General features: G+C 41.9%; 1 protein-coding gene across 1 annotated transcript; it reads right to left on the bottom strand.

The window, feature by feature from the left end:
• Positions 1–29,933: 29,933 nt before the first annotated feature.
• On the bottom strand, positions 29,934–67,905 carry CD38 (CD38 molecule; the record flags this gene model as incomplete). The annotated part of the gene is made up of 8 exons (XM_079700600.1): positions 29,934–29,988; positions 33,265–33,351; positions 33,704–33,796; positions 36,030–36,103; positions 39,014–39,099; positions 45,044–45,179; positions 47,053–47,182; positions 67,691–67,905. 8 exons carry the CDS (start codon positions 67,903–67,905, stop codon positions 29,934–29,936), a joined length of 876 nt encoding a protein of 291 aa, XP_079556726.1.
• Positions 67,906–72,089: the final 4,184 nt, after the last annotated feature.

Below are 72,089 nucleotides of genomic sequence, written 5' to 3'. Positions count from 1 at the left end.
TCCCTCCCTTCGTGGAGCTCATACTAGTGGGAGGGACATGGTGGGGGTGAGTTGTCTCCCATAGGACAAAAGCATTTTCGTAGGGTTATACATTGATTTCTCCATCCTGTTACTTTTGAGGGTAAGACAGTAATTTTAAAATAACTTTAAAATAATATTATATTCTTAAAACAATGAATGAGTTTCATAAGCAGGCGATTTTCTCTCACCCAAACCTGGTTATTTGAAGTTGCAGAAATCATGTTGGCAGCCCCATCTGGGTTATGGATTCAAGGTTTCCTCTTACTATTTTAGTCTGATCTCACTGGCATACACTGGTCACTGCTTCAGAGCAGCATGTCTTAATTCTGGTTCATCCATCAATACTTTTGTCCATCAATACTCTTAAGTCTGGAGACAATCAATGTGTTATTGTTCAATAAGAATCACAGCGGTATGACATTGAAAGATGCATCAGATGACTCATTGGTGGCCCGTTGTTCCCTAGGTGATTCTTGGGTTATAAGTGCTTCCCTATTTAGGAAATCTGGAGAAATATACTAAGTGATCAAACTTGTATTGACCATGTTTGAGCCTGAAGACTGCTGAAAGGGCAGCAAACCTCTCCACCCACCAGACCTTCAGGGCAGGTTTGAAACAACTTCTCACTAAACCCAATAGTGAATCATCTGCTTTAATCACTTTCCCTGTGGCTTCTTGAGTAAACTGTGATTAAAGGAACTCATTTTTACGTAATCCTAAAGCATCTCTCAATATCCTTCCGATACTGGAACTGAGTTAAATGTGTTGTTGTGCTTTCCAGAACCAACCCTTTGCTTAGGCCAGTTGAGCAAAAGGAGACACTGGATGTTGTTATTATTAATATTGTTATCATTATTATCATCATTAGAAATCCCTCTTGGATAAATACCACAATCAAATCTCTAAGTTTCTCCCTTTTCCAAACCTCCCTTATTCGTGCACTCATTTGTCCATTCATCATTCATTCATTCATTCATTCAACAAACATTTGCTGCTCATACACTATGACAACCACATCAATTGTCTTTACCCTTGAAGAACTGATGGATGTTAATAAGCAAACTGATCATTTTGGCACAGTATGAGCAGCTAAGTTGTGAAAGTCAGGAGAGCCTTCCTGGAAGAGGCAATGTTTGGGCTGAGTCCTGAGGGCTGAATACATGTCGCTCAGGCAGTGATGTCAGAGAATGGGGTTCCAGGCAGAGAGAACAACACACAGAGAGCTGGGAAAGAGCATGAAAGAGGAAAAACATGGGAAAACAGCATGAACAGATGCTCAATGTGACTTGAGTGAAGGCACTTAGGAGTTATGTTGGGAGAAAAGTTTATAAAGTTTTAGCCCTACCCTGAAAGCAGAGGAGAACCCCTTGAGGAATTTATATTAAAGGGGTTCCTTAAGTAGCATATAGATTAAGTAGTAGTACCACTGACAGTAAGAGCCATCTCACACAAATTTAAAGGAAAAACAGACTGATCTAAAACTACAGTGCAACAACACTTCACACCCACCAGACTGGCTAAAATGGAAAAGATAAACAATGCCAAGTGTTGGCAAGGACATGGAACAGCCAGAGCTCTCACACACTGGAGAAGTGTGTGTTGTGACAATCACTTTGAAAAACTTTGTTGGTAGCAATTACTAATGATGAGCACATGCGTAACCTATGACTCAGACATCCACTCCTTAAATATGTACCCAACAGAAGTATGAACACAGGTCCACCAGGAGGCACGTGGGAGAATGTAGCAGCATTATTCCTAATAACCCCAAACTGGAAATTACCCAAATGCCCATCAAGAGTAGAATACATAAGTAAATTATGTTCTATTCACACAATAAAATGTCATACATTAATTAAAGGGAGAAAATTTGCAACATGCCACAACAGGGATGACTTTCACAAACACAATGCTGAGCTGACGAAGCCAAATACAAAAGCATGTCTGTTCTATGATTCCATTTATGTAAAGTTCAAAAAGAGGCAAAAAGACTCTGTGGTGTAGGAAGACAGTGTGTGGTTACCCTTAGGGGGTATTTACTGGAAACTGTGTGAAGGAAGCTTCTAGAGAGAAGGGTTGTTTCTTGACCTGAAGGCTTTTTACATGAGTGTGTTCATCTTGTGAAAAACTCATCAAAGTGTATATTTATGATTTATGGACTTTTCTGTATGCATGTTATACCGTAATAAAAAGTCACTCCCCTCCCAAAAAGAACCAAACACACACACACACACACACACACACACATACACACAAAACAGGAAAAAGAAAAGAATAGTAAAGCTACCAACATATTGCACTGGGACTTGAGTCTAGGGAGAGAGGAGAAGAGCCTTTTCTGCAGGGAATTGAGCTTAGTGCAAAGGTAAGAAAAGGAGACGAGATGACATGTGGTTTTGGAGTTCTGTACACAATTCTTAACATTTGTAAAGAGTCAGCAACATTCTAAAAAGTTTGCATAAAAATCTAAATGCCCGGGCTTCCCTGGTAGCGCAGTGGTGAAGAGTCCGCCTGCCAATGCAGGGGACACGGGTTCGAGCCCTGGTCCAGGAAGATTCCACATGGCACAGAGTAACTAAGCCTGTGCACCACAACAACTGAGCCTGCCCTCTAGAGTCCACATGCCACAACTACTGAGCCCACGTGCCACAACTACTGAAGCCTGTGTGCCTAGAGCCCATGCTCCACAACAGGAGAAACCACTGCAATAAGAAGCTTGTGCACCGCAACAAAGAGTAGCCCCCGCTCACCGCAACTAGAGAAAGCCCGTGCACAACAATGAAGACACAATGCAGCCAAAAATAAATAAATAATTTTAAAAAAATCTAAATGCCCTTCCCTCCTTGCTTCTCGAAGAAGTCTTGAAGATCTAGCAACACCACAGGACATATGGCAACAACCGACTGCAGCAGAGTATGGCTGCTCCCCTTTGCCACAGTCCCACTGCAGCTTCACCTGCTCACATCACCCACCCCTGTAGGCATCTGACTCTGTGACAGTGGGGACTCACAGAAACCTGAGTTTTATCTCCTTTGCACAGCCCCCAGCACTATGAGGCCAGGTCATTGAGTGCAATTGGACCACAGATTCCTTATCTGTAAAAAGGAGGTAATAAATATCCTGCTTACCTAAAGGCAAGGGACTAGACCAGATACTCCCCTGAAGTCTTCTTCCAACTTGCAGATCTCTTTTTTTTTTTTTTTTTTTTTGCGGTACGCGGGCCTCTCACTGTTGTGGCCTCTCCCGTTGCAGAGCACAGGCTCCGGACGCGCAGGCTCAGCGGCCATGGCTCACAGGCCCAGCCGCTCTGCGGCATGTGGGATCTTCCCAGACCGGGTCACGAACCCGTGTCCCCTGCATCGGCAGGCGGACTCTCAACCACTGCGCCACCAGGGAAGCCCGCAGATCTCTTATTCTTGCATTTTTTTGCCTTATTTCCACTTTCCTTCATGCAACACTAGACTGGAGGCTTTGGAGGAATGGGTCTAGGAGTCTAACACTTCCTCCTTACCTCTGGCTGTATTGATCACACAAAGTAGTCTGGGAGATCACTCTTGAATTCCTGGGGTTTGACATAAGCCCGATCCATCTCAGTTGGTCTGTATTTCCTTTTACTCCACCAGGTACATTTAGAAAGTCTGGAGCCAGAGAAGAAAGCCTGTTAGAATATAGAGCAACCCCAATAGTGGAAGCCATATTGAAATGGTTTAAATTGCTATTGTTTATGGAACACATATACTGTAACAGCACCAAGCTAGGTATTTTACATATATTTTCTCATTCAATCCATGCAACAACTATATGAGATAGGAATTTTTATTCCCACTCTGCAAATGAAGAAATAGGTTCTGCATAGCTAAATTTACCAAGGTTACATAGCTAGGGAACAGAGGAGTCATGATTTAAACCTGAGTCTAACACCTACAAAATCTATACTCTAAACCACATGCTGCCTGTTCTGTCCTGAGACCAAGGTTTCGAGTTCTGTTCTAACAGAAGGCAAATGTTTTTCAGTAATAGTGGGTTACCTTCCCTTGGACTCCTGATACCCTTATATTGAACCTATGGGGGACAAAACCAAGGACTGAGGAGTGCAAATGTCTCATTGAGCATGCTGACCAAATATACAAGCATACTACAAACAAATCTTGCATGGAACCCACTCCAGGTGACGTGAGTTAAAGATTGGGCACTCCCTCCTCACACTTGGAACTTTCTTATAAATCATTTTCTGCATTAAAAAAGATCTACATCCTTGGGCTTCCCTGGTGGTACAGTGGCTTAGAATCTGCCTGCCAATGCAGGGGACATGGGTTTGAGCCCTGGTCCGGGAAGATCCCACATGCCACAGAGCAACTAAGCCCGTGTGCCACAACTACTGAGCCTGTGCTCTAGAGCCTGCGAGCCACAACTACTGAGCCCACGTACCACAACTACTGAACCCCATGTGCCTAGAGCCCGTGCTCCATAACAAGAGAAGCCACTGCAACGAGAAGCCTGCGCACCGCAACGAAGAGTAGCCCCCGCTCACCACAACTAGGGAAAGCCCACACGCAGCAACAAAGACCCAATGCAGCCAAAAATAAATAACTCAATTAATTAATTTAAAAAATCTACATCCTAGGAAAGGGGAATGTAATTTTTTTCATAATTGAAATGTTGTTAGTTATAATGAGTGGATAATATGGTAATTTTATACCACATTAAAAGAGTCTGACATGTAAAACAGTACGAATAGGAGGCAATGATGTAAGGTTACAAGAAAGATTTTAATACCAACTCTTCCAGCTATTAAGCTGTGGGTTGCTGGAAAAGTCTTTTGACCTCTTTGAGACTTCATTTACTCATCTGTAAAATGGGGACAATTATGATACCTACCGTTATCCAGGATTGCAGGGGTTCAGAGGATGGACTGCATTCAAATTCCAAGTTTATTATTTACTACTCCTGAGACCAGGAGCAAATTATTTAAACCCACATTGCCTCAGTTTTCTCAAATGAAATGAGACATAATAACTGTATATTCTTCATTGAGTTCTTTTGAGGCTCAAATGAGTTTATACCAATAAAGCTGTGATAACAGTGCTTGGCACAAAATATGCCCTAGAGAAGCATTTGCTATTATTATAAGTAGTGGTCTGTATCAGCGTGTGCTTGAAAACTCTGTGCAAAAGGTTGTTTTGCTGTTATTAGTGAGAGTTCCCCACATTAGAGTGTCTTTTAAATTCCACATACAATGATATCATTACTCTCTACTTAACAGGTGACCTGGCAGACAGGGTCAAGGACAATACCAGGCTGCTAACAAGACCCAACACAGACAAAGACTTGAGAACTGAGGGATTAACTTAGAAGAAAACAAACTTCAGTGTCAGTGAGCAAGTCACATTCAACTAACAGATCATTAACCACATAAAAACAACTAACCATACTAGACAGATTATCCAATTACATCACTGACCTGTTTGCAGTCTGTTGTTTGCAGTTAACTCCTTCTCATTCTCTGCATAGCCTCCTCACAGCCTAAGTCCTTCCTCAACTATTATCCACTTAAAAATGCTTCCTAAAATAATTCACCTTTCAAAAAAATTTTTATTATTTATTTATTTTTGGCTGTGTTGGGTCTTCGTTGCTGCACATGGGCTTTCTGTAGTTGCGGCGAGCGGGGGCTACTCTTTTTTTTTCTTGGCGGAGCACAGGCTCCTGAAGCACAGGCTCAGTGGCCATGGCCCACGAGCCCAGCCGCTCAGCAGCATGTGGGATCTTCCTGGACCGGGGCACGAACCTGTGTCCCCTGCATCGACAGGCGGACTCTCAACCACTGTGCCACCAGGGAAGCCCAGGGGCTACTCTTCATTGTGGTGCTTGGACTTCTCATTGTGGTGGCTTCTCTTGTTGCGGAGCACAGGCTCTAGGTGCATGGGCTTCAGTAGTTGTGGCGTGGACTCAGTAGTTGTGGCTTGCAGGCTCTAGAGCGTAGGCTCAGTAGTTGTGGCGCACAGACTTAGTTGCTCCATGGCATGTGGGATCTTCCTGCATCAGGGTTCGAACCCATGTCCCCTTCATTGGCAGGCGGATTCTTAACCACTGTGCCACCAGGAAAGTCCAATTCACCTTTTTTTTAAAACATAAATCTGTTTTGAAAGAAAGGGTCTCTCATTTATTACTGTTAATAAGACAAAATGGGATGATCCTTGTGGAAGAGAATTGGTTGGTAATTGGCAGGAGCACAGATGCCTTTACCTTTGATCCAGTGATTGTGCTCCTAGGAATCCATCCTATGTACACCACTGTAAGTAAGAAATGCCATGTGTGCAAGGTAATTCACCATGGAAGTGTTTGAAAACACAAAGATTGAAAACCACCCAAATGCCTAGAAATAGGGGACTGCCTATGGCTCTCTCCTTCATTTTCAAAGTGTAGCATCTTGCTCTAGTGGTCACACTGCCCTCCTCTTCTGTGTCAAATCTCCCTTTGCCTCTCTCATATAAGGATATTCATGATTACATTTAGGGTTCTTCTGGATAATTCAGAATAATCTCCCCATCTCAAAATCCTTAATTAACCATGTGTGCAAAGTCTTTTTTGCCATATATGGTATCATTCATAAATTCCCGGGATTAGGATCTGGATACCTTTGGGGTCCATTATTCAGTTTACCACATACCTTTCCTGCTCTGTAGTTGTGCTGTCCAGTGTTGCATTACGCTGCCGGGTAGGAGGTCTCTTCCTCAGTCCTCATTACAATAACCTCTTCCTTCTCTGATGACCTTCACATGCCACCTATTTCTCTAGTCTCTCTGATAGCGTTGGGTGAAGGAGGATGAATCTGGTCTAGGTTCACTGGGGTGAGAAGAAACAGCTTCTGGAGGCAGTGCCTTCCTGAGGGACGTCTTGCTTTTCATTTCTTTTCTATTTTCTTTTCCCCGAACTTCTCTTTGCTCTCCTAGCATGAGGACAAATGATAAAAAGGAAGAAATTATAGAGGAATCTCAAACAGCAGCCGTCCCAACCAAGCAGTTGGCTTAAATCCATCAGCTCTTTTCTGAACCTCTGAGCATGGGTTACTTATGCACTTTATAGACAACTGTGCATATCATCATTGTTACTTCCCACACATGGTCAAATCAGACCTGGTATCAAGAAAGGGAGAGAAAAGAAAAGGGGCTATACTGCCATTTTGACTGCAGTCCTTCTCTAAATAAAAAATGGTTCAGAGGCAACTCGGAAGCATTGTGCACCACTAATTTGCATTTTCATGATCTCCCAACTCTTTATCCTTGTCATTATTGGTGGAAAGAGTATCTTATAATACTAGAAGCAAATATTCATGAGTCACACTGCCTGAGTACACACCATGATTCTACCACTTACTAGATATGTACCTTGTGCAAATTATGAACTTTCTACTATGCCTTATGTGAAAGGAGGAGAGCATTTGTGTCTACCTCACAGAATTATTTTTAGGATCGAGTGAGATAGTATATAGAAAGCACTTCAATACTGCCTGGGCCTTAGCAAGCTGAACTCTGAGTACTATGGTGAAGTGAAAAGTACAAGTACACTGGAGGTGAGTAGACTAGGATTCAGATCTGGACACCAGTATTTACTACTGGGCATACAACAACAGTTGACTTCGTTTATCCACTCAACCAAGGCTTACTGAGTACCTACCATGCGCCCTGCCCTATTCTAGAAGTTGGTAAACAGACAAAAGTCACCACCCTTAAACAGCTTGCATTACAGTGTGGAGAGGGGCTGACAATAAATGAGTCATTAAAAACAAGCAAATTATGTTGTTATTGTTCTCATTGGGAAGGTGTCATTTGATGGAAAACTTGAAGAAGGAGAGGGACTTTTAACTGGGGAAGGGGACTTCAGGCAGAGGGAAGAGCTGATGCCAAGTCCCTGAAGAAAAGCAGGGCTGAGCCTGGTGTGCTAATGAATAAAGGAGGCCAGTGAGGCTGGAGGAGGGACCAAGGTGTAGGAGAAGTAGGAGACGAGGTCTGAGAGATCATCTGGGCCTTGAGATCCACATTAAGGATGTCAACTTTTACTTGAGAGACATGAGGAGTTACTGGAGAATTTTGAGCAGAAGAGTGTCCTGCTCTGATTCGTGTTTTAAGAGGACAACTTTGGCTGCTTTGTGGAAAATATACTACAAGTAGCAAAAGCAGGGACTGGGTAGGAGACTGTTGTCAGAATCCAGATAAGGAGTGAGAATATCTTGGATCACGGGGACAAGACAAAAAAATGCCAATTTATGTGCAAATTCTAGCTTTTTTTTTTTTTTTTTCGGTATATGGGCCTCTCACTGCTGCGGCCTCTCCCATTGCGGAGCGCAGGCTCCGGACGCACAGGCTCAGTGGCCATGGCTCACGGGCCCAGCCGCTCCGCGGCATGTGGGATCTTCCCACACCGGGGTATGAACCCGTGTCCCCTGCATCGGCAGGCGGACTCTCAACCACTGAGCCACCAGGGAAGCCCTCTAGCTATATTTTGAAAGTACAATGACTGGACTCCCTGGTGTGGATGTGGAATATAAAGAGAAGACCAAGGAAAACTGCAAGGGCTTGGGGCTGCCCAGCTGAAAGGAGAAAGTACAAACAACTGAGATGGGTGAAGCCTGAGAATTAAACAGGGGTTTTGCAAGCTGGTGGAGAGCATGGATGGAGATTAGTCCATTGGGAATGTGTTAAATTTGAGATACCTCTTAAATAACCAAGTGGAAATTTCAAGAGATAGTTGAATATTTGAGTCTGGAGTTCAGCAAAGAGGTCTGGAAAGGAGATATAATTGTGATAATCATCAGTGTGTAGATGGCATAGCCATGAGTTTAGCAGCAAGCAAGGCAGTGGATGGAATCCAAGGACTGAGACCCGGGCTTCTGATGTGAAGAGATCTGGGTGAAAAATAGGAAGCAGGGCTTCCCTGGTGGCGCAGTGGTTGAGAGTCCGCCTGCCGATGCAGGGGACACGGGTTCGTGCCCCGGTCCGGGAAGATCCCACATGCCGTGGAGCTGGCTGGGCCCGTGAGCCATGGCCGCTGAGCCTGCGCGTCCGGAGCCTGTGCTCTGCAACGGGAGAGGCCACATCAGTGAGAGGCCCGCGTACCGCAAAAAAAAAAAAAAAAAAAAAAAAAAAATAGGAAGCAGCTAAAGAGACAAAGAAGGAGTGGGCAATAAGGCAGGACATAAACCAAGAGAGCATGGTGTTCTGGAAGACAAGTGAAGAAGGTGTGTTACTGAGGATGCTGTGATCAAGTATGTTAAATGCCAAGGAAGGTGAACACTGATGAAGGACCAGTGGATTTAGCAACATGGAGGTCATTTTGAATGTGGTAATAACTCGAGTGATGCACCAAAAAAGCAGATGGGGTAAGTTCAAAAGAGAATGAGAAGAAAGAATAGGAATCAGTAAGTATAATCAATTCTTCCATGGAATTTTGATGCAAAGGGGAGTTGAGAAGTAAAATCACCAATGCAGGCAGAGAAAAAGTATTTTTCTGTTTGTACGTCTGGGTTTTTTTTGTTGTTGTTAAATGGGAAAATTAACTGTATGCTTGCGTCCTGTTGAGAATAATGTAACAAAAAGCAAAAAAAAATGAAGTTATAGAGAACAGAGGGGAATGTCTAGGAAAATGTGCTTCAATAGGTTAGAGTAGTACAAGCAGGTCACAAAGTGATTGGCTTCCAATATCACCTGTGGGGGTATTTGAGATGGTAGAGTTTGTGGGTACAGATGCTGGTAGATGGAAAACCTCTTTGGATCTCGCCTTCCTTATACATACCTGGGGTTTATAATGCTCATCTCACATAGATTCTGTAGAGGCTGAATGAGTGAATGAATATATGTGAGCCTCTTGTTCCCAGCAGTACTCAAAAAATGACAACCCCTTGTCTCATTGTCCTTAAGACACAATTTCCAGCTCTGGAAATCTCTCTACTGAGAGTTTGTACATCGATTAGATAAATTCAAGAAGCTAGTGAGGTTCGGTTTATCCATAAATAACTCATCAGATTTTTAAAAACGTTTCACTCAATAAAATGTTCCAGGACACTGCATGAAATACCTCCTATGAAAATATTAAATCAAGGGCAATAACAAAATCTGACAGAGCAGCACATTTCATATCATTAGAATCCTGTTCAGACAGGCAAATTTTAAACCTAAAGATTTATTTAAATATGCCACAGCTTTTATAACAAAATTAAAGTACAGGAGCTGCTTTGGGCTGTGGGTCAGAATCTGTGAGATATCACCTCCATCCCTACTTAATTTCAAAGCACAGAAGTGGATGAGCCAAAAGTTTAAAGTCAGCCAAGTTGGATGAGCCAAATGGATGAGTCAAAAGTTTGAAGTCAGCTGAGTTGCAATGTTTACCGCTGCTGCAATTGAGGTAAAGGGCAATTCCCTAGGAATTGGGAACCCTGGGCTCTAGCCCTAAGGTTAACTTCTGCTACTGGACATGGCCATTGGAAAGGCCTTTAACTTTCTGGGCCTCTGTGTCCTAATCTGTAAAACAAAGGGCTTAGACCTGATGGCATCACTTCAGCTTCCAGGGTCTATGATTCTGAGAGTTTGAATGAGTAGTAGGAAGAGAGTCACTGGGGCCACCACTATCCCACTGTGGCATTTGAGCAGATTGTTCAACTTCTTTGAGCTTCAATTTCCTCATCTTTCACCTGAGTTGTGAGAACCAAATACAATCCTGTTAGAAAACCACTTTACTGAGGGTATTCAGTTATGCCAAGCAAAGGGGCTAAAGCAGTGACCTCAACCAGGAGAGAGCAGAGTATATCACAATCAACCTGGGGAGTATATTTCAAATATTCACATCTCTCCTACCCCTCAGAAGATGAGCCATTGTGGGATATAGGTTTCTTCTCTTTTTCACACACTTAGATTGTTAATAGTTGCCTAGAGCCTTGTCTTGAGAAGAATGGTAAGGACGCAAAAGGACCTCATTAGAAAGTTTTGTGGTTGATTAATGCTGTCTGCAGTGGATACAGGATTGGTGAGAGGTAGCTGTGATTTTGTGTTTACAACCCCAGGTTAAATGTGTACAAGTGTGTCAGAATGGTTTCTCAGTTCCTTTTCATTCCTTTTTCTTTCAGTATCCCCTTTCTCTCCCTTCAAGAACCTGTCCTCCTCCTAAGTAGACTTGAGAGCTCTACAAGTTTTAACTTCTACTAACACTGTGAGAAAACAATTTAGTAGAGCAGTGTAGCAAAGGCTGACTTTCCTTGTTGTTTTTTTGTGGTAAATCATCTGCAAAGAGGATCACTATGCCCCTCCTTCCATCAGGAGAGGAGTCAGTATCCCCAGCCCTGAAATCAGAGCTGGCCTTGTGACTTGATTTGACCAATAGAATGCAGCCAATGGGATGTTCTGGGGCTACACTCTAAGTAGCCACATAGATTCTTCTTTTACTCAGAGGGAAATCCAACCAACCATAGAAAGAAGTCTAGGCTACAGGTTCCAGACATATGAGTGATTTCAGCCCACACCACAAGAAGAGTGAAGTCCAGTCATCCTAGCTGGTCCTGGGCCATTCAAGCCATTCCAGCCAAGGCACCAGACATGTGAGTGAGGCCATCTTGAATCCTGCAGTCCCAGGGGAGCCACACTGAGATCACATGGAGGCAGACACGAGCTGTTCCAGCTGGACGCTGCTCAGAATTGTGACAATAAAATGGTTATTGTTCAAACCCACTAAGTTTTGTGAAAACCAAGGCTCAGATGACTTAATTACTTTACCCAAAGTCACAAAAATAAGGAATAGCAGAGCTGAGATTACAAAATAAAACCAAGCTCTCCCAAATTGACAATGAAATTCTCATTCTCCTCCTCACACTCCATTCTAGCTGCATAAAGAACTTGAATTTCAAGATTTTAATTATAAAATGATAGGCTTCAAAGGACAAGCATGTTCCACTGGTACCACACAACTCAGGTCTCAATTATCTACTGACTTACTTTGCTCTCTAATTACTTGATCAAACATATTTCAATTTAATTTCTCAGAAGTCAGAAAAAGGGAATGTACTTCCTGACATTATGTTGAAGTATAACCATTAGATTTATTATAACTGAGCCTTACTTTTCACAATAGAACCAGATATTTTAAAAGTTTTATGTAAACAAAACCTGTGTAAATCAAATCATATTTCAATGAAACAGAAGATTCCATTTAAAGAAAATCAGCAGCCAGTTTATTAATAGAGGTTGAATCATTTTTAAGATGGTGAATCACTTGTAGGGTCATTTTCTGTTCTGGAAGCTGAAATATGTTTTTTCTTTGTTTGTTTGTTTGTTTTTGTGGCACGCGGGCCTCTCACCGTTGTGGCCTCTCCCGTTGCGTAGCACAGGCTCCAGACGCACAGGCTCAGCGGCCATGGCTCATGGGCATGGCTCACGGGCCCAGCCGCTCCATGGCATGTGGGATCCTCCCAGACCGGGGCACGAACCCGTGTCCCCTGCATCAGCAGGCGGACTCCCAACCACTGCGCCACCAGGGAAGCCCCGTAAGCTGAAAGTTTTAAGTGAGGTTTTCTTAAAATTTTGGCACAACTTGAAAATATGAGATTGTGCAGTACATAGGAGAGTCCTTGGCTCAAACTAAGTGTTAGGAAAAAATGGTAATGATTACATGATGTTATGGGTTAAGTTGTGTTTCCCCCAAAATGTTGAAGTTTTAACCCCTGATACCTATGAATGTGACCTTATTTGGAAATGGTCTTTGCAGATGGAATTGAATTAAGATGAGGTCATTAGTATGAGCCCTAATTCCATATGACTGACGGCCTCATAAGAAGAAGAAAACACCATTGGATGACAGAGACAGAGGGTGGGGTGCTGAAGCGGCAAGCCAAGGACCGCCAAGGATCAACAGCCACCCTCCAGCTGCTAGGAAGAGGCAGAAAGTAGCCAGGCAGATACCCAGAGTCTCAGAGGGAACATGGCCCTGCTGTTACCTTGCTTTTGGACTTCCAGCCTCCAGAACTGTAAGAAAACAGATTTCTGAGGGTTCAGGTGGTGGAGTAGAAGGATATACACTCACTCCCTCTTGCGAGAGCACCAGAATCACAACTAACTGCTGAACTATCATCGACAGGAAGACACTGGAACTCACCAAAAAAGATACCCCACATCCAAAGACAAAGGAGAAGCTGCAATGAGACAGTAGGAGGGGCACAATCACAATAAAATCAAATCCCATAACCACTGGGTGGGTGACTCACAAACTGGAGAACAATTATACCACAGAAGTCCACCCACTGGAGTGAAGGTTCTGAGCCTCACATCAGGCTTCCCAACCTGGGGGTCCAGCAATGGGAGGAGGAATTCCCAGAGAATCAGACTTTGAAGGCTAGTGGGATTTGACTGCAGGACTTTGAAGGACTGGGTGAAACAGAGACTCCACTCTTGGGGGGCACACACAAAGTAGTGTGAGTATCAGGACCCAGGGGGAAGGAGCAGTGACCTTATAGAAGACTGAACAAGATGTACCAGCTAGTGATGGAGGGTCTCCTGTAGAGATGGGGGGGAGGGGGAGCTGTGGCTCACCATGGGGACAAGGACACTGGCAGCAGAAGCTCTAGGAAGTACTCCTTGGCATGAATCCTCCCAGAGTCCACCATTAGCCCCACTAAAGAGCCTGTAGGTGGTAGTGCTGGGTCACCTCAGGCCAAATAACCAACAGGGAGGGAACTCAGCCCCACCCAATAGCAGACAAGCAGATTAAAGTTTTACTGAGCTCTACCCACCAGAGCAACACTCTTCTCTGCCCATCACTAGTCCCTCATATTAGGAAACTTGCACAAACCTCTTAGGTAGCCTCATCCACCAGAGGGCAGACAGTAGAAGCAAGAAGAACTACAATTCTGCAGCCTGTGGAATGAAAACCACATTCACAGAAAGATACACAAAATGAAAAGGCAGAGGACTATGTAACAGATGAAGATGAACAAGATAAAATCCCAGAAAAACAGCTAAATGAAGTGCATATAGGCAACCTTCCAGAAAAACAATTCCAAATAATGATAGTGAAGATGATCCAGGACCCAGGTCCCTCGCGCGGGCCTCTCATTGCGGTGGCCTCTCCCACTGTGGAGCATGGGCTCTAGGCACGTGGGCCTCAGTAGCCGTGGCATGTGGGCTCAGCAGCCGTGGCTCACGGGCTCCAGAGCACAGGCTCAGCAGCCCTGGCGCACAGGCCCAGTTGCTCCACGGCATGCGGGATCCTCCCAGACCAGGGCTCGAACCCGTGTCCCCTGCATTGGCAGGAGGATTCCCAACCACTGCACCACCAGGGAAGCCCTAATCACCTTTTTAAAGGCCCTATCTCCAAATACAGTCCCACTCTGAGGTACTGGGGGTTAGAACTTCAACGTATGAATTTGGAGGTGAGGGAAGATACAATTCAACCCATAATAAGCAGTGTAAAATTGGATTATTTTGGCCTCCCCCTGTGCTAGCTTAGATTTAGCTTATTTGATTTGCCACATCCTCTCAGCCAACTGCTTCACACTTTCCAAAATGCAGTTGCCATTACCTCTTCTCCCAAAGTCTTTATCCTGAAAGGTTTATGTCTTTCTCTATATGTCTCACTTATTCTCATTTGGTGTGGTTTTGGTAGTCAGCAAAAGTGAATGCTTGTGTTCCACCCATCATCTTTCAACAGAGGTCTCTAGCCCATGTTATAGCTCTTAGTATGGCAACACAAGAATTTTCCAAATTATTGAAAAATCTTCCTAAAAATAATTTTTATGGCTATATCACTGAATCTTTCAGTAAGAGGATATCATACTCTATTTATCTATTTGATCTGTGGTTATACTTTCAAGTTTTTAATAGAAATAACATGACAATAAACATCTGGGTCAAGAATATTAATTAACCCTTTAATAAAGTCTTGATATATACCTCAGTTTATCAAATCTAAGACACCATCCATTGTAAGATACAACAAAAGATTTGAACAAGTTTGCTTCTGGAGTAGAGAAAGGGGGGTTGGTGAAGTCAAGAGACTGGTTGTTTACAAGTCTTTTAAAACATTTTGACTCTATGTGCATCTATGAAATCTGATAAAAATAAAAACTGAATGGAAAAATCAAGCCAGGAAATACCTATAGTGTGGTTTTAATTATTTAAAACCAATAAAAAGTTTTCATAGAAAAATACTAAAGATCAATAGGGGTAAGTTTATAAATGAGTTTTATATTTATTGTTATCTATTTCTGGGTTTTTCAAAATTGTTAGAGGTGAGTAGCTATTTTCTAAAGAACAGAAAAGTTTACTTTTTTTTCTTTATTCTAAAAAGAAAAATGATCAGAAGGAAATATACTAAGCTATAGTCCTTGAATAGTGAAACTATGGTTGTTATCTCTCCTTAGTGTTTCCATATTTTCTCTAATAAGCATGTTTGGGGTCTTTAAGGACCCAAGAAATAATACTCTGGTTAGAAATAGACAAAGAATTAAGGCAGATGAGGAATAAATTATCACCTTATACTTGGTAAACACTAGGTCAGATGACTTGCTTAAAAATCAGATTTTTGTGTTGGCTAGCTAATTAACTGGAAATCTACCGAAAGGGACACTCCATTTTGTGCTATGAGGACGACCCAAACGTTCACTTAGAATCAGTTGCCGAGGTATGACACAGCCTTTGGGTTCTTTCATACTCCTAAATATCCAGGGAAACCCCAAGGAAATGTTGAGTATTCCCAGAGGTGTTATCAAAGGGCGGTTATATTTCTGTTGCTAAGTGAAAATTCACAATATTTAGCACTGGGACAATGTGAAATGGGAAATGGAAACTCTTGCTAACATGACTGATCAGTAAGTTTCATAAATGATCGTTAATGCCCTAGACTGAAAATAAAATTATGGAATAAAAGTGTAAATGTGTAAAAAGGACGCCTGAGTAGTTTCCAGAGTACACTCCAAGGGGTAACTAGAATTTCCTCCAGGTTTCTGGAAATCATGTCTTGCTATAAATCTGGGATTGCCTGACAGGTGGGTGTGTGCATCTTACTGGTGGAAGATGAGGCCTTTGATCTTATAACTCAGCTTGGATGGAGCCACAGGAGAGGCCTCTCAACCTAGAACAGGTCTTTGTCTTCTCGTTCTGTGTGACCATTGCTGTAGTTTTGCCAGAGCATAAAGCCTTCTCTGTCACTTCTCACTCAACTGAGTTCCCTTTAAACTTGTTTTCCCTGAACATACTCCTATTTAATAGTCACCAAGACAATATTCATATCTGAAGAGAACAGTGGAAAACAAATACTGGGTTATTTTTAGAACCAAGCAGCGTTTGGATGGGTGGGCCCAAAAGTGTTCTCATGTCAACCACAGTCAGTAAAATGCACACAGGTTCTCACCTTTATCTGCTTAAATTATGACCATCTATTTAAAGCAGGTAGACTGACTTCAGGACCCTGGGACAATGCACACTTTTGCCAATGGTGCTTTATAATTCTAGAATTATTGCTAGAAACTGTCTCTCAGAATTTCATGGGGATCCAGATTTTTGCCCATTAGAGTCAGCCATTTATATTCCTTTAAAGTCATGCTTCATTTTTCTGTTTGTTTGAGCCCAACGTGATCACTTTTCTTCAGCAAACAGGGAGTGAAAAGACTTACAAAAATCATGTTCACAAAGGGTATTCAGAAGAATGAGCCAGTAGCATTTGGGCTATAGCCACAAACAGAAGACAACAATTTGAAGGGGGAGAAAAAGTACTAACGTATTCACACCCCACTTGCTAGCATATATTGACAGAATGCAAATGGTATTAATAAATAGAACATCCAAAGAAATAATAGCTAAGATGGACCTACAACATCCTTGGCATATGTGGCACAGCCCAGTGGGCTTTCAGATCCCCTGCAGGCCCCAGACACTCATTTCTCACCTCCCCAGCTGCTAACCGTGCTGGCAGCTATTGGTTCTCAGCTGAGCCCCCTTCAGAATTGCTCCTGATGAGGAGACCCAAAGTCACGACAACCTACCTCTGATGGCTGTTCAATGTTCCAGACCTTGCCTCCAGGACAGACCACCTGAAGGACCATCCCGACTCCCTTTGGGATCAGCTGAGGCCTTTGCTGGGGCTGCATTGCAGCTTCGTTTCTCCTTTTGCCCAAGCCGGCTTCTTTTGCTTCCTTTCCTGGAGGGTTGATCCCAAGAGCACCCGGATAAATTTTCTACTCTCAAATCTCCTTCTCCTTCTGAGTCTATTTCCCAGGGATAACCTGACCTACAACACAGATATGCATTAGGCTGGTTCAAAGATCATCCACCAACTTGTTTTAAGTCATGAAAGTACTTCCAAGGGCACTGTTTTGAAACAGAAAACTTATTCCGGCTTGTAATTTTGAGGTATATGTTAACAGATTACAAAACAGTTCACATGCTTTGATCGCAATTTTAAATATATGTAAATACGCGCATTCATAATAATAAAGACTTGAGGACATAGGCAATGAACTAATACTTTCTTAGGACCTACTTTTTACCAGGGATTAAGCTTGGCATTACACCAGAAATATGAAAATGGTGATTATCTCTGAGTGATGGAATTAGAAGTGATTTTTATTTTCTTCTTCCTCTTTTTAGCATATTTCCCAAATTTTGTTTTGTAATTAGATACAAAGTTATAAAAATTATGTATCAACCTTACATAAATAAATATTCATTTTATCAAATATTTCAATAAACATTTGCTATAATTTTTATATTACATGTAACCCCAAAATCTTCTCTCTATTCTCTGAAAAACCCAAGACCTACAAAAATAAATGTGTCTATCCAGCAGAAGTTGAAGAGCAAGTTCTAAATTTCAAAATTTGGGATATGCTCAGTTGTCATTAATTCTCTAGTACTGAAATAGCCCAAGTGTTTTCTGAATCATTTGCATTTTGAAGCTAGAAAAGTGGACTTTTAGGTACTTCCTGATGACCTCATTACATGACATGACATTCCTGCTTACATGACAAAAAGAACATAAAGTTTTCCCAGCATTGAGTCTTTGATAAAGACACCTCAGACATCAAGAAGAACAAACTCTGGACTTGAGAGTTTGGGACCACACCCTAAATGCCCTGATATTCTTTATCAGTCCAATCTATAATTTGTCATCCAAAAATTGTATCCATTAGTTTTTCTTTGCCACATGTTTATTTAGAATACATTTTTAGCTGACTATATTTGGTCTTCGATTCAGAGAGAAAATTCAATATATTGTCACTCTAAGACTAAAAGGACAAAATGTAGGCAAAATATTTTAGATATATATTATTAATAATTATATTAATGGTGTATTGTTATATAGCCTCACCAATATAGCATATATTATATTAATAATATTCTATGTTATTATTAATATAAAATATAGTCTATTATTGATAATATAGAATATATTATTAATTCTCTCCAAATCCATTTGTTTTGGGGCTTTTTGGCTCAAATAAGTATATTTTATTACACCTCTCAGGCAAAAAATTTTGACTGAATTCAAACAAGGTTACCTAAAGATTAATTGAAATGGGGACATATTTTTATGTAAACTCTTCCAGTTGTTTATGAGTTTCTGCCAAGCTAAAATAAAGGGTGAGATGTAAAGATAAACTGACACTTTTCAAATTATGAGTCTGGCCAGTACGGTGACTGCATGCCAAGTCACGTCCAGAGTGGCACTGTCTGATCTATTTGGACATGGTGTAACGAAGGAGACGACGGAGGTGGGAAGCCTGGAGAGTTGATCCCTTTAAACAGTGTTTCCGATTTTCTCTGGTCTTGGAACAAAGGAGAGTATAGCAAGGACTTTGGGGAATTAGTGATGTTCATGGATTTCAAGGAAGTCATAAGAGTGTTCATTAGAGAACAGCTTAAGCTAGACTGCGATTACTAGGGAGGGTGAGAATCATAGCTTTGAAGAATGCTAATTCCTCATCCACTCTCAACTCATTGGAGATGCCAATAATTTAGGGATTAGGTGAAAAGTAATGAGGAAAAGGATCACTGAAAGTTTACTGGGCCCGTATCCTCACAAACCACCATATTCTACTGCCCTGGTCTCCAAAGTTTCAAGGACTGGCAAGGCACTTAAAGGGGACATAACTGTGAGCTTAGATGAAACAACCCAGAGAGGAGAAGAAAGGGAGGATCTGCCTGCCTCCCTGCTCCCAATGGTCCAAGATAAGATAATTCATTCACACATTTATCACCAACAATTACTTACTGAGTCCTGCTGTGTGCCAGGAAGACAGAAATTAATACTGACTATGGCAATAAAATAGTCACTGTTTACAAATCATTTACTCTGTGCTGGGGGTTCCACTGAGCACTGTCATTTCATTACTTCCTTTGATCCTCACAGGGACACCATGGTAAGTGCTATTTTTAGCACTATTTCACAGTCAAAGACACTGAGCCTGGGTCAGTAAGAGGGGTGGCTGGACTTTAAAGTCAGATGGTCTAAGTCGTGAGCCCACATTTTTAGCTACTTCTCCTGTCCTTCAGGAGATAACTGTGTACAGACATGAGAGGTACAAAGGTACAGACATGTAAATATATCATTTCTGCTTACTCCTTCATCCATGCAGCCATTCAGTAGACATTTATTGAACCCCTAATCTATGTAAGCATTATGCTAGGCTCCAAGGATATGAAATCCAGGGAAAGGTCAGGACCCGAGAGTTGGAGGGACTGACAAACAGGTCCCTCTTCTCTGGCTCCCCACCGTGCTCCATTCACAGCACTGCATTTGCTTTATTCCCTAACACACCCACAGCAGCTTGATGCCAAAGATATGTCTCATGCATCTCTGTATTCACAGCCCTCAAGAATTATGCCTGGTATGCAGAAAATGCCCAGGAAATATTTGTAGGATAGAATGTAGGAAAAATTTGAAAAAGACCCAAGTCACAAAAATGATTCCCTGGTTCATTAGGCCCTGACTTGCCTGACCCAAGGAAGGAGGATTGATGATGTAGTCCATGTAAAGGTAACTTGAATGATAATATTCCCTTGTGGAGTGCTCCCTGGGTGTCCAAATAGGACCTCTGGATTCCATAGTCAGCTCCCTTGATCCTGAAATCTATCAACCTTAGATCTTACCTTTATCAAATAGTAGTATTAGTATCTAGAATCATGATAGAACTGTGGGAAAAGATGAAGTTTGAAGTCAGAAAGACAGGTTTGAATGCCAGCTCTGCCCCTAATTGTTTTTTGCATAAGTCATTTAACTTCTCAGAGCTTCCTCATCTGTAAAATGGAGTTAGTAATTGACTTCATTGGATCATGGTGAAAACTAAATGGTATGATAGCTAACTTTATGTGTCAACCTAGCTGGGACACCTTATCCAGATTTTTGGTCAAATATTATTCTTGATGTTTCTGAGAGACTGTTTTTTTTTTTTTAAATGATATTAACATTTAAATCAGTGGAGTTTAACTAAAGCAGATTACCCTTTATAATGTGGGTGAGCCTCATCCAAGAAGTTGAAGGCCTGAGTAGAACAAAGCCTGACCTTCCCTGAACAAGAGGGAATTCTGCCAGAAGGTGACCTTCAAACTTGAACTGTACCATTAGCTCTCCTGGGTCTCCAGTCTGCTGGCCCACCCTGCAGGTTTTGGACTTAGCTCTCCAGGGTCTCCAGTCTGCTGGCCCACCCTGCAGGTTTTAGATTTGCTAACCTTCACAATTACATAAGCCAATTCCTTAAAATAAATCTCAATCTCTCTCTCTCTCTCTCTCTCTCTCTCTCCATGTATATTTTGATAGTCTGTTTCTCTGGAGAATCCCACCTAATACAAATGGTATGATTCTTGGACATCCCTGACATAGAACAGGTGCTCAGTGGATATTAACCTTATTCCCCCTTCCCTAGAGACTTTCAGCCTCTTCATTCTATGGTAAGAAGATAGCGGTGCAAAAAGGTACCAGGACTTGTCCACTATCCCAATGTAACCTTGAAAAGTTCTGAGATCAACCAGGCAATCAATCAGCTTTGAGCATCACAACTTAAAGCATGGAACATCTGCTCCGTGCCTGAAGGGACCATTTCGTTTTCTATAAAGAATACCCTTGAAGGGACTTCAGAGTTTATCTGATCCAAAAATTTCTAAGGTGTTGGCCTGAAGGCTACATACGGGTTGCTTGGTTGGTTTGTTTTTCTGATACAAGGGTTTTTTTTTTTTAATTATTAATTTAAGATTTGGAAAATGTCACATAAGTCTGGATTCCTGGCTTCTCTTGAGGAATTGGAAGATCAGGTGACCTCAGGCCTGAACTCCTGCCCGGCAACATTGGGCTGGAGGTGAGAGGTCACCACCACTACCATAGAGGTCACCACAAGTCATGGGGGCATTTTACTCATTTGTGCTACCTGTTGACCCCTGCACACATTTGAGTCTTGACTCCTTGCGTCCTCCAGCTCCTTCAATTTAGAAAAGAAGAAAGAGTGACCCAGAGAGGTCTGGTGTACTTGCACAGGGTCACAGAGCTGGGTTTGGCAGAGCTGGGTCTAAAACCCCGGGTTTTTCTTCCTGGGCCCCTTAGAATATGCTCTGTGCCAAATGAGCACAAATACTTTTATTGATGAATTAGGTGATTCCAAAGGCGTTCCCCTGTGAAACTTATTTATTTCAGTAGTCAGATCAAGTTTACTGTTACAAATGAATACAGTGCTTTAAGACAGAGCTAAATTATGACCTGTCTTACTCATCTCTGTGATTATAAACAAAATTTGGGGTCAGACCACACCTAACTCTGTCATTATCATGGGCAAATTTCTCACCTTTTTAATAATAGTTGTACAAACCACAAAGTGCAGTGATGAAAATTAAATGAAATATTTCATGTAAACTTCTCAGTATAGGGTCTGGAATATAGTAAGCGTTCAACATATGTTGTTGAATTAGGACCTCAGAGAAATTAAAATAAATATGGCAAAATAGCAAAGTAGCTAAACAATTTTGCATCTGCAAATATGTATGAGTTCACAGTGATCCCATCAATTCAAATCCAACACCAGAGTGTTTTCTTTATCTTTTTCTTTATCTTTACCACTTTATATATTCATTCTTTGTGATATTTCGTCTAACCTACAAAACATGATATGTATCAATACAAACTTATTGATTAAAGTTCATGATTTAGGGACTTCCCTGGTGGTCCAGTGGTTAAGACTCCCTGCTTCCAATGCAGGGAGCACGAGTTCCATCCCTGGTCAGGGAACTAAGATCTCACATGCTGCACAGCGTGGCCAAAAAATTAATGAATATTTAAAAATTTTTTTTTTAAAGTTCAAGATTTATTTGTGGTTATTTACATCCTTAGAATATACCCCAATAATAGTGCACAGTCAGGATGTTTTGTTCAAACAAAACTTGAATTAATCCCTTACGCTTGGGTGGTTGAGTTATCAATAAGATGTACAGTTGGGTCAATTTGCTGCTGTTTGTATTGATTTTAGAATCTCTTTTATTTCATCTTTTATGATTTAATTTTGGTTTTTAATATGTTATACTTGTTTCAACCAATAAGTACTATGTTACTGGGATTAAAGTAATGAAAAAGAGTGTCTGTCTTCTAAAAGCTTAGAGGTGGTAGAGGAAACACATGTAAACAGACCATTACTATAAACCATGTCTTGGAGGTATGGATGGAGAGCTGAGGGGTCGTAGTGGTTTGACTGGTAAATAATGGGGCTTAATAAAGCTTGCTGAATGAATCAATGAATGAATGAATCAATGAACCAATTTTTCTTTTTATTTGTCCCCTCTAGACTATGAGTTCTTCAAGATGAGGACTCAATCTAATTGATCTCTGTATCCCAGGGAGGGCCAGAATTGGTCCCAATCTATGCCTTTAGAATAAAAAGCAACCATTCTAGGGCCCTGCCTTCAGCACTAGGACTAAATTAATTCCATGAATGCCATATATTTCACTTGTCAGAGTAGCTGTCCCAGTTCCTCCCGTGCTGTCTCAGCACTTTCCCGCTCTTTTCTTTTTTTTTATGGTTATTACATTTTAATATATATTAAATATTATTATTTTTAAACATCTTTATTAGAGTATAATTGCTTTACAATGCTCTGTTAGTTTCTGCTGTATAACAAAAGGAATCAGCTATACGTATACATATGTCCCCATATCTCCTCCCTCTTGCTTCTCCCTCCCACCCTCCCTATCCCACCCCTCTAGGTGGTCACAAAGCCCTGAGCTGATTTCAGTCAAACTCATCACTTTCTTCACTTGTCTTCATTCTGTGGCTGGAAAACTATGTTCCTATTTTAAAATGGGGGTGGGGTGGGGTTGGGGAATACTATTCATTGAAAAAGAAAAAGTAGAAAATAATAGAGGGACTTCCCTGGTGGTGCAGTGGTTAAGAATCCACCTGCCAATGCAGGCGACACAGGTTCGATCCCTGGTCCGGGAAGATTCCACATGCCACGGAACAGCTAAGCCCGTGCACCACAACTACTGAGCCTGCGCTCTAAAGCCCGTGAGCCACATATACTGAGCCCACGTGCTGCAAATACTGAAGGCTGCACACCTAGAGCCCGTGCTCCACAACAAGAGCCAAGCTGTGCGTGCAGAAGCTCGTGACTTCTGTGGCCCGGGGCCAAAGTCAAAGACTCCCAGCAGCTAAGGGTGACCTGAGACCTAGTGGTTCCCAAGGCGCTTTTCTCCCTCCAGCAGTCAACTTGGATCTGATTATTCTACCCATTCCAGGAAGTTCCCTGGAAGGCAGCCCTGTGGAACTAAACTGGGAGATTTCACAGAGGGAGATTTGTTCTTGCACCAAAGGCTCCAGTTAGCTACCTTATTTCTTCCCAGTCTTACCCTTTTCCAATGCCCTTTCAGTACAATATTCACTGGGAGGGAACTTGTGCTTCCAGCACATTTTTTTTCTTCCAGCACTTTTGTCTTCTGATTTTATTCTAGCAAGGAGAGCTGCCCACCTTTACAGCCACCAGAGTAGTGGGTGGTAGGGAGAGCAGGGGCTTGGATTGGCAATGACAGCAGGGGTTGTTGAACTCTGGGTGGGCTTGAAGAATGAAAATTATAGTTCTTAGATTGATGTTTGGGGGGCAGTGGTCATGTTGATACCTTTTGTCAATATCCAGCTTGCAATGGGAGCCAGTTCTTAGTGAAAGGTCTTAGGAGGATCCCTGGTCCAGTCCTCTCAAGTGGGCAAGTATTAACCGTCTAGGATGATTCAAAACTCACCTAGGATGAGAGAGAGTGTGGCTGACCCTGCTGATTGGCAAGAGGGCCATTCCCTACCCTCTTCTCCATTGCCCACTGGGTCACAGGGTCTCAGCTTCCAAACCAAGTAGGCTCGTCAAGCAATTTCCTCCAGAATAAAAACAGGTTCTAACATTTTTTTGAATTTAAAAAACTAACCTTGATGATGCTCTATGTGTTATGCACTATTCCGAGAACTGTACATCTATTTTCTCACTTAAAGCTTAAACAACCCAGAGATGGGCACAATTATCACCCCCATTTTACAGGTAGAGAAACTGAGCTCTGTTCTAAGCATTTTACATGTGTCAGGCCCTAGCGATCAGACGGATCTGTAAGACCGTCAACGTGAGGTTAGCAGACCTGGGAGGCAGGTGCCATGCTCCGTGTGCTTCCAGCATGTGCCATTCACTTCAGTTATTTCTACTCCCAGAAACAACAATGGCCACATCTGACAGTGACAAAGCGACAACTGAGTGCCCTTAGGGCAAGAACGACTCCTCTACCTGACCGGTCTGTGGAGTCATTTGGGGTGCTGCTCTTGACTAAGTGGCTTCCAAACTGTTCTCCTGCCCTCCCAGAGAACCTGTCAGCCTCTGAGATTCCCTAGAAAATGTATTTCCAGCCAGAGTTGAATTCAGCTGTTGCAGCTGAAGTCACTGGTTGATACATGTGTACAACACGTGTTAGTTTTCTCTTCTCTGCAAGTCTGCATGGTGTATCAAGATTTTAAATGTTGTTTCACACTTACATCCCTTACTAAGAATCACAAATTTCACTATGTCATCACATAGACTCTAGGAAAGTCTCAAGTGAGCTTTCTTTCTTTCTTTTTTTTTTTTTTTTTTGCAGTACGCGGGCCTCTCACTGTTGTGGCCTCTCCCGTTGCGGAGCACAGGCTCCGGACGCGCAGGCTCAGCATGAATGGCTCACGGGCCCAGCCGCTCCGCAGCATGTGGGATCTTTGCGGACCAGGGCACGAACCCCTGTCCCCTGCATCGGCAGCGGACTCTCAACCACTGCGCCACCAGGGAAGCCCTCAAGTGAGTTTTCTTAACAGAAAAAAGGTGTGTCATCTTGTGATTCTCCAAGCTGAGATTCTTGCTGGAAAGCAAACAGCACTATTTCTTCTTTGATGTCTCCGAGGACAAAGAGGAATGAGTGAGGGTTTTCAGGTCTTCAATAGACTGTGAGTTTGGACTCCTCTGGGCACCTATTCCCGCCTGCCCCACTCAGGAGACATACCCAGGATGATGATCCATCCTCTCTTCCAGCTGCCCAACTCACTTGACCTTGTGGTGGGATAGGTGAGAGCATGTGTTGCCTTTGGAAGTCCATCTCCAGCTTGTTTAATTCTTCCTCCAAACCCATAGATAATTGTTGCAGGTTTTTTCCCAGCTTCATTGAGGTATGATGGACAAATAAATATATATTTGAGGTATACAATGTGATGTTTTAGTATATGTATACATTATGAAATGATTATCACAATTAAGCTAATTAACATATTCATCATCTCACATAGTTACGTGTGTGTGTGTGTGTGTGTGTGTGTGTGGTGAAAAAACTTGGGATCTACTCTCTTAGAAAATTTCAAATACACAACACACTATTGTTAACCTTCGTCACCATGTTGTACACTAGGTCTCCAGAGCTTATTCATCTTATAACCAAAACTTCACAAACTTCAGATGCTTTGACCAGCATCTCCCAGTTTCCCCCACTCACCAGGCCCTGGTAACCACCATTCTACATGCTGTTACTATTGATATAAATTTGACTTTCTTAGATTCCACATATAAGTGAGGTCAAGCAGTATTTGCAGACACAATTGTTGTTAAAACAATGATTCCACAAAGTCCTTTATTACTCATTTATTATTTTTACAGTATAACTCATTTATATCTGTTATAAATATATTCCAAACTGAAGATTCACAGATGTTAATGAACTTGCTCATTGGGTCACTTGTCTCTTAATCCCACTACCTTGTGTTGTTTGCACTTTGATTAAAGGATGAAAAAGGCAATGTGAACCCATGTGAATCAAGTTCAAGGACAAATGTTGTCAGGGACCAATTCCAACACTTCTGTGCTTTGTGTGTGTGACCTGAGGGCCAGCCAACCACTGCCTCTCGGGGTAGCAACTGACTCCCTGATGGACTGATAAAAAACACATATTAAAATGATGACTCATGTAGTAAAAATAAATTGCTTCATTATTTTTAAAAAACTGCGAGAAAAATGTTAGGTTAACATTGCATTTATAAAATGTCTCTTAAAGTTATACTCTAGGTTTACTTTAACATTTTACTTCATACAATTTTAATTTGCCATACAGAACATTTATCTATATACATAAGTACTTGCCTTTTAAAAACCCACAAAAACAGAGTCATCCTGTGCAGCACAGATTCTACCTGAGATGCTCAAGTCACAGTCTTAGGAGTTGTTCTCAGGAGGAATGGGATGCCAGGAAGTAAGTCAATGTGGCTCCTGCTGCATCCCTTCCATAGGGGAGTGTGCACTTCTGGGTTGAGCTTGTTTCCAACAAGAGCTAAAATGCACAGAAAACTGTCAAGCCAAAGAAAGAATGTGTTTTGCCAAAATATTTGATATATACTTGGCTTTGTCTGCCAGGTATATAAGAGACGCAGATGTGGCATGAAACAGGTCAACATAATCAGTGACATGGGGCTAAAGAAAGACCCACTGAATGCAGCATCACTGTGGATTGAGAGACACTGTTTCTTATAACACAAAAGTGTGTGTACACATACACACACTTATACACACATATGTGTATGTGTATCCTTTCAAGTATCAGAACTGTATTTGAAAGTGTGCCTCAAATATTATAAGGTCATAAACCATTACAGAAGGAAAATAGAGAGCCTTTAGGAGTTGGAAAAGGGAAGTTAGGTTCTGGGTCATTCCCATACTCAGCCTTTGAGTGAGTATGATGGTGGGTACAAGTTGGCATAGTAAGAGGATTTCCTAGAGCAAACAAGAATAAAGTGGGGAGACAGGGCATAGCAGGTTTATGAGTAAAATATGAGGTTCATAAGCAATCAATAATTCAGTAGAGATGTCACTTATAAGAAGAGGGATATGGAGAATCTATTTAGATATGTAGGCCAGAAAGTCCTTAGGACTAGAGGTGCATGGTCAATGGCAAAGGTGCAAAATTGGAACTACAGAGAGAGCGGAGGCAGAGATGAAACATCATGGTAATGAAGATACAAAGGTGTTGCAAGAAGAAAATAGCACCTCAGCCCCCAGCCACCTCCAGGGCTCCTCAGGGCTCTCTGCAGCATCATGTGAAGCCTTGGGACCAGCCTCCTCTTTGGTCTCCACCAGCTTTGACCTTAAACACTTAAATGAGTTTTCTTGGGGGAAGATTCTTGCAAATTGATTTTTACTAAATCCATTTCATCTTTGAAAGGGGACATAAAGAACAAAATTTTCCTAACACAGGGAGCCACTTCATGGGGTATCCTGGTGAACAGGAAGGTACGTTAAAGGATCCAGAACTCAGCAAGCAACCCCAATAATAAGGCAGAGTCTTGAGAAGAAAACAGCCAGGTTACCCAGTGGATTAACAGGGAGCTATTCCTGAAGACATTCTGCAGGTTGGCAGGAGGCAAGCCTGAACCTTAATCAGAACTGGACCCTAGCATCCATTCTCATGTCCAGCCAAGACTACATCCCACAAGGATGTGCCTACGTGGAGAACAGTCTGTAGCTGTAAGGGCTGCTAAAGGAAACAGGATTGTCAACCAGGGGCAGGCAGAAAGAAGCCAACCTTGGTTGAGTGATTTCTTACATATGAGACACTATGCTAGACTGTCAATTTTTGTCATCTTTTTCAGTTCTTACCACATTTTGATGAGGGTAAGTTTATAATCCTTATTTAAGTGACAAAGAAGCTGAATTTCAGAGAGGTTAGGTACTTCATTCTAGATCACAGAATGATGCCAAAATATGAACCCAGAAATGTCTGACTCCAAAATTTATGCTGTTTTCAACAAACCTAGTGGGTTTCCTGAAGGAGTCTCAAATTAGCTTATTAATTCTTCACTCAATGCCTCTATGTTTTAACCAAAAAACTAGAAAATCTCCAGATGTTAAAAATTAAGCAACACATTTTGAAATAACAATTAAATCAGAAAATATTTTTAACTAAATGATAATGAAAAGAGACATATGCAAAAATTTTAAGAGCTGCAGCTAAAGCAGCACTCAGAGAAAAATTTATAGTGCTAAAATGTACATATAAGAAAAGAAAGGGCTTCCCTGGTGGCGCAGTATTTGCGAGTCTGCCTGCCGATGCAGGGGACACGGGTTCATGCCCCGGTCTGGGAAGATCCCACATGCCATGAAGTGGCTGGGCCCATGAGCCATGGCCGCTGAGCCTGTGCGTCCGGAGCCTGTGCTCCACAATGGGAGAGGCCACAACAGTGAGAGGTCCGCATACCGCAAAAAAAAAAAAAAAAAAAAAAAAAATTAGAAAAGAAAATATACTGAAAAATCAATGATCTAAACTTCCATCTTAAGAAGCTGAATAAAGAAACCCAAAGAGATTAGAAGGAATATCTATATCTCTAATAATAAAGAGAAAAGCAAAACCTAAATAAGTAGAAAGAGAAAATCAACAAAGTTAAAGGTTGGTTCTTTGAAAGAGTAGTAAAAGTGATAATTCCCAAGCAAGACTAATCGAGAAAAATTCAAGTGAGAAATAAATTGTCACATCAAGAACAAATATATATATTTTAACTGCCTCCTACATAAATAAGACACTGAGAATGAGGAGGAGAAGGAAGAGGAAGAGGTCAAAAAAAGTAACTGTTTTGAAGTCATCCAGAAAATCACATTTCAGATTCTATTGTATTTAATTTAATCCAACATGCATTTATTGGAAGAGAACATAAGGGCTGTCCATCTGGTTTTATCAGTCTAGAAAGAGAGAGCACATGAATTTTGGAGTTGAATAAAGCTGAGTTCAAATTCATTCTCTACCTTGAACTAAATGTATGATTTTGGGAAAAGTATATAAACTCTCTGAACTTCCTTTTTCTCATTTGACAAATGGGGGATAATAATATCAACCTCATAGGGCTATTGGAAGGATTAGAGGTAAAGCACCAAGATGTGGATAACTTATATCCTACAGAATATTTTTCCCAACATGACCCATAACCATGGCATTTATAGTGTATCTGTAGGAAGGGTACAAAAATATATCCTAAGACAAGGTCATTCATTTGGAAATGTAACCTTTTCTGAAAAGTCTGGGCATTTACTTTTCTTGACCTGCCAATAAGAGAGGCTCGGAGTGGTCATTTTTCAATGGAAAGGATGTTACCAACAGATTAATAACATAAAGCATCATATGAAAGTTAAAATGAAATAATATAAAATTTCCACTCTAATTTTATACAATAATTAATTTTTCTTGACTATTTGGAGATCAAAATAAAAACTATGCCAATAACATAAGTTATTTTAAGACTTTAGAGAAAAAGGCTCCCATCTCCAGTGTTGATATTATGACAGAGAATTCCCTTGAATCCTCAGCTTTCCACCAGCGTGTCTCCTGCCTGAGTCGTGCATTTTCATGTATACTGCAGGGCCTCAACCACGCAGACTGGCTCATCTGCAAGATGAATCCTCAGGCTTTTTCACACACTGCAGAAACTTGACAGAGCTATGACGAGAAAGGAAAAAAGGAGATCAAGAGGCAGTACAATACACCTATGGTCAACTCACCAATGAAAGAAGCCCCTTTGTTAACGACAAAACTACGCATGGACAACTTAGCATCCACACAAGTCTCTTTCCTGCAGTGACAACAAGGAGAAAGGTCAAGTCCAAGAGTGAATGACTGAAAGTACAGCCCAATTTAGCTTCATTTCACTTGTAAAGACATAGAAATAAATAACTGATGTTTGATGATAATATGTGGAGATGAAAATGTCTGGCTCACACAAGTCACAGATACATGCTATGAATGTCAGCTGATAGTCAGGAAGCAGCAGAAGCAGCAACCTAAAAGGAGGGACCTCCATATTTTCTGTTGAGGATTTGCTTTCTCTTCAAAAACTTCCTGAGGAAGTGTTGGGTCTAAGCGTCAGGCAACAAGAGGTCATAGACTCTCTGGGAGATGGCTGACGGCCATCAGCAAAAGGGCCACAATCCTTGGCACAGAAAGAATCCTAGATAAGTATTAGCAGGTGAATGACTCTTGCTTTCATAAAAATCAAATAACAAAGCAACAGGGTCCAATGGGAGTGGTTAGCACATGGAGGAGAGGGGTGGAGAGCAGGGTAAGTGGTTCCTTAAATTGCAGCTGAATCTGATTTTGCTAAATGTGAGTCAAGAAAGAGAGCGAGAGCCTTAGAAGCAGCTACCAGTACCCCTGGATTTCTAGGATAGGCTATCTCAGGCTCATCTCTAGCCAACTGTCATGACAAGTTGGGTATAGTGGCTCTAAGTAGAGAGTCAAGCCATCCTCACCAATACAGTGATCTGAGATTCCCCACATGAATACATTCTAGGAGGGAAAAGTATCTTCTTCCTTAAGGAAATAATGCTTCAGAAAAGGAATCTTTAGAGAACTATTTAGGATTTTTGAAGCCACCTTTGCTTTACAGTAAATGAAGAGAATAGGAAGACACTTCTTAATTAGTTTCTCATTTATTGGGAAGTCAATTTTGGTAAAGGAGCAGCAATTGTGCTGTTAAGATAATCTCTCTCCAATAATATATAAATATCCACATCCAATGTTCCAGTAAAATGGACACACTTGTGATATGTTGGATAACACATTGAGGATAGAGACAGAGTACCTTGAAATAACATAAAAGGAGAAATGCACCTTTAGGGTTTTTTAATATGCCACTAGGGCACACTAGCCAGAAAAAGCATTCTGACTATTTGCTATTTTTAAAGTAATCCAAAAAGTAGTCTTTTAACTCCACTGGTTGAAACATATCTTAAGAAATTCTGGGGACATCCCTTGTGGCACAATGGTTGGGAATCCGCCCATCAATGCAGGGGACACGGGTTTGATCCCTGGTCCAGGAACATCCTACACACCACAGAGCAACTAAGCCCGTGTGCCACAACTACTGAGCCTGAGCTCTAGAGCCCATGAACCACAACTACTGAAGCCCGCATGCCTAGAGCCCATGCTCTGCAACAAGAGAAACCACCACAGTGAGAAGCCCACGCAAAGAGAGAGCCCATGCACAGCAACGAAGACCCAATGCAGACAAAAATTTTTAAAAGAAAAAGAAAATCTGTGTGTATATGGAAAAAATGACTTTAAGGATATACAGCCATATGTTAATCGTGCTTGTCTCTGAGTAGTAGGATTTATTAAAAGGTAATAGAATCAGTAGAAGGTCTAATCCATGTAAATGTAATTACAATTCTGTTTGCTTATTTAAAAAATCACACTGAAACAGCGGGACAAATTTGGCTAAATTGGAAAGTATGTTTGGGATGGAGTGATTTAAACTACAGTCTACATCTATATCCATGACATTCACTTTGGGCTCCCCTAGAGACAAGCAGCTTGCAAAGCCACAGAACTCTCAGACACAACAAGGGCTCCTGGTAATTCAAGGAGGCATGCCGAGTATATCATGACCTCATGGTTGGAGAAAAACAACAGTGATTTCAAATATGATCCCCAAGTTTAAGGTCACATGAGCTGGTGCTCTGAGTGACAGGTGCTGGCTTACAAATCATTTCTTCCTAGGTGGGCCACTATACAAGTCCAGGTGGGAAGGTATGCTTAATTATTCTTCCCAGGTGGAGAATGAATGAGCTTACCCAGAGCCTGCAGTTTGGGCCATTCATTAAAAAATGGGGAATGCTTAATGTAAGAAAAGAGATAAAAGAGTGTTGGGGATGACTCATCTACATTTCCCAATCTTGTCCTAGGTTTTAGCATCCCATTTTCTCAATGCAAAGTATCTTTGAGTAACTTAACCTGGTCAGATATTTGCCATGTTTCTTTTATAGTTGTTCCTTTGTTCTGTTTGTTTTCCCATCTAACTGCTGTAGAAGGCTTCTGTTATTTTCTGGCAGTTTCCAGAGAGAAGCCAGCTGACTGACGGGGAATTCAGGTCATTTGAGAGACAAAGGCCTCAGTGAATGTTCTTTGAATCTGTCCTTCTGTTTTTCTGACATGGTTGGTGGGAAAGGGAGGTGATAGGGAAGTGATGGGAAAAGTATCCTAACATTTCAGCTTCTACATTCTTTAAGAAAAGTTTTCTCTCTGCATCTGTCTTGTTCCAAGCTATCACATATGGGAAAATTTCCAAAGATGCTTTTAGCAAAGATCCCTGTCTATATTAAGTATTGGCCACAACTTCTTAAAAATAGTGAGGGGAGAGGGGTCCCAGTTTTGATAACAGAGTTGCAGGTGAGTTTAAAAATATATACCTATCTGTAATTTAAACTTTTCTCCAATAAACATGTATTACTGGTAAGTAATTTTTTTTTAAGATTTTACATGTTTTCATTAGAAAATGATAAGGCTTGGTAAACTACCATTTGGCAACTTACCAAGTGTTAGGCATCTACACTGAGACCCAACTAAAGAAACCTCACCTGCAAAATTATGCCAAGTCACAAGGATTTTATAAATCCTTTGCATATGGCAAAACGTGCTTCTACTCCTCTGAAAGCTAGGAGTTCTGGGTCAGGCCTATCATGTGGGAAAACAGGAAAGATGCCCTCAAAGTTTGGGTCAGCTTTACAGGAAAATAACTGCTTGAGTCAGGTGTGGAAGGAAGAGGAAGAGGAGGGAAGGTGGACAGCAGAAGGCAACTGGCTGGAAACACCTTCTGGGCTGAGCTGGGGGAAGAGCAGAGTTCACCATAGGTCCCCACCCAGATCACCATCAAGGCCCAAGTTAAAGTGCCTGTGGATAGTAAGACAGCCATTTCTTCTTCAAGAAGACATCAATTACCTGTAGTTATCCTGGCAAGTAAATTTGATATTCCTTTGCTTTATAATCCATCTCAGATCATTTATGGAGGAACCGGAGCATGAGTCACTGGGAAAAAAAGAAGAAAGTGTTAAAATCACAAGAGCTCACAAACATTTCCTGAGTATCTTGGTTTCTTCCAGGTAGCAGGCCCTGGTCAAGGCCCTGGGGTAAAGAGGTGAAACAGAGGTAGCTTCTAAGAGCTCACAGGTCAGCAGGGGAGCCAAAGGTGTGAACTAGGTAGATACCTACCATGGAAATAAAATTAAGAGACTGTTGGAATGGGATAAATGTAGAGTAAGGCCCCATTCATTTCCTGAGCCAGTCCTTTCTCAATGCATTTCTGTGACTGTGGATTCTTTCATGGACTGATTCCTGAAATAACCCTGAGAATATATGGGTACAAGGTAGTAACATATACCTGGGAAATTTTCCAAGGTCATGGATCACCCAAGCCTGTAGCGTATGAACCTTCATTGGATTCAAGTTATGGACTTCCACACGTCCAAAAGTGCTAAGATGGAAGAGACAAAGAACATTGTTAACCCCAGACTAAATTTTTCAGGCATCGACAGCCCCTGTGGAAAGCCAGCAGGTAGGGTGCCATTGGTTAGAGCTTACCCTTTAGATGTGATCCATGATTTGCATTAAAATCAGGCATCTTTACTCATTCAGTGTGACCCTAAATGAGTAAGATTCTCAAAAGAAGATTCTTAATCTGTACATTGATGCTGATTCTTTAAGTACTTGCTATTCCAAGAGTGAGCCTTAGACCAACGTAATGAGCTCATTAGACCTGCAGAATCTCTGCCCACCACCACCTGCTGAATCAGAACCTGCAGCCGAACAATCGCCAAGTGACTTACTCACTCTCTGAGTTTGAGAAGCACATCGTTGAAAGACCCCGATGTCCTGCTCTAACCCCAGCCTTAAACTCTCCCCATCAGTCTCTACCACTCCTGTTACAAGTACCCTAATATCAGATTACAAAATTCTGGAATGTTAACACTTGTACCCAAAAGCCTACAAGGTTGGGGTCAGAAGAAGACAGAAGGACCAATGCTTCTTGGTGGAATTAAACATTAAAAGAAGAGAGAAGGAAAATTAATTTGGAGCACGTGGAGTGCCTGGGGCACATTAATATATGCTCCCTCCTCTCAATCAGACTTATCCAGGGAAAGACTGAAGAAGAGAGACTGGAAAGGTAATCAACGTGGTAAAAACTGTAAGTACGGAAGGGGGTTAGAGAAGGAAGGCATGAGTGTGACCAGAGTCAATGGTTAAAGGAGTGGATGTAGAATCTAGAAAAATGGTACAGATAAACTTATTTTCAAAGCCGAAATAAAGTCACAGAAGTAGAGAACAAACTTATGGTTACCAAGCGGGGGAAGGTGGGGTGGGACGAACTGGGAGATTGGGATTGACATGTATACACTACTATGTATAAAATAGATAACTGATGAGAACCTACTGTATAACACAGGGAACTCTACTCAGTGCTCTGTGGTGACCTAAATGGGAAGGAAATCTAAAAAAGAGTGGGTATATTTATATGTATAACTGATTCACTTTGCTGTACAGCAGAAACTAACACAACATTGTAAAGCAACTATACTGTAATAAAAATTAATTTAAAATATGGGATTTCCCTAGTAGCACAGTGGTTAAGAATCTGCCTGCCAATGCAGGGGACACGGGTTCGAGCCCTGGTCCGGGAAGATCCTACATGCCGTGGAGCAACTAAGCCCGTGCACCACAACTACTGAGCCTGCACTCTAGAGCCCGCAAGCCACAGCTACTGAGCCCGCATGCCACTACTACTGAGCCTGCGTTCCACTACTACTGAAGGCTGCATGCCTAGAGCCCGTGCTCCGCAACAAGAGAAGCCACTGCAATGAGAAGCACGTGCACCACAACGAAGAGTAGCCCCCCGCTCACTGCAACTAGGGAAAGCCCATGCAGCAACGAAGACCCAACGCAGCCAAAAATAAATGAAGTAATTTTTAAAAATTAATAAAAAAATAAAAAACAAAGGAGAGGACAATAACTGATACTCATCCAGCACTTTCTCTGTCAGGCACACGGCTCAGCATTTTTCATACATTATCCCAGTTAATCTTCATATCACCATCACCTCCTCAGGTACATACATACTACAGGGGCCCTGCTAAGGTCACATAGGTAAGATGTCATGACCTCTGGAGTCCCCGCTTTTAACCACTATAATAAACCACTGACACTGTCTGCAAAGAGGTAATGAAGGTCAAACGCCCAGCAGAGCTCCTGCTGTTCCCAATAGTAAACTTACTGCTGACTTGGAATTCATACCGTCCAGGGAGGAGAGAGGAGTCGGGCAGATCTTCATGGATGGTTAGACTTTAGACAGTCAGAAGGAAGGAGGGTCCAAGTCATATGGGGGAGCAGTGTGAACAAAGGTGGAAAATGGGCAGGATGGAGTGTCATGGGAGAGAAAGCTGAGAAGATTATAGCAGCCGTTGTAAAGCCAAGAGGAGGAGCTGGACACGTGCAAGGACCATTAGGACTTTTGGAGGATTTTAAACAATGGAGAAACCAGACAAAAGTGTTGACTTAGAAAAAAAAACCTCTCCATAGAATACAAACATTTTACCTTTTTTAGCCCGGATTCAGTACTGACCTTCAACATGAAAAGCATGTTCTTCTAAAGATGAAGTAGCCAATAGGAGACTGTGCTAACCCTTACAAATAGGATGCAAAGAAATAAGTACCTGTTTCTATTAAAGGCGTTACTGATGGATCCATTGAGCACCACCTGGACCACACCACAGGCATTTTCTGCAAACTTAAAAACAAAAACACCATTCCTCAGCATGCAAACTTAAGTGCCACGCCCCAGCAGTTCCTTCCCAAACAGCTCTTAGCATCATCTGGTGAAGGAGGAACGGCCTGTATGGCTCTAGCTTGGTCAGGCCAGATCTGTGTAATTTTCATCCCAAGCCATTGGAGGGATTATGCTTCCCATGAGAGTTTTCTGGAAGCAGTTGCTCCAATCTGTGTCTGAACAATGAAGTTCAACATCATCACTGCTAAATTGGTGGTTCAGAAGGTGGAAGTCCAGGGGCCTCCCTGGCAGTCCAGGGGTTAAGACTCAGTGCTTCCAATGCAGCGGGTGTGGGTTCGATCCCTGGTCAGGGAATTAAGATCCTACATGCCGCGCAGTGTGGCCAAAAAAAAGAAAGAAAGAAAAAAAAAGGTGGATGTCCAGATGAGTAAGAGCAACATAATCATGGAAGGAGGAAGGTAAAAGCACTTTCTTAGGGCCATTCACTGTAGACACTGCACATTTCATTTAGTGGGAGCAGAGTAGACACTTAAGGAGTAAAAGAAATGAAAAAAGAAAATGCCAAGAAAAATGAAACTGTGGAGAGATTGTGACACTGAAGCCTGCAAAGGCATAAAGAGAAATGGGGAGTGGATGAGTGGATATTTTTGAGTAAGGGGTTTTATTCTGCTGGAATCTTCCCTAGGCACTGGGGAAAACAAGATGAACAAAATTAAGCAATATACTTGTTTCCTCCAGGAGGCCCATCCAGATTCCTGGGACTAGCTCAGGTCTCCTTCACACATTATACAACTATACCGCATTGTGAGGTTGAGCTTAACGTGGCCACCGGTACTGAGAGTTCTGTGAGAGCTGTGAGCCTGGCTGTCCCGCTCACCACTGCAGTGCTGGAGACTCACACCTAGGGCACGGCACAGAGTGGGCGCCCAGGGAGAATCCACGCATGGAGAAGAGGCAAGGAGGGAAAGGGGTGGCAAGAAGTCCAAATACTCTGCGATGGAGAGTATGGAAGAACCCAGGACAACAGAAGCCAAGTCATGAAGGATGAATCGGATTCTGCCTGGTAGAGGTCGAGGCAGACGCAAACCAAAAGGCCCAGGAGCTTGCGAGAGGAGTGATGTTTGGGGGAAAACTTCAGTGGCTGCTGAAGCTGGGTAGATTAGTTAGTTCACAGAGGGCCATGAATGCTTTGCCAAGGAATCTGGTCTTTACTCCGCAGGAGATGAAACACTACTGAACAATTTGAAAGGGAATTGTGAAAATCCTGTGCGGTGTCGGTCTTTCTCCTGGGGGTGATGGGCAGAGGACAGAGGCCAGATTACTATCAATCACAAGTGCTAACCCAACAGAATGGGTGCCAAGCACTAACCCTGCCCTATGTAAGTCTCAGCAGCCCCCGCAGAGTAAATCTTGGGTCAGTTTGTCCCAAGGTCATGTCACTTGGAAGCAAGGAAATGAGATGGGGAGTGGAGGAGGCAGGGGGGATTCAAACCACCAAGCAGCACTGCCTCTGGTGTCAGAAAAAGAAAAGATCAAGTCGGATGAAAGAAGTCCATTTACATCCATCTACCTATGAGAACTTGGCCAAGATAAAGGTGCAGTCCCAGGGGAGCTCACAATGGTAGAGCGCCTTCCTTCATTTTCCTGTGTTCCTGGCCCCAAGGATAGTGTGAGGAACACAGGTAGGTGCTTGACACATACAAAATGTGACTTGGCTTTCAACGTTTTCAGCAACAGCACTGCCACCAAACAGATCATAGAGTGATAACATAAATAGAAACTATTCTCAGAAAAAGCAAACAAACGACAACCAAAAACTCTGCAGTGCCTCTGATTTTCACAGCACATAGTAGGTACTCTACAAATATTTGTTAAAGGAATGCATTCAGGTAAACCATACCAGGGTTTACCTGAATCTCCTTAAGGTAGGTGAGGCTCTCAGCTCTGCTACTCACTAGCCCATTGACTGTGAATGAGTCACTTAACCTCTTAAGTTTCCTCACCTGGAACATGGACATTTGTACCTTCTCGTGCCGCCTGTTGTGATGACTAAACAAAATGACACAGGTGACACAACTGGCCCAGGACTTGTCATGAATATGCACTTAACATATGTGAGTTCTCACTTCGCCCAGCTCCTCTGATGTCTGAGTTTAATTTTGGAGAATTCTAAGTAGTGTAGTTTCATTTTCTCCCGTGTTTTCCATTCATTTCTTTTCCTTCTTCCTTTCTTTCCCTTTTTTCCCCCTAGTCCACTTACAAATAAGCAACTTACAAGAAAAATAAATAGGCACAAAAGGCAGCTTAGAGTGAGGTCAGAAATAGATAGCGGGGAGGATGGTATTTCCCAGCCTGGATTCTGGATCTGGAGTCAGACAATTTGGATAAACACCTAGATCTGCCACTTACTGTGTACATTTAGTAGAAGGCTTATTTACCTGCACCTCCATTTTGTCACCTATAAAATGGATGTGATACTCATGGTGCCTACTTCATAGGGTTCTGGTGAGGATGAAAGATTTTAATCCATGTAAAGACCTGAGGACTGTGCCTGGCACACAGTAAACTGTCTGCAAATGTAGATTATTAAGACTGTCCCAGGAACCTAAGATTGGCCAATACCTGGATCAGAGGACTTAAAAAACCCAGAGATGCCAGGCAACCAAAGCCAAAAAATGGGTAAGAGCAAGAAGTCTTCAAATAGAGCCCAGCAACCTTCCATGAATGCCCACAAATTACACATGAAAATATTCTGGCATGTGTTTATGAACATTTTTCTGAGGAAAGAATACTAAACTTCTGTTTCTAAAAGGATCTGTGACCCAAAGTGTGTTAAAACCAACCACTTACTGGATGACCTCTTAAGCTCTTTGGTCTCCAAGATTCTAGAATTTCACTTGTGGTACTTACCCTTTTGGACAGCAAGTCCCAGAATACAGAAACAAAGTTGTTCCTGCAGTCTTTCTTCCAGTGTGGACAAGATTGATAGTTCATTTCTAAAAGACATAGTTTACAGAAAAATAATTAAAGTGGAAAAGAAAAGGTATAATTGATCTCTGTTCTTCGCAGGCTATTGGATCACAGTGGAGCTGCTTTCCAGTGGCATCACTGCCAAGATGGAGGATGGAGAATGGACACATCTCAACCCAATTTAACTAAGTGCCCCCTGAATCCCTTCCAAGTCCTTACCTTACCCTCCAAATCCCAGACAGGAACACAGTGACCAGCTTTGAGTCATCATTCTGGGAAATTACAGCAAAAGTTCATCTGACAGAGACAAGCCCCCCCCATATTATTCCCGCTTCCAGGAAGAATTAAAGATAACTTCCTCCCCCACCACCTTCTGTCTCCACACCCTTAGGCTCAGATGCCCTCAGAGTCTTTCTACACTCGCCCCATCCAGACAGGCTCAGCTGTCTGTGAGGAACCACAGACATAAGGCATGAACACATAGTTTCTGTGCTACTTCTTCCAAGGATATCTGCTTTAACGCACCAGCATTTAAAAAAATTTTTTTATCGAGGTATAATTGACAAATAAAATTGTAAGATACTTAAATGGTACAGTGTAATGATTTGATATGCATACACATTGTGAAAAGATTCTCCTTCAAGTTAATTAATATGTCTATCACCTCATATTCTTTTTTTTGTTGTTGTTGAGAACTTTGAAGTTCTACTCTCTTAGCAAATTTCAATTATACAATACAGAGTTAACAGTTATAGTCACCATGTTACACCTTAGATCCTCAGATCTTATCTGTCTTATAAATGAAAATTTTACCCTTTTACCAAGTTCTCCCTATTTCCTCCACCTTCCAGCCTCTGGAAACCACTTATCTACTATGTTTTTATGAGTTCCACCTTTTTTTTTCAGACTCGACATATAAGTGATACCATGCAGTATCTGTCTTTTTCTGTCTGATTTATTTCACTTAGCATAATGTCCTCCAGTTTCACAGTGTTGTCACAAATGATGGGATTTCCTTCTTTTTAAAGGTTGAATAATATTCCGTTGTGTGTGTGTATTTACATATATATACGTACATATATATACACACATATATGTACATGCACATATATACACATATATGTACATACATATATACATACATACACATATATGTACATACATATATATACACACACACACACATATATATATATATATATATATATATATCACATTTGCTTTATCCATTGCTTTTGACTACACAAACATTTATTGAGTGTTAGGCCCTGGAGATAGAGAGATGAATTAGATAAAGGCCCTGCCTTCAGAGGCCACATGATCTACTATAATCAAATAAATCAGAGAAAGAGCAACTTGGGTTGGGGGTGGTGTGCAGCACCATGCGGGAAGGTTGATGCTGAACTTGGTTTTGAAGGATGAAAAGAAGTCTTCAGACAGACGAGCTAGAGAAAGGGGCTCCATGCCAAGAGAGCATGTGCAAAGGCACCGGGTTTATATTTCTACTGCCAGAGTAGAAGGGATGAGGAGGGGATTGATGGAAGATGAGGCATATGAAAGACAAAGGTCAGGCCATGCCAAGGAATTCCGACTTTATCTTAGAGGCAAACAGAGCTATTTGGGTTTTAAATAAGAGACAGAAACAATTCCATTGTGGTGGCCAGACGGAGGCTGACCTAAAGGGGTCAGGGGTGAGCAGTTAGGATCCGACAAAACAGTCCAGCAAGAAAGGAGGGGCGTTAGTGATCTGGATTCAGGCAGTTGTAACAGGCACAGGAAAGAAAGGATGAACTGCTAGGGAAATGACTAGGTTGGTGACAGATTGGGTATGACAGAGGAGGATGGAGTGAGAATGAAGGCAGAGTCTGGGATTGTCTCACCTCAACTTTGCATCATCCAGCAGGTAGGGGAAGTGCGGGGTGAGAAGCCCTGGAACCCTTTCTCGGTGTCCCAGAATTCAGGCATGCGGCAGCCATCTATTTCCTCTGTGGGTATGTGTACAGCTAACTCTGCACAAATACCCATCTTTCTACTTCCACTTTGTTATAGGTTGAATCGTGTACCCCAAAAAGTTATGTTGAAGTCCTAACCCCCAGTACCTGGGGATGTGATCTTTTTTTTGGAAAAGGGTGTTTGCAGATGTAATCAGGTCAAAATGAGATGATTAGAGTGGGTGGGTCCTAATCCAATAAGACTGCTGTCCTTATAAGAAAGGGAAGTTTGGTCACAGAGACAGACAAGCACAAAAGGAAGGCTCTGTGAAGACGCACAGGGAGAAGACAGCCATGTGAAGATGGAGGCAGGGACTGGTGTGAACCAAGGAACACCAAGCATTGCCAGCAAACACCAGAAGCTAGAAGAGGCAAAGGACTCTCCCCTGGAGCCTTTAGAAAGAAGGCTCATCTTGATCCTTGATCCTTTATCCAGCCAACATCTTGATCTAGGACTTCTAGCCTCCAGAATTGTGAGAAAATAAATTTCTATTGTTTTAATGCCACCCAATATGTGGTACTTTGTTATGGCAGCCGCAGGAAACTAATATAACCACAGACGTGGTCTTGACTGCCAATGACCAGAAAGAAAGTTCTAGATAAGAAACACTTCCGGGGATGAGGAAGTAATCCTGGGAGTTTTTATAATAATTAAATGCATTAAAAACAAAACAGCACAAATTAGAAAAAAATCCATGTACAGATGTAAATAATTACTGCGGAGTCAAAAGATAAATTTGAATCATCTCCAACAGAGGCAAAAATGTTGATGATGATGAAATGAACATAATTTTGTAAGGTGCTACAAAGGTGCCCCTGTTCATAGGTTTTCATGAACATAAAGCTCTTTTATCTTCACAACCATATCTGGAGAGAAGTCTCTGAGTTTCTCCTACCCTCTCCCCACAAGGATGCTCCCCCTTGCCACCTGCCCATTAAATAAAATTTGAACGTCACAGAGAAAAAGAAAAGGAGAGAAATTTTACAATAAAGTAAGAGAAATTAAGTATATAAAAAAGCAGAATAAGAAGTTAAAAAAGAGAGAGAGATTAGAAGGTTATAACAGAAACCATGACTTTCATAAGAAAACAAGTAAACAAGACAAAACTAAGGTAGAAAAAAATTAAGGAAAAAGTGTTTAAGCCAGACAATAGAACAATTAAAATATAAAAATTAGGAACCAGAAAGACAGCAAATAAAATAAGGAAAAGAGGTTAAAATCAATAAAAATTGAGGCCAAAGGAGAAGGAAGTAGACAGAATAAACAACCTATACAGGATTCAGTTGAAAAGAAAGCAAAAATAAAGAACTCTAAAAGGTAAACTGATGAGAAATAGATTTTTTTATTTCTCCAATCTTTTTTAAGAAAGAACTGACATGGTATATTGAAAAATAAAACTAAAAGCAAAGTTTATAGGAAATACATTTAAGCTAAAAGGGTTAAATGAACGACCTTGAAAGGCTATCTTGCAATAAGGGAAATTTAAAAAGGAAAACAAGAAATATGGCAAAAACTATAAAAGTTAACCAAAAAGAAAAAGAGTAAATGGAGAGATATATTTATATGTCATATTTCTAGGTGGAAAGAGTCTGGATTAAAGATTAATTGAAAAGTTACAAAATAAAAACATAGATGAAAATATAGAAAACTCTCCAATCTTGAGTAAGAAAAATTTAAGCAAAATATGAAACCCAACAGCCAAATAGGAAAGGATAGACAGATTTATTGAATTTCTGTGTGGCAAAAGACAATATAAACAGTATTACAAAAAAACAGAAACTGAGAAAAATAGATTTGCCACCTTTGTGCCAGAAAACAGGCAGGATGACACGTGGTTAAGAACACGTGTTCTACAGCCAGTAATCGTGGGTCTCTCCCAGCTCTGCCACTCACTAGCCGGCAACTTACTTAACAGCCCTGTGCCTCAGACTCCTCCTTTGTACAATGAGATCATCACAGTGGCTGTGAAGGATTAAATGAGTGAATATTCACACAGCACATAGAACAACGGCCCATAAGTAGTAGCTACTATTGTTAATTTATATTGAACTTCTATAAATAAGAAAATAATAGACATCTCAATAAAAAGGATTAATATATATGAACTTCCAGTTTACAATAGAAATAGAAATATCCACCATTAAATATACAAATATACTCAGCTTCACAGTAAAAGAAATGCAAAAATAAGCCGAGGTATTATTTCTTTATCAAAATGGCAAGACATTTTAAAGTATTAATGTCCAGTATTGGTGAGGCTCTGGGTAAACAGATTATCTCATATATTTTGAGAGTAAAAATTGTTACCACCTTTTGAATAACAATTTGTCAGTTTCCACCACAATTTATTCCACACTGAAATTCCACTCGTAGACATTTATCTTTCAGAAATACTTCCACAAGCATGCCTGTGTGTGTGTGCATGCATGTGCGTGTACAAAAGTGCTCCTTGCAATGGTAGTGGTAACAGCAAAAACATCTGAAAAACCTAAACGTCCATCAATCGGAGGTTGTTCAAATAAATTATGGTATGTCCATACAGCACATAAGATAAGGCCTTTTAAAAAAATATGGCTGTATTTATACCTACTAACTTTAAATGAATAAAGCAAGTTGCAAAACGGTATGTGTACATTTCAAATATACAGACTGTCTGCGACTTGCGGTGCTTGGGTTTAGGATTTTTCAACTTTTTGACAGTGAGAAAGCGATATGCATTCAGTAGAAACCATAATTTGAATTTTGAATTTTGATCTCTTCTCAGAGTGGTGATATGGGGTCTGATCCTCTCTCGTGATGCTGGGCAGTGGCAGTGAGCCATAGTTGCCAGGCAGCCACACCAGCCGGCGGATAAATAACCAAGACACATACAACCACTCTACATCCAGACAACCATTCTGCTTTTCACTTTCAGTACAGTATTCAACAAATAACATAAGCTATTCAACACCTTATAAAATAGGCTTTGCGTTAGGTGATTTTGCCCAACTATAGGCTAATGGAAGTGTTCTGAGGACATTTAAGGTAGGCTAGGCCAAGCTACAATGTTCAGTAGGCTAGGTGGATTAAACGCATTCCTCACTTATGATATTTTCAACTTATGATGGGTTTATGGGGACATAAGGAAGATCTGTATGTATTTATATGAGTGTAGGGAAATGCAGGGTATGTACCAAATTGTTGACAACAGTCCCCCTTTGGGAAGGAGCATGAAAATTGAGGAGTGGGGGAAACAGAATTTTTACTTTTTACTTTGATGCATTTCTGTATATGCAAGTATTTTTCAATTAAGAGTACATCTTTTTTGTAATTGGAAATAATGCAAATCTGGGTTGAAGAAGCTACTACAATAAGTTTTTTTAAATAGTCAAAAGCAATAAAAATAAGAATAAAACTATATAAAGTAAAAATATCCATATTATAAATAAAAAGAGAAAGAAAAAAAGAAGTGAAATGAGCTTAATCGGGCTTTCTCAGTAGAAAACATCTTCCCACAGTGAGGTGTTCTGGGTCTTTCTGGGCAAGGAAGGTGACCTCTGATCAATGGCAAAGCCACACACTGGCCCTAGACACAGAGAAGCCCAGCATGTGGTCCCTACAGCTGTTCTGTGGAACAAGGACTTTGGCCTGGTTCCCTGGGAGGCCTCATTCGGTTCTAGAATTCTTTGGTCCTGAATGATGCCTTTATAGAAAGTAAAACACGAACAGTTCAGAAGCAGGCTACTCTTGCACTCAGAAATGAGGAAATCAGGAAGCATGAACAGCCCTAAACTCTGAAGTCAATTTTTCTAGAAGACATGAGTTGGTCTATGGAATGCTGTTTTACATGAGCCTGAGTTGTCATTAAGGGTATAGATGCCATCAGGGTGGGCACCTGTGGCTCCTTCCTCCACACTGACCTTCTGGGATCCCTAGCAGAGCTCAGGGCTCCTGCACCCTGCATGTCCCCAGGCGACCCCAAATGGACCAGATCCTCACCATAAGAGCCTGCACCTCCACACCAGCTAAGGTCATCTGCAATGTAACCCAGCAGTGTGTCTTCCAGGGTGAACATCTCTCGCCGGACCTTCGTGTACTGATGCGCCAACTCCTTTGATTTGCTCCAAAAGACTGTCTAAAAGAGAATAAACACAATCTATTATTGAGATCAATTTACTAAGTCAAAAAAACTCCACAGAATTTGCATCTTTTTAAATGAAAGAAAACATAGAAAACATCAGAATAAATCACCTATAGTAAGAGGTGTTGCGGGTTTCACGGATCTCTGTGTGTGAGAATGAGAGAGAGTACATGTGTGGAGGATGTGTGTGTGTGTGTGTGTGCGTGTGTGTGTTCTCTAGGTCATGATGTAAAATGAAGTTATTATTCTGGATTGCAGGGAAAAAAGTCTGAAAGCCACTGATCAAAATCTTATAATAAACCTAAGCTCCAAACACATCTGGGGGAGGCATTAGGTAGTTCCAAATTCCTAAAGTTCTCGGCAAAACAATTTTTTCTAAGCGCTATTTTCTGGGAAAAGTGCACTTTGATTCTTAAATAGCTCCATAACCCCTGCTTTTTTTCCCGAAATCTCCCCTATCCCCTTACAAAAAAAGGAAAAGAACAAATACAGTGAGTTTTTGCAGGGTCCCTTGTAAAGGTGCAGAAAGTCAAATTTCAGAACAATCTTCTGCTCCATGGATCTATTCATTCTTAGTAGGAGGCAGTGGAGGTTTGAAGCCGGGGCCCTGGAGTCATGCTGCCTTATGAAACCCAGCGTCACTGCTCACTGGCTGTCTGACCACGGACAACCAAAGAATTGCTAAGCCTCACAGTCCCCATCTGTAAAAGGTATCGATAATAATTGTAAGGAACCCCTGAGATGCTGAGGTGAAATGAGACAATGCAAATAAGGTGTTTGTCCCATGTCTGTGGGCAGTCACTTATTCAGCCAGTGTCCCCTGGTGATGATTTACCAGCAGCTACTCTGTGTTGGGCTTTGGGCTTGGTGTACCCACCAGAGTTCCATAGTCGCTCCAGCTCTAACAATGGGAGGAGACTGTAATTTGTGGCTGTCTTAAGGGCTTCGTGAAGATGATTTGGGGCACATTGATTGTTCACCTTAAACACTGACTTTAGAAAAGATGCACTCCATTACAGATCTTTTCCAGTATAATTAATGTATTAAAACCCAGGCCTCTATGGCTCTATGGCTCTATGGGCCATTTACATTTCAACTGGTCACTTTCAAGACCATCAAACTTGAGTAATCACTGGTCACCTAAACTTGCCAAGCCTCAGTTTTCTCTCTAGTGAAATGGGATTGCTGATGTCTGACCTACCTATTCCACAAGTTGACTGTGAAAACCTAACAGGATAAGGGTTCAGAAAGTCCTTTCTAAGCAAAAAAAGGCACTCAGCAAATGCAAAATGGCACTGTTATCATCATCATCATCATCACCATTGGAGGTCAGGGAGAGTTTTGCAATTCTATAAGGTGGATTATTTTTGTTTGGATTGGGTTGGGGTTTGTGTTCGGATTTTTTTTTTTTTTTTTGGTACGCAGGCCTCTCACTGTTGTGGCCTCTCCCTTTGCAGAGCACAGGCTCCAGACACGTAGGCCCAGCTGCCATGGCTCACGGGCCCAGGCACGTGGGATCCTCCTGGACCGGGGCACGAACCCGTGTCCCCTGCACCGGCAGGCGGACCCCCAACCACTGTACCACCAGGGAAGCCCCGTGTTTGGTTTGTTTTGCCTGATTTTTGGCTAACTCTCCTTTCCTCTTTCTCTGTCCCCAGTTCTCTCTCTTACCTCCAGTCCCCAGATGTTCTAAATCCCAATGACATCCTGGTCTCCCAATGGACCCCAAGCTCCCTCCCTGCCAACCATGACTACATCCTAATATACAGATTTTCCTCTTCCCTCATCCTTGTCAAAATGTGGCCCCATGACCTCTTCTCTTTAACTTTTATCTTCAGTTTTTAAATCCATAACTTGACCCAGTTACCTTGTCACAAGGCACAGTTTGATTCACCAGCTTCATCAGTGGGTGGTAGTCTTCCTCTGTCGCACTGCAGGGATCCTTAGAGATAAATGCATTCCTGAATGCCTCCCTGATCTTTTGGCAGTCTCCATCTCTTTGAGATAAAACATGGGAAATAAAATAAAAGATGAATAATTAGATTTCAAACATATGTTTAGAGCATAATTACCCCCCCAAAAAATCTGTGTGCCAAGTAAGTGGTTCATATACATCATCACGTCTCGTGTACAACAGTTTTATGAGATGAGCATCACCCTCCCTGCCCTACAAGGTCCCTGCACTCGTGGGGCTTACTCTCTGGTTAGAGAGACAGACAGTATACAAACAAGCAGATAAGCTAATGAAATAAGTATGGATTATGATAAGTATGCAGGAAATCAGTGGGGAATATTGAAGCAATGACCACTTTAGGGAGGCTGGTCTGGAGAGGGCTCCCTGAGACTAAATGTTGAGAAGGAGTGCATTCCAGACAGAGGGTGCTGCAAGTGCAAAGGCCCTGAGGCAGAAAAGAACTTGCTGATTTTGAGGAAGTGAGAAAAGAACAAAGGGAGAAGTGGTGAGAAATCAACAAAAATAATCAGTCTTTCAGACAAGGAAACAATTTCAAATTTTACCTAATTACCATGGGAAGGCAGTGGATAGTTTTAAGCACGGAAGTGGCCTCATCTGATTTTTGTTTTTGAAAATGTCACTCTGAAAAACTCTGTGCCAGCCCCAAAGATGGAGCAAAGTCTCTGAAATAGGAATTCCAACCCCAGGTCCTCTCCAAACAGCCCCTGGCAGTGAAAAGGCAGGCTGGCGAAGCAGCAGAGATGGAGGGGAGAGAGGGATGCTGGAGAAGATTGCAGCTGGACCTCCCCTTCTGTGCCTGTGTTAACTAGTGCACCTGAGCCCATCATTTCCTGGGGGGAAGGAAGTGGGTTTCCACTGAGAGTGCTCAGACACGGTTATCAGGACAAACTCCAGCCTTTGGACCCAGCATTCCAAGTACAGTACCAGGTCAGGTAGCTAAACCTGGGGGAGTAAAGACGAGCCCCTCGTTTTCTATTCCCTCTGAGCCTGCTCTGGCCCTGCAGGGCACTAACAAAGCAGCCATTCCAGATGGTCTTTTGCCTTCCCAACTCAGGCTGGCCAAGTCGAGTGGATTATTCCTCCTGATAAGCCAAGGAATCAGAGGATACCTGTGAGACACAGGGCCTTACACCAAAGCCACACTGTGTATATTGGAGACTCATCTTCTCAGTCCAAAATAGCTGCTCCAGTTCCAGCCATCATGACTACATTCTAGCCAGCAGGAAAGGTTAGGGAAAAGAAAGGGGACAAGAAAGGAGGAGAAGGAAGAGAAGGGAAAAGTAACAGCAGCAATGGGCATGTGCCAGCTGCCTTTTAAGGACAGGTGCTAGAAGATGTTCTTGCTATTTGCTCTTATCATATTTGCTAAAATGTAGTCATGGGCACACTTTGCTACAAGGAAAGATGAGAAATGCAGCCTTTAATGTTGATGGCCATTCCACATCAAAAAGTACAGTTTTACCACAATGAGATATCACCTCACACCTGTCAGAATGGCTTTCATCAAAAAGAACACAAACAACAAATGTTGGTGAGGATGTGGAGAAAAGGGAACCATCCTACACTGTTAGTGGGAATGTAAATTGGTACAGCCACTGCAGAAAACAGTACAGAGGTTTCTCAAAAAACTAAAAATAGGACTACAGTATGATCCAGCAATTCCACTTCTGGGGATATATCTAAAAAAAATCAAAAACACTAATTTGAAAAGATACATGCACCCCAGTGTTCACAGCAGCATTATTTACAAGTTCCAAGATATAGAAGGCCCTAAGTGTCCATCAACAGATGAATGGGTAAAGAAGATGTGGTGTATACATATACAAGGGAATATTACTCAGCCATGAAAAAGAATGAAATTTTGCCATTTGGAGCCATATGAATGGGCTTGGAAGGCATTATGCTAAGTGAAGTAAGTCAGACAGAGACAAATACTGTATGATCTCACTTATAAGTGGAATCTAAAAAATGCAACAAATGAGTGAATACAACAAAAAAGAAGCAGACCCACAGATACAGAGAATAAACTAGTGGTTACCAGTGGGGTGGAGGGACAGGCAATATAGGGGTGGGGGAGTGGGAGGTACAAACTATTGGATGTAAGGTAGACTCAAGGATGTATTGTACAACATGGGGATATAGCCAATATTTTATAATAACTGTACATGGAAAGAAACCTTTAAAACTTGCATAAAAAATTAAAATAAAAAACCCCCAAAAATTTAGAATAAAAAAATCATGAAAGCACAGTTTTAATTCTAGAGAAGGGACCGGCCTGCATGCTCTGTCCCAGGAAGGTACCACCATTGTCCCATTTTACTGATAAAGAGGAAACTTTAAGGCTGTGAATTTAACCAATGTGCCCGAGGTAACATGATCAGTAAGTGGTAAAGCGGGGCTGGACCCCAAATCTGTGGGAGCCTCCCACATGGCTACAGCCTTACGGGGCAGGCTATTAAACTGCTCCAGCCTGGTATCTTCATCTGTAAGGGGGAGAAAAGAATACTTCATGCCTGGGAAGTTTTGGAGGATTAAATGAGGTAACACTTGGCTTGTCCCCCGGCCATGGCTCTTTCATGGATGCCCCTCCCCTTCCCCAGCATGCATGGGACCATTCACCTGCATCACTGCTGGCCTGTGAAAGCTCTGGCGGGAAACCATTATCCACCTGGCTCTGCCCATACATTATATATTTAAGAGAAAAACGTGCTTACATTATGTACTTCGACATCAGTCAAAGTTTACGGGGCACCATCACGGGAAGTTTAGAGCAAAGGTGTTTGGCGGCTGTTTTACTTTAGAGGACCATGTTTTACTTCAATTAATGTAATGCAGTGGCCCTCTCAGGAATTCCCTGTTCTGATCCCAACTCCCTCGTAAACTCTTCTGCCTCCCTCCTCAGCCACAAAGAGTGCAAGAGGAGAGACATCTCCTTGATGTGGAAGGACAAGAGAATTTTCCACCACAAAAAAGCTGGCAGTTCAGCGAAATCACCACGTGCTGGGCACCTACCATATACCAGATGCTTTCACCACCAAAAACGGGAGAACTCACAGACCTCCAAGAAGATTTTTATGCTTTTTAGGTATATAGACCCCTTCAAGACACATTACCTTAAGAATTCAAGAAACCCCAGGTTAAAAATTAAACAGAGGGCTTCCCTGGTGGCGCAGTGGTTGAGAGTCTGCCTGCCGATGCAGGGGACGCGGGTTCATGCCGTGGTCCAGGAAGATCCCGCATGGCGCGGAGCGGCTGGGCCCGTGAGCCATGGTCGCTGAGCCTGCGCGTCCGGAGCCTGTGCTCCGCAACGGGAGAGGCCACAGCAGTGGGAGGCCCGCGTACAGCAAAAAAAAAAAAAAAAAAAATTAAACAGAGTTCCTTGTTTAGAAGGAGCAGAGTTTAGAACATCAGAGTTGAAACAGACCTTGGAAGAGTTTACAACTCACCCATCTTCCCTTTCACTGTCTGAGACCAGAGCCTCCTACATGCCCCAAAAGTAAGAGGAAATAGGGAGAGGTGATGAGAAGGTTGGGGGCAGGCTTTATGAAGCCACTTTTCATCCTTAAAATCTGGGGTGGGGGGATAAATTTGGAGTTTGGGATTAAAATATACACACTACTAGAAATAAAATAGATAACCAAGAGGGACCTACTGTATAGCACAGGGGACTATACTCAATATCTTGTAATAACCTATAATGGAAAAGAATCTAAAAAAGAATATATGTCTATACATATATACATATATAAGCAATCGCTTTGCTGTATACTTGACACTAACACGACATTGAAAATCAACTATATCTCAACAAAAATTTAAAAAAAATCAAAAGTAAACATTTCACCGTGGATGAGCAATAAGCATTTTAATTGGTAGATAGATAGAAAGATAGATGGATAGAAAGAAAGATAGATGGATAGAAAGAAAGATAGAGGGAATTCCCTGGTGGTCCAGTGGTTAGGACTCCATGCTTCCACTGCAGGGGGCGCGGGTTTGATCCCTGGTCAGGGAACTAAGATTCCGCATACAACGCTGCACAGCCAAAAAAAAAAAAAAGAAATATAGATAGATAAAAATAAAAAGAAATTAGGACAGAGGGTACAGGGATGTCAGCAGTACTCATTCATACATGTCATTGCAGACATGGGCCTCAAGTTCACAAGTATGGCTGGAAAAATGTGCCTTAATTTAGTTATTTTTATTTGCAAAGCCCACAGTCCTCATTTTTGTCCCCCTGGGTAGAGCACCGTTCCACCAAATCAAATGGCAGCCAAGCAAAAGCTGTTTCGAGTAAGCAGCCTGGTTTCAAGGAAGCAGAGGGCCTCAGGATCCCTGCGTCCTGCGGGGATGGAAGCAGATGTCTCTAGCTAAAGAGGCAGCGTGGGAGAAGTAAGAACCATTTCTGAGAGTTCAGTATCGTTCTTCTCTTCAATAGTTCCTCTGTTCCAAAATTAGAGGCTTTAATTGTGACTCTTCTAGGGCAGCCCCCCCTTCACTGTGAAGGGGATCGTGAGCCCAGCGGCTGCTCCTGAGAGCTCAGGCCATGCCTGTGGCCCCTCCTCATGGTCACCTGGCCCAGAGGGTTGTTGGGCATCACCGGGTCCTGTGAGCTCTGGTCGCACATGAGGATCCCCTGGAGAGCTTTGGGAAACACACAGTGCCTGGCTCTGGACCAACCAAGGCAGGATGAGGGAAGGGGAAGAGAGCAGAACCTGTAATTTTCCAAAAGCTTCCCATTCCCACCTCCTCCCAGACCCCTGGAAACAGCCCTCCTACTTCCTGTCTCAATGAATTTGAAGACTGTAGTTACCTCCTATAAGTGGACTCAGACAATATTTTTCTTTTTGTGACTGGCTTATTTCACTGAGCATAATTACCTCATGGTCTGTTCATGTTGTAACATGTGTCAGAATGTCCTTCTTTTTTCAGGCTGAATAACATTTCATCGTAGGTATTCACCACAGTTTGTTTATCTCTTCACCCATCATGGGCACTTGGGTTACTTCCTCCACCCATCCTTTCATTCCACAAATACTTACCGAGGGCCTACTGCTAGCTTCACAACAGACACAGGGCTAAAAAGATAAATACACACCATTTCTATCTTCAAGGCACTCATGTCAAGGTCTAGAGCAGACAAAGAACAAAACTCATTACAACTAAAGCACTGGTGGCTTGCCCAAGGCACTAAAATTTGCAAACACAATAAAGAGTAGAGCATTTTCTCATTTTCTACTACCAAGGTTAGAAAGAGATTTAAAAAAGAAAAACAAAAACTTGATTAAATGTGAATCAGTATCCTCATTTTGAGAATGATTTTTCTTTGTTTTCTCCCCCAATTGTTGTGACACACGCAAAATCGATATATGTTTGTAACCTCGGTGGGTTTCTCTTTGACTTTGGCTTTGCTTTCTTTGGTGGGTTCCAGAGTGATTAGTGATTTGTAGCCAACAAAAAGGAGATGCTTTATAGGGCGCCTGTGCTCAGCGGAATATAAAGCAGTCTTTGAACAAAGTTTTTATACAGAGCTTGGAATACTTTGGGTGATGTTTATTTTACATTAAGTGGGAAAAGTAGGCTTAAACATAGAGAAATAGAAAAAGAATGGCAAATAGAAAAAGAATGGCATCCTGACTTCAAACTATACTACAAAGCTACAGTAATTAAGACAGTGTGGTACTGGCATAAAAACAGAAAGATAGATCAGTGGATCAGGATAGAAAGCCCAGAGATAAACCCACGCACATATGGCCAACTTATCTTTGATAAAGGAGGCAGGAATGTACAGTGGAGAAAGGACAGCCTCTTCAATAAGTGGTGCTGGGAAAACTGGACAGGGACATGTAAAAGTATGAGATTAGATCATTCCCTAACACCATACACAAAAATAAGCTCAAAATGGATTAAAGACCTAAATGTAAGACCAGAAACTATCAAACTCTTAGAGGAAAACATAGGTAGAACACTCTACGACATAAATCACAGCAAGATCCTTTTGGACCCACCTCCTAGAGAAATGGAAATAAAAACAAAGATAAACAAATGGGACCTAATGAAACTTCAAAGCTTTTGCACAGCAAAGGAAACCATAAACAAGACCAAAAGACAACCCTCAGAATGGGAGAAAATATTTGCAAATGAAGCAACTGACAAAGGATTAATCTCCAAAATTTATAAACAGCTCATGCAGCTCAATAGAAAAAAAACAAACAACCCAATCCAAAAATGGGCAGAAGACTTAAATAGGCATTTCTCCAAAGAAGATATACAGACTGCCAACAAACACATGAAAGAATGCTCAACATCATTAATCATTAGAGAAATGCAAATCAAAACTACAATGAGATATCATCTCACACCAGTCAGAATGGCCATCATCAAGAAATCTAGAAACAATAAATGCTGGAGAGGGTGTGGAGAAAAGGGAACACTCTTGCACTGCTGGTGGGAATGTGAATTGGTACAGCCACTATGGAGAACAGTATGGAGGTTCCTTAAAAAACTAAAAATAGAACTACCATATGACCCAGCAATCCCACTACTAGGCATATACCCTGAGAAAACCATAATTCAAAAAGAGACATGTACCAAAATGTTCATTGCAGCTCTATTCACAATAGCCCGGAGCTGGAAACAACCTAAGTGTCCATCATCGGATGAATGGATAAAGAAGATGTGGCACATATATACAATGGAATATTACTCAGCCATAAAAAGAAACGAAACTGAGCTATTTGTAATGAGGTGGATAGACCTAGAGTCTGTCATACAGAGTGAAGTAAGTCAGAAAGAGAAAGACAAATACCGTATGCTAACACATATATATGGAATTTAAAAAAAAAAAAAATGTCATGAAGAACCTAGGGGTAAAACGGGAATAAAGACACAGACCTACTTGAGAATGGACTTGAGGATATGGGGAAGGGGAAGGGTAAGCTGTGACAAAGGGAAAGAGAGGCATGGACATATATACACTACCAAACGTAAGGTAGATAGATAGTGGGAAGCAGCCGCAGAGCACAGGGAGATCAGCTCGGTGCTTTGTGACCGCCTGGAGGGGTGGGATGGGGAGGGTGGGAGGGAGGGAGATGCATGAGGGAGGGGATGTGGGAACAGATGTATATGTATGACTGATTCACTTTGTTATAAAGCAGAAACTAATTAAAAAAAAAAAAAAAAAAAAAAAAGAAAAAGAATGGCATCAAACTGATCAGTGGAGTTGTCTCTGGGAAGAGAAATAAAGGGGAATTTCCGCTTTCATCCTATACTTTTCTGTTGGCTTACAACAGAAATGGATTCTTGTATTATGCAAGTAACCTAGAAAAGAAGAGGTTAAATTTTTTTAACTGAAGATCTGGTATGATGACAATCAATTTTTAAAAAGTGGAAAAAAACCCACAGTAATCAAACCATGTCTTAAAAATAATAATATCTTGTTGCTAGGAGTATAAGGGTTGCTTTGTGACCTTTTCTTCCCTATATTTTGAATGTTTCTATAATAAGCATATATTACAGTGGGGAGCATGGCAAAACTTTCATTTTCTTTTCAAGTTGCTTGAGCTGTTAGCCCAAGCATTTGAGACTCTTGGAAGGTCTTAGAACATGGGAACAGCTCAGGTCCAAACCCCCGTGGTCGCCACCTACCATTTCTGTGCCGTCTCCCACATCTCTGGGCCAAGAGGTGACATTTCTCATTCCTCATCTAGCTCAGTTCAACACCAGGGAGACTTAGTGTTGGTGACCCAGACCCATTTCTCAAGACCTAATGACATGAAATATGGGGTGAGGTGAGGGCTAGGGCCATGCACCTCTTCCAGGGCATCTTTCTTTCCACTTTAAAGACTTCCTTGCATCCTTAAGCAAAATCAGATTGTCAGATCACATTCTCACTTATCCCAGATAGTACCCAGAATCAAACTTTGTGAATAATTTCAAGGAGACGGGTCACCGAGAAGCTCAGACAAAGCAAGGACAGGTCGGGGCATCCTGTATAGCCCCCAGGGTCCATCCTGTCCTCCTTCCTGGCCCAGAATGATAGATGAAGTTACCAAATGAGGTTTTGCAAGGTTCCTCACACAGCCAGAAGGACTGAAATGATGAGGCATCTCCATTTTATTCTCTGGAGCACTCTATAGCTTCCATGATTTTTCAGGGACTCAAACCTCACACATACTGCATTTATTTTCTATCAGTGATCCTTTAACCAAGGACATCCTGCTGAGGGCACTCAAGAGATAAGTCTTTTCATTCTAATGAATATCACTAGTGCATCTGCCCAGAGGGCCAGTTGTCAAGGAGATCCCAGCAGCTCACTTGCCTTCCTTTAATTCCCTCAGGGGCATCCCTCTTCCTAAATAAGTAAAGCCAGCTACTTTAGCTCCTTCCTCCCTGGGGCCCAGCGAGCACCAGGTTGTATGTGTGTGGAGACAGTGGTGATGAAAAAGAGAAACTCAGCCCTTGACACGTGGGAGCTGGCCTGGCACTTGTAGGAAGTCCTTGGTGTTCTCCTGTGGACCACAACTCCAGGACAGTGACATCAGGTAAGGTCACTGTGTGACCAGGACAGCATGCCATGTGAACAGACAAAAGCAATGTCCAAACCGCACACACACAAATAAAGTGACCCAGTATCCATTCATTGTAGCTCCTATGAGTGACTGCTGCTTCTTTACCAATTACAGCTTCAGCTTTGTTTCATCCTTCCAGCCTGATAGATAAGATTTATTAAGATTTCCTATCACAGAATTACCCCCTTCCCCTCTGCTTCCTGGCAGCAAAGCCAGCCTCCTCGAACCTTTGCCAAATCTCATAAAATAAGCCTGAATCTTACAAGTCCTTTCTATCATCCTCAGACAGAGCCCTGCCCTGACCCTGTGGGTCCCCATGGTGAGCGCTCAGTCTTCTTGCAAAGAGCGATACACCCACCTTGTTCAACCACAGTGTAGTGGATGGTCTTGGGGTTTGGGGGAGGTATTGATGGTAACCCACAGTCTGAATGGGACATTACAGAATCGAAAGGCCTGTAAAAATCATCATCCCTTCATCAGTGTTTATGCCTGACAAGTTCCAGGAGCAGCTTCTGAAAGACATGATTTGTTAATAAGCAACTTTCCGTGTTGAGCTGGACGCTCAATCTGACAGCTGTTTTCTGTTTGCCTCCTTAACCGGCGACCTGGAGGCTCAATGCATGCAGGCTGGGCACAGATGTCAGGATTCAAGGTCACTGGGCTGTCCTCCCCCTTCCTCCCACTCAGCTCCTTCCAGCAGATGCCGTTACCTATTCCCGGAGAGCATTCCCTCTTGTTCACTTCCCACCCCTTCTCCCTACCTCTGACCCACCTAGGTAGGTTGTCTCCCGTGCCTAGAAGTCATGCTAGAAGGAGGAAGGAGGGGGCACGAACACCACAGAGCACTCACTGTGTCCCAGGCGCTGCGCTTGGTGCTCACCTTGTATGCATCCAGTTTAACTCTCACAACCAGCCCCACGGGGGGTAGGGGTACAATCCCCTGCTACTGAGGCTCAGAGCTTAGTAACTTGCCCAAAGCCAGTCAGCAAGTGGCACAGCTGCCTTAGGTCCGAACTCTGCTCTCCCTGCTAAGCAATGCTGCGTCCCACAGGAAATGTTAAATCACCTCCCTACCTATCCGCAGAACGAAGTGGGTCCTAACAGAAAGGAGAACCCAAGACCCCAGAGGGGTTGTCGTTTCCCTGTAGGTCACCTGAGAATTTGAAGACCAGAATAGGGACAGAAAGTAAGTGGAGTAAGAGGGGATGGGACAGAAAGCGTTAAAGTCTTATGCTAAAGCGAAGAAAACAAAAAAACAAACCCAAAAAAGATATATTTGGTGGTTAAATCCATTTTGTATGTTGTCAGCCTACTTGAGGCTTCATAACTCTGTAATGTCACCTCTCTCTAAACCTACATCCTTCCCATAAATGACAATTATATTTCAAAGTCCCCATCAATGCAGCAACATCACCTTCGTAATGTGTTGCTCCCTGGGGAAAGTGTTCACATCCCAAATCCTCTTTCCTAAAAGCACTTGAATCTCAAGGGGTAATTACACTCCGTCTGTGAATTTTCCTGCTGTTATGTCCTGCAGGGCAGCTTGTCTTGTACCAAAGAAAACGCGCAGGTTAACTCAGCTATGAAGTCTCAAATTTGAGGCTACTGGAAGCCTGCATTGAAGGTGAAGACTGCCACCTAGTGGAAGAAGGGAGTAATTGTCAGGGTTCACTGAGGCAATTAGGACTTCCCTAAGTAGGATCTTAAAATCAGACTCTTCCGGCTGAAGGAAAGCTCAGAAATCATTGATTCATCAATCTGGCAAATATTTATTGAGCATATACTATGTTCCAGGCGCATTTATGAGTAAGTAAGATACACCAGTGAACAAAATACACAAGGGTCTCTGTCCTGTGAGAATTCCATTCTACCAGAGCAAGACTGACAATAAACCAATTTTCAGCAAGACTGACAATAAAGATAATGAATGTTGTAGAGTATCCTAGAAATTGATAAATTCTATTAAAAAAAGGAAAAATAGAATAGGATAAGGGTGTCAGAGGTTATGGGGGAGGAGGTGTCTGTTTTTGGCATTAAACAAGGAGGATAGTAGATGACCTTTCAGCAAAGAATTGAAGGAAGCAAAGAAATTAGTCATACAGACATCCAAGCAAACAGCGTTCTGGGCAGAAGGAACAACCTTCCCAACAGCCCGAGTGCCTGGTGTGTTCAAGAAACAGTAGAGAAGCCAGTGTGGCTGGAGCAGAGTGAGCAAGGTGGACAATAGATAGAAATGAGGTCAGAAAAGTGATGCTGTCCCACTGAGCAGAGTTTCATAAGCTTCTACTCATGGTGAACTGAGGAGCCATAGAGGATACTGAGCACAGGAGGTACATGATATTACTTAAGTTTCAAAAGATTTCTCTGACTGCTTTGTTGAATATAGTCTGAAAGAGGGAACAGGCAGAGAACGGTAGACCAGTAATCCGGGCAAGTGCCCATGGTGATTTGGACCAGGGTGGTAGCAGTGGTGATGGTGAGAAGTGATAGATTCTTGATTCACTGTAAATTTCCTAACAGATAGGATGCATGGTGTTAGAGAAATAAGGAGTCAATGATAATTCCAGGGCTTGGGGCCTGAGACACTGGAAGGATGGGGTTGCCTTTAACTGAGATCGAGAAGGCTTTGCGTTGAGGTATTGATCAGGATACATAATATACTATGTAGTATATATTATAACATATGATATATATGAAATGCTACATATTATATACTATATATTAAAATTATATTCTACATATTATATCAAAGTGGGATATATACATATATATAATTATAGGAATGCAAAAATGGGAAATATTGAGCCATAAATTTAACAAACTATATGCAAGACTTGTACTCTGAAAACAAAACATTGCCGAGAGAAATTTTTAAATGACTAAGGAAATAGAGAGATATCCCATATTCATGGGTTGGAAGGCTCAATATTAAGATGTTAGCAAATCACAAATCAAAATTTCAGCATGCTTTGTTAAAAATACTGGCAAGTTGATTCTAAAATTTATGTGAAAATACAAGCTAACCAAAGCAATCAAAGGAAAAAAAAGCTGGAGGACTTATATTATTTGGCTTCAAGACTTGCTAAAGAGCTTCAGTGATCTAGACAATATAAGAGTTGTGAAAGGGTAGCTATAGATCAAGGAAATAGAACAGAGAGTTCAGAAAGAAACCCATACATACATGGTACTGTAGAGTGAATTTTGTGTCCCCCAAAATTTGTAAGTTGAAATCTATTTCCCAAGGTGATAGCATTTGGAGATGAGGCATTTGGGGTAATTAGGTTATGAGAGTGGAGCCATCATGAATGGGATTAGCATCCTTATAAAAGAGATCCAGAGAGCTCCCTCCTCCCTTCCTCCATGTGAAGACCCAGAGAGAAGGTGGCCATCTTTGAACTAGGAAGTAGGTTCTCAGCAGACACTGAATCTGCTGGCACCTTGATCTTGGACTTTCAGCCTCCAGAACTGTGAGAAATAAATTTCTGTTGTTCATAAGCCACCCAGTCTGTGGTGTTCTGTTATGGCACCTGGAATTGACTCAGACATGGTCAACTGACTTTCAGGAAAGGAGTCAAAGAGATTCAGTGGGGAAGAGAAAGCTTTGTCAATAAATGATACTACAGCAAATAGGTTTTTCATATGTGAAAAAAAATGAAATTGACCCTTATTTCACACCATACACAAAATTAACTAGAAATGGATCAAAGACCTAAAGCACAGTTATATAAGAAAAAATGAACAAGTTGGACCGTATAAAGATTTAAAAAACAAACTTTGTTTTTTAAAAGACTCCATTTAAGAAGATGAAAAGGCAAGTCATAAAGTGGAGGTAAATATTTTCAGGATACATCTGATAAAAGACTTGTATTCAGAATATATAAACCACCTACAACTCAATGATAAGAACTAAAACCTAATTTTTTTTTTAAGATTGGGAAAAGATTTGAATACATGCTTCAATAAGCCCATGAGATAATGTTCAACATCATTAGCCATGAGGAAAATGCAAATTAAAACCACCATTAAAATACCATGCAGGGCTTCCCTGGTGGTGCAGTGGTTGAGAGTCCGCCTGCCGATGGAGGGGACATGGGTTCATGCCCCGGTCCGGGAAGATCCCACATGCCGCGGAGCGGCTGGGCCCATGAGCCATGGCCGCTGAGCCTGCACATCCGGAGCCTGTGCTCCGCAACGGGAGAGGCCACAGCAGTAGGAGGCCCGCGTACCGCAGAGGAAAAGAAAGAAAAAAAAAAAAAACCACTGCAAACCCATCAGAACACTTCTAGCAAGGAAGAGTAACAACTAGAATATTCATACCCTGATAATGAACACATAAAACTATACAATTACCTTGTGAAACAGTTTAGTAGTTTCTTAAATAGCTAAACTACATGGTTCAGCTATTTCATTTTTGGACATTTACCCAGGAAAAATGAAACCACGTGTTCACACAGTAACTTGTACACTAATATTCATAGGAGCTTTATTCATAATACTGTATCCAAAAAGTGAATATAAGCCAAATGCCCATCAACAGATGAATGAATAAACAACTTGTGGTATATACAAACAATGGACAACTATTCATCAATAAAAGGGAAGGAACTATTAATACATACAACAACATGGGTGAATTCAAATATATTATGCCAAAACCATGAAAGAAGCCAGAGACAAAAGAGTATGTAGTATGTGATTCTGTTTATATAAACTTCCAAAAAAATGTAAAATAATGTCTACTAACAGAAGGTAGAGGTACCCTACTCAATGTCAAGACATTAGTAATTTAAACAATGTGGAGTGGTATAGAGAAAAATAGATCATAAAACAGATTAGAGCCCAGAAGTGAACTGATAAACCTGATATGCAACAGAAATGGCATTATAAAGCCCTTGATAAAGGATGGATTATTTGATAATTGGTACTCGCACAACTGACTATCCATCTGTAGGGAAAAAAATGAAATTAGGTTCCTACTTTATACCACACACAAAAATATATTCCATATGGATAAAACGCTTAATGAAAATCAAACATTTAATATTTTTAGATTATATGTGACACTTTTGTTGCCTCTGGTAGAAAATAAGTTCTTAAATAACACACAAAAGGCACAACTATAAAAGATAAATATGATTACATTAAAATCTTCAGTAAGACAAAGGACCCAATAAATAAAGTCAAGAGTCAAACCACAGATTGGGAGAACATATTTGCAATCCACATAACTGACAAAAAATTAGAATCCTGAATGTATAAAGAAGAAAAACAATTCAATACAAAAACAGTCAAAAGACAAAAATAGGCATTTCACAAAAGAAACCAGAATACCAATAAACACATTAAAAAATGATCAATTATGTTAGTAATCAGGGAAACAAAAATTAGAGCCACAAAGAGATGAGTAAAATTGTTTGACAATTCCAAGTGCTGGTGAGGAGGTACAGTAACAAACAGTAAATTCACACTGCTTTTGTGAAAGGAAGTTGATACCACAGAGTTGGAGACCTGTTTGGCCATATGTAATGTGGCAGACACTGTTGCTTCCCAACCCAAATGGATATTCCCCACCCTTCTTCCCTACTGACAAAGCATGTCTCCTATTATAGTGATTCCAAATATCAAATACGCACTTTGCAAGCCTCCTCTACAGTTTGGGCAGCCATGTGGGCCAATTCTGGCTAATGAGATTCAAGGGGAAGCACAGAGGCAGTTGAGGAAGGGCTTCTGGGAAAGATGCTATTCCCGGATAAAGAGACTTGCAAGGAGGGCACTCTTGCCCATCCTCCTGCTCTCTGTTCCTGGGTATCACTCTCTAAGGACATAATGCCTGGAACTGCAGATGCCACCTTGTGACAAGAAGCTCAAGGATGAAAGCCACCCTAGGGAGATGGAGGAGTGAAAGGTCCTAGGCCATCAGTGAGCTGATGAATCTACCAAGGACCACCCCAATTCTGATATCTTGTCATGTGTATATATAAAAAATCTCTTGCTTTAAACCTCTTATAGTTGAGTATTCTTTTACTTGCAGCCAAAAGCATCTTAATTGGTACACCCATTGTTATGGGATAAATTGTGTCCCCTAAAAGATGTTGAAGTCCTAACTCCCAGTCCCTCAGAATGTGACCTTATTTGGAAATAAGATCTTTGCAGAAGATCAGGTTAAGATGAGAGTAAGGGTGACCCTTAATCCAATATGACCAGTGTCCTTAGAAAAGGAGGAAACTTGGACCCAGAGACAGACACACACAGAAGGAAGAACATGTGAAGACACAGAAAGAACATCATCTGCTAGGCAAGGAATGCCCGAGGCTTCTAGAAATGAGAGAGTCAGGTAACAGAGTCTTCCTCACAGCCCTCAGAAAGAGCCAACACTTCTGACACCTTGGTTTCAGACTTCTGGCCTCCAGAAGTGTGAGACAATAAATGTCCACTGTTTAAGCCACCCAGTTTGTGGTATTTTGTTATGACAGCTCTAGCAAATTAATACACCCAGTAAAGGTGAAAATGACATACTCTATGAATTTGGAATTCTGCCTCTAGGTAAACATCTTAGAAAAAAATCATAAGCGCAAGTAGACATGTATGTTTTAGCATTGTGTATGTCAGCAAAAACTGAGAATAAGGGAATCTGTTAATAAGTGTAGGTTACGATCATTCAGCAGGGTACTACACAGCAGTTAAAATTAATGAACTAGTGCTCATATAGCAACATGAATAAATCTCTAAAATAATGTAATCGAAATCACCAAAACATATTGATAAGTGGAAAAAGCAAAGGTTATTCTACAGGGCAAAAACACAAAATAAATACAAATTAAAATTAAAATTCAGTAACATCTTCCCTTATCAGATTGGCAAAAATCAGAAAGTTTGAAAACATCTTGTGTAGTGAACGTATGAGGAAATAAACTCTCATTGCCTCATGAAGAGAATTGCCTCATAAAGAGAAATCTGGCTATGTTTTCAAAATGTAAAATGGTATATTTTTTGACTTAGTGATTCTGCTTCTAGGATTCTATCTTACATCTCCAAGTATTTTATTGCAGCATGGTTTGCAATATATTGCAAAAGTTTTAAAACAACCTAAATGTCCATCAGTACAAGTCTAGAATATGGTAAATCTAGACAAGGGAATATTATTAGAATGAGACAGAACTACATTGATAATCAAGATAAACTGTTAAGTGGAAAAAAAGTGAGACAGAGAAGAGAGGATGTGTATAGAAAAGAAGAATATATGAATATACGCTTATACAGTCAGAGAACATTTCTAGAAAGATACAAGTGAAACAAGTAGTATTTGCCTCTGAGAAAGAAGAAAAGAAAATTGAGGGAAGAGGTATTTTGATTTTTATCTATAGCATGTTATTTCTTTAAAAACTAGGGAATAAAAGATCTGACAGAAATATGACAAAAGTTTTATTGTCTGTTAATTCTGCACGATGTGTAAATGGCTAGTTGTAACATTGTTCTATGAATATTTCAGTGCATTTAACATTTTCATAATTTAACATGTTTAATTTTTTAAGAAAAGAATGGAGAGGAGATATGACCAGGGCAATAAGGAATATTGAAGAAGGAGAAAGTAGTCCCTTGAATGGGAAGAATGAAGAAAACTAGACCTGTCAAATACAAAAAGTACAATTTTTAGGTGTAAAGGGATATGTTCGGGCTTCCCAGGTGGCGCCGTGGTTGGGAGTCCGCCTGCCGATGCAGGGGACGCGGGTTCGTGACCTGGTCCGGGAGGATTCCACATGCCGCGGAGCGGCTGGGCCCATGAGCCATGGCCGCTGAGCCTGCGCGTCCGGAGCCTGTGCTCCGCAGCGGGAGAGGCCACAGCGGTGAGAGGCCCGCAAAACGGCAAAAAAAAAAAAAGGGATATGTTCATAACCTTGGTTTCCCAAGCACCTTTTAAAATTTTTACCAAGAAGTATTAAAACATGAAATCAGATCCCCAAAATGCAATTAATTGTCTTTCATCTAAGTCTCACATACTCCTTTGTAGTTTTAAATCTCTCCCAGTTTCAACTGTATGTCTTCTGTCTTTCTTTACTCTTAAAGAATCCCCAAGGAGATTTCATTACTGCTCTAGACAACTTAATTCATAAACAGATGTCTACTCCTAGAAACCAAGATAATGCAGGAAGCAATTTTATTATGAATTTCACAATATTTACACCATGAGGTACCAAAACCAGAAATGACTTTATAACATTTGCTTGTTAGTCATAATAAGAGAAAACAAACCTTTGAACTATATCAAGACAAATATGGACCATGGCCAAGTAACTGCGTTGGGGGAATTGTTAATATCTCTTCAAATCAAGCTTTACTAATTGTTTCAAAACATCCAAAGACTAAAGATGTAGGCAACTTTCTGCTATGTGGATATGTCATGTTTGATACAGCACGTAAGAAGTGGAGAATTAAATTTAGCAATTCTTGAAATGCCTCATTATGGAAGAAATTTGAATTATGTCTATAAAACTACTAAGCTGAAGCCATTCATTTAAGCAGGTATATAGCCTCCTTTTGTGAAGCTCCTTACTTTTTTTTTTTTAATTGTGGTATGCCCCACTATTTAGAATTCCACTAGGGAGATTAAGTGATTTTGTTTTCTTCACTATATTTTAAAAATATTTTTCCAAGTATTCTAAAATGGGCATGTTTTACTTTTATAATTAGAAAAAAATGTCATTGGAAGAAAAAAGAATGTTATTTTCATGCTCTATTTATTCTTCAAGTTTCTGACCTCAGTTTTCACTTTACTTTTTGTCTTTAATAACAAGATTCTCATCATCCCCCCCCTCTTCCAGAGCAGGTATTTACTGGTGATATTTTTTTGAAAAAGATGAGCCCCCATTCCCCACTCATATCAACTATGAAAACTCGTGGATATAATCAACTCTTCCCTTCCAAGCCCTTAGTCTTTGAAACACACACACACACACACACACACACACACACAGGAAAACAATTCTTGATTCATCTCTCATTCAGTTTCCTGTTTTGTTCTCACCATCTTGCATCTGTTCTTTCCACCACAGTTCATTTAAAGAAAATTTTGTCCTGGTTGTCTTCTAACCTGATCTAGGTCTAAGACAAGAAATAGATCTTTAACGGCAAGAAAAAATGCATGACCACTTCGAAATTCATTTATTGCAAAAAATCTCTTAACTGACCAGTATTTAACTGAACCACTTTCTGTTCTCTCTGTACAAGTTGCCTATCTCCCCAAGAACTTTCATTTTCCTTCACTTGGTTGTTTATTTACCTATTCTTGAATATGTTTATGCTTGTTGTTTTTGCTTTAATTATATGCTTTCATTAAGTTGTTCATAAATAAATTGGATAAGTGGAAAAAGAAAAAAACATGTTTTCTATGAAAACTAAGTTGAATTTTTTGGTAAAAATGACCCAGGTGAGTCACTTTAAAAATGTTGCTGAATTTGATATTGGTAGGACAATTGTCAAAGACCTTAGGAAACTGTAGAAATCTAGAAGCATTCTTTTTTTCATATATATAAATTTACTTATTTTATTTTTGGCTGCATTGGGTCTTCATTGTCACATGCAGGCTTTCTCTAGTTGGGCTTTCTCTAGTTGCTGCAAGCAGGGACTACTCTTCGTTGTGGTGCACGGGCTTCTCATCACGGTGGCTTCCCTTGTTGAGGAGCAAGGGCTCTGGGTGCACGGGCTTCAGTAGCCGTGGCACGTGGGCTTAGTAGTTGTGGCTCGCAGGCTCTAGAGCGCAGGCTCAGTAGTTGTGGCACATTGGCTTAGTTGTTCCGCAGCATGTGGGATCTTCCAGGACCAGGGATCGAACCTGTGTCCACTGCCCTGGCAGGCAGATTCCTAACCACTGCACCACCAGGGAAGCCCAGGAAGCATTCTTTTTTTTTTTTTTTTTTTTTTTTTTTTTGCATTCTTTACTTAGACAACTTCTCAGTGGACTTTAAAGAAGCTGGCTCTCAAACCCCAATTTCTTCCATCTTGAATCCCTCCTTATCCATCCAACCAGCACACTATTTCTGCTCTCCTTTCCAGCAAGACCCCTGGTGAGAGCTGTCTATGTACAGTCTCCAATCCCTCTCTTCCCATCTTTTTCTTGAATCCATTCCAGACAGGCTTTCACCATGACCATTCTTCTAAAACTGATCTTGTCAAAGTCATCAATCCATTGGTCAATTTTCAGTTTTCATCTTACTTAACCAGTCGGAATCACTTGAATAAGACAATTAACACTTCCTCCTTATAAAACATCTGCTTGAATTTTTATGCACAGTTGACTTCCACATTTATATCTCCAGCCCAGACCTCTCCCTAGTACCCTAGACTCATAGAAACCAGCTTCCTATTCAATATCTGCACTTGAATGACAATGGACATTGCAAAACTAATATGTACAAAGCCAGACCCGTGGTTCCTTTCCCAACTTGCTTCATCCCAGTCTTTCCCTTTTTGATAAATGGAAATTCATTTTTCTGGTAACTCAGCCCACAAATCTTGGAGTTTTTGTTGTTTCTTCTTTTTCTCTACCATCCCATACACAAGTCCATAGCAAATCACATGGAATCTACTTTCAAAATGTATCCAGAATATTTCCCCTTCTCATCACCATCCATCACTATCCAAGTCGCAGTCACCTCTCACCTGAACTGCTACAAGAACTCTAAATGGCCTCCATGCTTCTGTCCTTGCCCCACTACCATCTATTTTCAACCCAGCAGCCAGAAGGATCCCTTTAATAAGGTGTCAGACAGTGGTACATGCTCTATACATTACTATTCATCACTAGTGGATGTATCCTATATCCTAAGGACAAAAAGAACCATAAAGACATTTAGATATTTTGTTAGTAATAATAATAAAAATACATACATATAATTATTTGTATATATGAAAGCAAATACATAATTATGTTAATGTTATTAGGAACCAAGCTTTTTAGGGTCAGAGAAAAGAGATACAAACATAAAATTTAGGAATTCCCTGGTGCGTCTCAGGGCTCATCCCCTGGGATCGCGGGTGTTTGGAGGCAGAACTGATCTCAGGCACACGACGAAAATCACGGCTCCCCTGCCCGCCTTTGGCAGCCTGAGAAGCAACTCTTTACTTCCCAGCTTATTCTGCTTTATGTACAACTTCGAAAACTGAGTTTTCTGGGTGAAACCAAGCCCTGAGAATAGAAGTCAAGAAAGCGTTTCACTATGGGGAGAGATTAGAAGCTAGCTGGGAGAGGCCCCGAGGAACCTTCCGGAAAGTTCCGTAGACTTATGTGGGTGGTGTTTTTAGGATTCTGGGTGCAGGTGTTTTTAGAATCTGAACGGATTCATTAAGCAGATGCGCTATACCGTGTGTTTATCTTTAAAATTTTTTTAAGTTGTTACTGCTTTGTTTTGGTTTGTTATTGGATGCTGTGGTCACATTCATTTCAGGGCGCACAAAAAGACTCGGGATGCTGTTTTATAGTAATGAATGAAACTAACTTCAGTGATCGGGCCCTTCAGACACCATCCTCCCACCTCAGGCTCCGCAAGCCACTTCACCAGGTGTTTGTAACTGTCCGGGGCACTTTTGGGTCAGAGATGGCGAACGCAAACCCCATGAAATGTAGGAAACGCCAGCAACTCCCCGGCTTCCTGGCCGAGTGGGGCTGCGGTCCCAAATGGGGCCGGGCTCCGGGCGTCTCTGACAAGTGTCCACCAGTTGAGCGCAAGGGCCAAGGAGCAGCACGCTCGCTACCGCCCGCCTGCACCTCTGGGGACTGGCGCACGGACTCTCGAGCCCGGACTCCCTACTCAGCACTGCCCCGCGGGCTCTCAGCTGACTCGGAACAGTCGGTGCTTTGTTTCAGGCAATCCAGACGGCTACTCGGAGCGCACTGTCCGGCTGTGCCCAGCTGTGCCCAGCCACCACAGCGCGCGGTGCCCCGCCATGCGCCAAAGACGCCAACTCACCTGAACTCCGGCTGCAGCAACTGCTTGTAGTTGTAGCATCGCTCCAGGACGATTTCTTGAAAATGGGCAGTGGTGCCCGTCCCATTCCACTTCATGTGCTCGGACGAGCGGCGCCACATCCGGACTCCGACCACCACCGCGATGACCCCCACCACCAGAAGACACAGAAACATGCAGAGACAGATCTTGGCTTTCTTGGGTCTGCGGTCGGCCATGGGGTCCAACGCGGGTCGCCCGTGGGGAAGTTGGAGAAGAGGCTGCTGGAGGCTGGGCAGGCAGGGAGGAGAGAGCTAGCTCGGTTCTGAAACTGCACTTCCCCTTTATCTCTCACTTGCCTTTTCTCCGCTTCCTTTCCCACCCCCATCCATCCCCTCCTTCAAAGTTCTTCGATCGCGGTCGCTCGACCAACAAGGATTTCAAGGTCTTAAAAAGCCTTCGTGACCACCTAGAGGGGTGGGATAGGGAGGGTGGGAGGGAGGGAGACGCAAGAGGGAAGAAATATGGGAACATATGTATATGTATAACTGATTCACTTTGTTATAAAGCAGAAACTAACACACCATTGTAAAGCAATTATACTCCAATAAAGATGTCAAATAATAATAATAATAATAATAATAATAAAGCCTTCAGCACCTACTACAGCCGTTCACTTCCCAACTCCTGAGCAGAGAGCCACCAGTTTGACCTTACTTGGCAGGCACTCAAAGAACAGACAGAATACAGCCTTATACTCCTCAGTCGGCTCCCTTTATCAAGCCGCACTTTACACTTTACCCACACCTGCTTCCTGGACAGTGTCAAGGCGACTGTCTGCCTCCGTACCTGTGTACATGCAATGCCTTCTGCCCGCAAAGGAAGGCTCTACCTCTACTTATAATGTTGAGGAATACCTGCTCAGCGCCCTGTAAAGGCTCTACTTAAGCCTTCTCTCCATCGGCATCAGATTAAGCTATGGGTTCAAACTGAGCTCTGGCTGGGTGATGTGGGGTAAGTTACTTGACCTCTCTGTGCTTCAGATGTAAAGTGGACACCATAGCAGTACTCACTTCATGGGGCTGTTATGAGGATTAAATGAGCTCATATTTACGAAGTGTTTAGCCTGGCACATGGTAAGCACTCAGTAAGTGTTAGCTATTCCTACCTGCTCCCTGAGGCTGTGGAGGGGATGCAGTTTTGTAATCCATGAGGTGTTGCTTGGAAGTGTCTGTCATGCAGTAAGTACTCAAAGTAGTGGTTCAATAAATAATCCAGTAGCTTTTCCCAGATGCCCCCTACAATGCCTCTCTCAAGGTTTCCTAGCACTAGGAGCATCTGTGACATTTCAGCAGAGACCTAAGGCAAGTGGAAGATCAAGCCAAGAGCCTTCCTGGGGCAAATAATTTCCAGACAGAGGGGAGAGCAGGTGCAAATGCCCTGAAGCAGAAAAGCCCTTGGCCTGTTCCAGAAGCGGCAAGGACGCCATTGGAGCTGGGATGCAAGAGTGAGGGAGGCAGAACAGGAGAGAAGTTCAGAGGGTAAGAGGAGGCCAGGTCACCCATGGCCCTGTAGGACAAGATAGGACTTCTTGGACTGTGAATTTTATTTTTAACCTATTCAAGGTCACTGATTGACTTGATCAGGCATGACATTTTAAAGGCTCAATCTGGCTTCTGCATTGAGAATAAATTGTGAGAAAGCAAGGAGAGAAAGATGCAGACCAGTTATGATGACTTTAACCAGGAGAGTAGTGACAAAAGCAGCAAAGAAAAAAGGAAGTTGATTCTTGATGTAATTTGAAAGCATAAGCAATGGCATTTACCGATGAGTTGGATGCGGGGTTTACCAGAAAGAGAGGGGTCTAAGATGGAATTTTGGCTTGAGTAACTGACCAGAGAAAGGACAGCATTGCTCTGTATAGCAAAGGGAGAACTAGGGGTGAAATAGATTTGGTTTGGGGGAAAAGGTGTGAAGAAAGAATTTGGTTTTGGAGGTGTTAAGTTTGAGATGCCTATTAGATCCCCAAGAGGAGACATCGATAGCTAATTGGGTATAAATATCTGGTATTCAGGCAAGGGTTCAACCCTGGAGACATAAATATGGGAGCCTTTCGCATATAGTTAGTTTTTAAAGCCAAGAGGATACATGAGATCATGTAGAGAGTGTCTGCGGACACAGAAGGAAAGGTTTCCACCATGGGGCATGTATGCAGAGAGATCAGAAAGATGAGGAGGGCTCCTGCAAAGAGAACTGGGCAGAGAGACCCCTGACACCAGAGGGAGGGCCACTTGGGAGTTACTGGAGCAGTTGGCAGGAGCAGTTTTAGAGGAAGGTTCAGGACAAAGCCAGATGCGAGTAGGTTGATGAGAGTATGTGAGAAGAGAAGGTGGCTTCAGTAAGTTGGCTGACTTTTTTTGGAAGAGCCTTTTTTGTCAAAAGGAACTGAGGACTTGATATTGAGCAGAGACCTGTATAATATGTTTGAAGGATGACAGGGTAACCCAGTGGACAGGCAACAACTGATAATGCAGAAGAGGGGAAATTGCTGTAGCGGAAGAGCTCACATGTAGGTGAGAGGAATCCCAGGCACGAGCTGGTGTGGCAGGTGCTCCAGCCCTCATGGAAGGAAGGTGGAGGACATAGCTTTAGGGGAGAAGGGCTGGTGGATTTGCTGACAGCAACTACTTGTGGATGGTGGCTTCTGACTGCTTCTCAGTGAATAGAGAAAGTCACCTGCTGAGAGTGGGTGGGGCCAGTGCAGCTCAGGAGACCAGGAGGGAGGATGGGGTGGGGACATCAGAGGTTCCCAGGGTGTTGTTAAGGGGTCAGGAAGCTAAAGAAAAGCCAGTCAGCGAGGGTTTCCTTCTTTTAAGCCACGCTTTGTGAAGATGTAGCTTTTGAAACCTAACTCTGGTTACTTTACCCACCCCAACTCCCCACTTGCTCTATTCACAGAAAGCAGGCATGGAAGCCTCCAGCCTCCAAGGGCACCTCGCCCCCAGCCCCTATGGCACTCCTGTCCTGGGGCCCTTCTCTCTGTCTCCAGCCAACCCAAGCTCTTCCCTGATGCTGGGCCTTCACAGATGCCGTTACCTTCCCACCCCTACCCAACCCCTGCTGAGTTCCTTCAACGTGACTTCCTCAGAAAGCCTTTCCTGACCCCACTGAGCTCCCAAACTGAGTTAGGTCTCCAAGTTGTACACTTTCCTAGCAGAAGAACACAGATGCCAGTGGATCTCCTGGGACAATACAGAACACAAAATCTCTGGTGTGGATCACCCAGACCAGAGAATTTCTTCAAGGTGTCCTCTCCAACTAGACCAGGGTTTTGCTTGAGACTAGGTCTGCAGGAATTAAGACATAGAAAACAAAACTTATGGTTACCAAAGGGGAAAGGGAGGGGGAGAGATGAATTAGTAGTATGGGATTAGCAGATACATACTGTTACAGATTAACAGATACATACTTACGTATATATAAAATAGATAAGCAATGAGGATTAACCATTAACACAGGGAACAATACTCAATACGTGGTAATAACCTATAATGGAAAATAATCTGAAAAAAATACATATATATAACTGAATCAGTTTGCTATACACCTGAAACTAACACAAAATTGTAAATCAACTGTATTTCAATTAAAAAAAAAAGCTTCAACATATTTCCTGAAGTGGAAATTTAATTGCCCATATACTTCAACCATAATGTTATAACAATAGAAATAATGATCAAAAAGTTAATTTTAAAAAAAGAAAAAAAGAACACAGGCTGTCTGATCAGGTAGACCTGAGTGATCCCTGCCACATGGACAAGTAAGAAAACTTCTCTGAAGGACAAGTTCATCTTCTGTAGAGTTGGCTTAAAAATATCTACGTGCATCACTGAATTATTTTGAGCATTGAATCAGGTGACATATAGAGAGAATAGCTGAGTGACCCCTTAGCAAGTATTCAACAAAGAAGCACTAATAATGGGGGAGCTGCGTGAGGACAGGAAGGATGGCGGTGAGTCAGAGTAGATTTTCGGAAGGCTTTGGAGAGACAGTGACACTAGATGAGTCTGTGGAAGGGCAAGGCAGATTTTCAAAAGGGAGAGAGACATGGAAACAGAACTGTAGGGCAAACTGGGGGCAGACGATGGAATGTCTGGGGCACCAAAGGAGTGACCACCCCCAGGCCACACACCTGGTTAGTGGAAGTGCTGGTCCTAGAATGTGGGTTTCAAGCTCTTATTTTCCTTGGTCAGCTTCATGAGTCATTTTTAAATCATGCAAGTAATACAATCACATTTAAACAACTGGAAATAGAGAAAAGAAGAACATTGCCTCTACTCCCATTCCAAAACCCTAACCCAACTACCATCAGCATTTTGGTATTTCTCCTTCCAGCCTTTTTTTCTAATCTCTGACAGCTTTA

Source organism: Hyperoodon ampullatus (assembly GCF_949752795.1).
Source record: "Hyperoodon ampullatus genome assembly, chromosome: 1".
In the NCBI taxonomy this organism is placed as follows: domain Eukaryota; kingdom Metazoa; phylum Chordata; class Mammalia; order Artiodactyla; family Ziphiidae; genus Hyperoodon; species Hyperoodon ampullatus.
Note: the sequence above shows the minus strand (reverse complement) of the source record. Positions and strands in the feature narration are given on the sequence as shown.